The following is a 70996-nucleotide window of genomic DNA, read 5'->3' as shown; positions in this document are numbered from 1 at the left end:
TAACGCAGTTGCCACTTCACAGTGTGGTGGTGAGGATCTGATGAGTGTGTGCACGTGTGATACCTCAGGATGCTACCTAACACACGGCAATCCTGTAGTAATATACTTACTACTATTGCTATAATTCATTTGTACTTGTCTCCTACCCCCAGACTCCAAGTTCCCCAAATCAGAGGTCTCCTGTCCTAGCCAAGTAGCAATAGGACACCTTTAAAACATGTAGCTTGAACAAAGGAGAGATTGGCTCTGTCCTATGATCGTAGTTTAACACAGGTCCTAAGGGCCCCACCTCTTTGATGATGAACCTGTTGTCTGGAACATATGACACGTACCTCCGTGACTGTCTGTGCAGGGTGAATCCGGATGTTGACTGTGGCCTTGGCCACTGGGGGGATGACATTCACCTAAGGAGAGAACCACAAACCCTGGCCTGAGCCAACCTCAAGTTTTCCATAGCTCAGCTCCGCCTAGGAAATACCAGTTACCATCAACAGGGGCAGAGTAAGCTGATTTGATTTAAAGAAACTGCATTTAATATTTTTAGTCGGCCCTTGTCTTCTCTGGGTCATTGGCATGTGGTTATATTCAGGCCAGATCTCCATGTTTCTTGGTCCTGGAGGGAGTCAGAGCTGCCCAGACAGGATTGCTTTCCTGTGATGGCCCTGTGTTGTGCCATTGGGAGCCTTCTGTGTGCACTTTCTCAGGGCCACCTGGACATTAATGGGCTTCCGTCATAGTGTGTTTGAACCTTATGAGGATAATGTTGGGGTGGGGGCTTCTCATGCCCAGTTATGAAATATGACTCAGTTTTTTGTCTGAAGAAGGACAAGGACTACTAGGAGAAGACAGACTTTGGAGGGATTATTTTTCCTTAGATGCTAAAAGAGAACAGTTTCCCCAACTGTATGTCTTTTTTTGAATAGGTATGGTGCATAAAAACACTCGGCTAGGGAACGATGAACTGGGCTGTTCCAAATTGGCTGTGTGAGCCAGGCAGGGTGGCATACACCTATAATCTGAACAGGAGGTTGAGGCCAGAGGATTGTGAATTTAAGGTCAGCCTGCAATTTAGTGACACCCTGTCTCAAAATAAAAAATAGAAAGAGCTGGGGATGTAGCTCAGTGGTAGAATACCCCTGAGTTCAATCCTCAGTATGTAAAAAAAAATTAGCCATCCCTCACAAATTGGCTGTGGGATTTTTAATAACTGCAGCCTCTTTGTGCCTGTTTTCTTATCTAGTAAGTGGGACAGTAATACTCCTACAAATCTTAAAAGGATCAAATGGAGTTAACAGATGTGAAAGCAGTCTGAGGATGAAAACACCATTCAAATGCAAGGTCACAGTACTGCTATTCTGGTGAACACTACAGGCAGCTGGCACAGAGGACCTGAGTCAGGTTACACCCTGAACTCACCGGTCAGCTATGCCAGGAATTGATTCTGAAGCACCATTTTCTTATATCCAACTTGAGCTCCAGGTTACAAGAACTTCTCAAGGTCACACTGTACTCTTGGCATGGTGCCCCCAGAAGTTGTGATGGTGGTACTGACAGTTATAGGAGTAGTATAACTTTCTTCAAGATTTCGAGAAAGGGACCCAGGCACAATGGTATATGCCTGTAATACCAGCAATTTGGGAGGCTGAGGCAGGAGGATCACAAATTCAAAGCTAGCCTCATCCACTTAGCAAAGCCCTTAGCAACTCAGTGAGACCCTGTCTCAAAATAGAAAAATAAAAAGGGTTGGGGATATGGCTCAGTGGCTAAGTATCCCTGGGTTCAATTTCCAGTTTGGGGAAAAATTTTTTTCAGAAAGGCCTATTTGTATGTGTGGCTAGGATTGGACCTTTTAAGAGAGATGCCCCTTAATGGCCAATCTAAATGGAAGTGAATCAATTTGCTGAAAAATAATTTTGGAATAAAAATTTATCAAAATATTGAACAAACTAAAACTTATTTCTAGAAGAGTAAGTTTCACATAGAAATTAAGAATCAGAAAAAAAAAATCAGCAGGGTGGCTCATACCTGTTCTCAGTAACTTAGGAGGCTGAGGCAAGAATTACAAGTTTGAGACAGCCTTGGCAATTTAGTAAGATCCTTTCACACACACACAAAAAAAAAAAAAAAAAAAAAAAAAAAATCCCCAAACAAAAGACACCAAAAACCCAAGAATCAAAAATCAAAATACCAAAAACAAACAAACAAATAAACAAACAAACAAAGGGCTAGAGATGTAGCTGTGATAGGGTACCCCTCAGTTCAATCCCTACTATGCAACCCCCAAAAAAAGAAAGAAAGAAAGAAAGGAAGGAAGGAAGGAAGAGAAAAAGAAAGAAAATTATGTTTGCTAAGCATGACCAATATTTCATAGATTTTGGGAAATGATGATATATAAGTTTTAAGTGTTGTATATCTGTCACACATAAGATAGATTTTATATAGGTGAGTTTCTCTTTCAGTGTAGAGTAACACTGAGAGAGTACATTAATTATTTATTAGTTGTGTGGATAAATCTTTCAAAACATAGGGAAGACTTAAAAAAAACAATCCTTGATGGTAGAAAGCTTAGAAAACTTCAGTTTACATGAACAAGGTACTAGGTAAATGTAAAGTCTGTTGAATTACAACTTTAGTACAGGTCACAAGTGCCAACTCCCAAATAACCCTTTTGCACACTAGTGGGTTTGTATGTGTATATATATATATATATATATATATATATTTTTTTTTTTTGGCATGGGGTAGACCCAAAAGGTAGCATTTCCACTAAAATGTGTGAGCATACACACACACAAACACACACACACACACACACACACACACATTTTTCTGGTAAACCCAGGGGTATTCTACAACTGAGCTACATCCTCAGCCCATTTTTTGTTTTGAGACAGTCTTTTTACATTGCTGAGGCTGGCCTTACTTGTGTTCCTTCTGTCTCAGTCTCCTGAGTTGCTGGGATTCCAGGCATGCGGCACTATGCCCTGCCATATATAAAAAATTTGGTCAACAATTTCAGAGGGTTTATAGACCTTGACCAGACCTTGCTCTTGAGGCTGACCCAGTGATGTCACAGGACAGTTCAATATGGGCCCTTCCTATTCAAACTGTAGTCAGAGAAGGAAGAAGCCCCTAGATAGAGCTGAGGGATGGAGGTGTACGGGAAAGCCAGGTCATGTTACCTTGACCCCTGCATTGAACATGGTAAGTGCTGTGGTGGTCCTGACCATTGCATTGGTCACCTCATTTTTCTCCAGTATCCTAAAACAAAAAGACTAAGGTCAGACATTAGGAAGAACTATCCAATGAGGAAAGGAAGTTCACTCCTTTTCCTGAACCTCGGAACTCTTTAAGGCTGAGAGAGACATCCTATACATGGATTTGATGTAGTGTCTGTGGCTGAGTTGATTAGTCAGGTTCAAGTGAAACAAGGGGAGGTACAGGTTTGGGTGTGGGGTGCAGAGGAAGATAAGAATGCTTACCTGCTTACCAGGGGCCGAAACAACCATAGGTTGCTCAAGACTATATTGAGAGGAAAGGGAAACTGAAAGGGAAAGAATGAGGTTAGCAGGCTCAGAGGGCTCAGCACCACAGGGTCACTGTTCCTGCAGTTGTCTCTTCCCACTTCAGACCTGCCAAAGGCCAGGAAAGCAGTCAGTTCATTTGACTCAATCTCTGCTAGAGACCTAGGCAATTTCTACCTGGCTGAGTTAACCTGGCCAGAACGATTGTTCAGCAACCTCTAGGCTGAGTGGGAACCAAGTCCCAAAGGGTGCCTGGGTGCATTAGGTCTCAGGGTCTCAAGTATGCCAGATTCCTCATCTTGGCTCAACCACTGACTGTGGTTTGGTGAGAATGGGCAGAGTACTGGTCAGCACGAGGGCCCCTTTATTACTCCAAAGGTGACTTCTTTGCCACCATTTCATTCCCCTCCATGACTGGTGAGGAGTGCACTCCTTCCCGTACCTCGCTTGCCATTTGCTGCAATGCTGTCTTCAAGAGCCCACTTCCAAACATGTTTGGCATTGGTGTCTGCTCCAGTCTGGAAGAGAAACAGAGTTCTCAGGACTTAGCTAACCCTAGTCAAAGATCAACACCCTGAAGAGGAGGAGGGAGATAGGCAGAAGTGTCACCCATTCTGGTTAGGAGTTCTGCCATCCACGTCCAAATCATCTCCACCACCCAACCATTCTGAAGAAATCAAGTTCTCACATGACTACCTCCACCTCACCAGCAGGAGCTTTTCCTGTTCACCATGTCCAAGTTAGAGTCCCTTGTTACTCACCTCTCCCTATTCCCCTCTCTGACATCCTGTCTCATAGCACCTACGACACTGGGGCAGAATTGTCAGCCTCCTCTGCTAATTGTGAGTTCCTGGAGGACACGGATTATTTCGTTCCTTACTGTACACCTTTCCCCTGGCACAGAGCCTTGATCGTGAGAGCTATTCATTTTGTATTTGAATGCAAGTAGTTCTCTTTCCCATTTTGCTAAGACAACCCAGCCATAGGTGAGTGTTGGTATAGACCCTGCTGTTCTCATCCACAGTCAGCAGCCCTTTATTTATCTTTGTCCTCTTCCCAAGGAAGACAGAATTTAGCCAGTTCTACTAGTCATTGACGATCTCTGATTTCAAACTGCTTAGCTGGACTCTGCACTACTGAGCTACCTGGCCTAGCTTTGATCTGCTTGCCATAGGGAGGCACTGATGGATCCTCTTCTGACCCAGCCCTTGTCTGGGCACTGGTAGCTGGGTCCCTCCTGTGGCCTGCACCAAGGCTTCCTAGCTGAGCTTCAGGGAAAGAACTATATCCTTCTTGAACCCAAAGTGGAAAAGTGCCAGGTCTTCATTCCCAAGTCTCACATGGGTCCAGGTCCAGGAGCTACTTACCTGCTGACAGCAGCCGAGAGGATGCCAATGCTTGTCTCCTTCGGAGGTGCTGAAGAGTGGCCTGGAGTTGTGTTTACTTGCAGCATGAGGTCAATTGCACCCTTCTCTGAGACTGAAATCCTGTGGAAGGAGATCAGAGATGGTCCTTCTGATTTTTTCTCACCACGAATTAACCTATAGGTCCACAGGACATTCTGCATGGTCCGGTGGGCTAGGAGGACAGCTTCATATTGTTTTAAGAAATCTACACTAGAGGAGCAAAGGAAGGGGAAACCCAGGACAGGTTGAAGATCAGGGTGGTTAAGGCAACAGAGGTAAAATGGAGTCTCAGCATGGCTTATAGATACCAGGCTGGGGTCACCTCAAATGGGGCGGAAACTTCTTCCAAGATGCAGAATGGTTGCTTTACTCACATGGCAAAGGGTTTATTGAGCCTGGAAATGAACCCATCCAAGATGAAGCCACCCTCATCTACAATGAAGGCTAGTTGGACACCCCTGGCCTGTAGCAGTGCTGAGATCTTTTGAGCCCCATTTGTCCCCGACACCTGCAGACATTGAACCCAGAGTCACAGTCCTTCTTGACCAGAAACAGACCTCATACATACCTGAGACAGTTATGTTTTACAGAATCCTGGAATGCTAGAGCTGGAGGGACCCAGCCCCTCTCAGTTTCACAATGAAGAAACTAGGACCCAGAGAGTACAGTGATTTGTCCACAAAGTGGCACTCCTGGAAATAAAACACCATCATTGATTTCCCTGTTTGGTTCTTTTTCCATCACACCAATATTTTTCAGGGTGCAGTTGATGGTGCAGTTGAAGTACCTGCCTCCCCCAGTAGGGGCCCTAGAGATAGGTTTAGGGTGAGTTGCCTCTACCTCCTCATCATGGCCCAGAGCAATGAAGAAAGATCTTCGAGGCTTGTAGTGCCTGCCTTCCTCAGATATCACCACAGAGTTTGCTAAATATTCAGATCTATGGCACAAAGACCCAGGAACCTGAGATTTGGTCATGGTCCTTAGATAGTTCTGGCCCAGACACACAGAGAAGTTGGCAAGCCACTGTGCCGTATCACAGAGACCCTGGAAGAACACGATGGACTTGGGTGAAGTACCTGCCTGCCCCAGTAGGGGCCCTAGAGCTAGGTTTAGGGTGAGTTGCCTCTACCTCCTCATCATGGCCCAGAGCAATGAAGAAAGATCTTCGAGGCTTGTAGTTCCTGGTCAATAGGAGTTCCAAGGCCTGAAGGATTGCCTAGGGTTCAGAAGATCATGGAAGAGAAGAAACACTTATTATCTGAGTAGGGTATCAAAGACAGCTTCTTGAATCAGGGCTGGTGGAACTAGATTTCATAGAGTCTCTTTAAAGAACAAATTTGCAGGTCCTAGGGGACTAGATATGAGGAAGCAGAACTCTGCATAAAACATTCCTCTGGAGAAAAGCACCAATTTATTGGTGTCAGAGCTGAAAGGGTTCTGGGGAATTATCTACTCTAATTCTTATATAGTTGAGAAGTCAAGATCCAGAAAAAGGAAGTGACTGTCAGGCATGGTGGCACACGCCTGTGATCCCAGTGATTGGGAAGCTGAGGCAGGAGGATCACAAAGCTTGAGACCAGTCTCTGCAACTTATAGATATCCTGTCTCAGAATAAAAAATAAAAAGCCCTGGAATGTAGTTTAGTAGTAGAGCACCCTGGGTTTATATCCGTAGTACTAGAAAAAAAATTTAAAAAGGAAGTGATGCCTGATGGCTGGAACCCAGTTCTCCTGGAACCAGGATTTTTCCTACCATAACCTCCTTCCTCCCAGAAGTCAGCCATACACTCCATTCCCAGGTTGATCTTTAGGGCCCCAAGGCAGAGGAAACAGCTTTTCAGACCATCACAGAGTTCTTGTTGTCCAGCGTTCCCCGACCATGGATGAAGCCATCACGCTCCAGCCCGGAGAAGGGGGGCACTTCCCAGTCTTCTTCAGGGGCAGGTACCACGTCAAAGTGAGCCAACAGCATGTAGGGCTGCAGGCTGGGCTCTGAGCCTTGGACAGTGAACAGGTGGCTATAGTTTCCCACAACTTCATGCTGGATAAAGTCGGTTTTGAACACTGTAGGAAAGACTGGACACCAAGGGAGAAAAAGCAGGAGAGAAAACCAGGTTTAACAGTTGCCTTTGGATCTGTTTCTTGATTGCTCACTGTCAGGCGCCTATCATCCGCCATTTGCCTGCCTCTCGCCTGTCCATCGCCTGCCTTACACCTATCCATCACCCAATGCATGAGGTTTACCTCCCAATCATCTGACAACAGTCAGCAAACTGATCACCGACCCCAGTGGAGCACCAGCTGCCTGCTGTTGCCTGGAAGTTCACTGTCACAGTACTTGCAGGTGGCTGCCACCATTTTGAGACAACAGCCAGGCCCCGTAGGACCCCTGGCCGGACTGACTGAGCCCCATCTCCAGGATCCCTCAGCCAGACCGATCACTCCCTGCCTCTGGGGCCCTCACATCAACTGACTGCTCCCTGCCGCCCTATCACCGGGACCCCAGACCAACTGATTGCACCCGGCCGCCAGGATCCCACAACCACACCAAACACATGAGACCTCCAGGACCCCTGCCGGACCAACCACATCCCTTCTCCAGGACCTCCAGCTGACCACGTCCACCCCTGAGCTGCAGCTCCCCATTTGCCAACACATTTGGAAGCCAGAGCGGCCATCTTGGATAATCCTGGAAACCTTAGCTCCGATCTTTAGGTGGGGCAAATCCCATCCTGAGAAGCCTGCTGGAGGCTTGAAACTCATTGTCAGGTACCTCTCCTGCATCAGGCTTCTGAACTCTGGGAGGTTTCATTACTATATGACTGTTATACTGTAGATTTTCTTTTTTCTCCTTATTGAAAAAGTTTAAGTTTTTATTTCTTTACTTTTCTTGCTCTCTTTTCCTTTTGTTTACCTGTTCCCTCAGAGTCTCTTTCTCCCTTTTTTTGTATGCTAACATCCAATTTCTTTGGATTACACTCTCACCCTTTCTATTATCTAGAACTTCTGTATATTCTTTTCTTATCCCATTAACAGCCACATTCTACATCCCTCTGCATCCTCTTTGTCCTCCATTAAAAACTGCAGACCTTATTGCAAATCTGTTTGTTTTCCTGAAGATAATATTTGAACTCATTCTGTTTATTATGACAATTTTGTTATTGTCCTCATAGGGGCTATTTGGTCTAGGACTGCATAGTTTCTGAATTGGGCACTGCTAATATTGATCTCCCCTTAAAGAAAGGGTCTTGGAAACCTATAGGGCCACTATAAGCCTATAGGGGGAAATCTGCATACCCCAGATCTGCACTGCTAGAGGGGAAGAAACATGAACAACATGAAAAAACAGTTGCCTTTGGCCTTCTTATTATTTTGTGCTATTTTTAAAAATGTGCATCCTCCTTTAAGAAACCTCTGGGACAAAGTTAGTCTAAATTTTGATCTGCCTGTTCAATCTCTGAATTTCCTATTCCACATATTTTGATGTGTTGTTACCATGTAATGACATGCAAAGTTTCCACTATCTCCAGACCTGGCTCAGTCTGACCTGTAACATGCTACTACATACAGAAATCTCTGCAGTTGAGGATTTTGTTAAATTTTGAACATAGTAGTTCCCCATATATAAATTACTCAGAGCCAAACATGAGCCCTAAAATTTAGAGTTATTTTTCTTTTAAGAAAACATCATTTCTACAGTTTATGTTATACGGAGATAAAATATACTGTGTTTGGCACAAGGTCACACTTCTGCATGCAGGTGTAGATTTCCCACGGTTAATTATTCAGATTATTGGTAGATCTTAACACAGGTGGCCTTAGATTCATGTGAGAAATAGCTTATATCTCCTTCTGGGCTTTATTGGAAGAATCCACATATTTCTCTTCAGATACCTAGAAACAAAATGGAAGAAGAATGTGGTTTTAGTGTGTCACAAAGATAATCTAGTTTACTGTCACTGTGAATTTCTCGCTTTTTATCAGCTGTTTGGTAAACATTGCAGCCTGTTCCTCCAATCTGATGACTTAGCCATTTTTCCCAGAGTGCTGACAGGGGACTACTTCCTGCTCCTAGGCCAGATTCTGCCCCCTGACAACTTTGGAAGGGCTGCTTTTTATAGAACTTAGGAGGGGGTCCTCACTGGTCTCCATGAGATTTTCACAGGTGGGCAGGGGAATTCTAATGCTCCTTTTCTCTTTGGATCTATCCTTCTTAGCTTGTGCTCCAGGGGTGATGGGGATGAAGGGAGGAGGGCTGATGTGACAGCCCAGTGTCAACTCTCTAGAGGCTCAGAAATGTGTTAGTAATGAATCTGAGCAGGCCTCCATAGGTGGAGTGCATGCATGGAGTGCAGGTGTGCGTGTGCAGGTAGGGATGGGAGACACATGGGGCATAGTTCTGAACATTTGCACAGGTGGGAGGAATTCCTAGTTCTATCTTTTGATTATGTAATTTTGTCTAATGACACATATTTAGGGCAAAGATTGGGAGAGTTCAGACTGCAATATGACAATTACATGGCTTAGTTCTTCAAAGGGAAAACCTATAGTCTCTATTCTGCCTCCATTGGGATTCTCCCTTTTATACTTTCCTACTATGTGCAAACTCAACAAAGACCTCTAGGAATTAGAGTTTTCTCTGATCAATGACAAAATATGCTTCTTTATCATCTTGTCAAAGAACCATGTCCAGCCCTACCACTCCTCACCCACAGTGGGCAGCTGACCTTCACGAATGTATTCTCCAAACTCAACCAGGGCTGTGGTATTGGACTCCTCGTGGCTAAAAGACACAGTTGGAATCTGGATGGCACCTGTCAGAGTTAAAGTCAGAGATGGAATATTACAGATGATATGGATTGAGCATTCTTGATCAAAACAAAACAAAACAAAACAAAAACCCAAAAAAAAACCCTGAAAGCCCAAGTGCTCCAAAAACTAAAAATATTTAAGTGTCAACAGGACACTCAAAGCATTTTGGACTTTGGAGCATTTCAGATTTTGGATTTTCAGATCAGGATGCTCAAATGGTAAAGTCAATGTAAATATTCCAAAATATGAAATACTCCAAAATCTGAAACACTTTTTTGGTCCCTTTTGGGTAAGGGATAGTCAACCTGTAATAACCATTTTTTTTTTTAAATTTAGTTTTAGGTGGACACAACACCTTTATTTTGTTTATTTAGTTTTTATGTGGTATCAGGGATTGAACCCAGTGCCTCACATGTGCTAAGCAAGCGCTCTACCACTGAGCTACAACCCCAGCCCCAACAACCATTGTTTTTCCCCAAGTCTTCTGTGTATGAGTTGTTTGTTTTTATTTCTAATAGTACCAGGAGTGCTTTACCACTGAGGTATATCTCAGTTTTATTTTGAGACAGGATCTTACTAAGACCTCGAGTCTGTAATCTTCCTGCCTCAGTCTCCTGAGTTGCTGAATTACAGGCATGTGCCATCTCACCTGGTTTAAAAATTTATTTTGCATTCATTATTTATTCCAGAGGGCAAAACAATCCTGTGAGGACATCATTGTTGTTTTCCCTAATTTGAAAATGAGGAAACAAACTTAGAGAGGTTAGGTGAGCTGCTGGAGATTGCCCAGCAATAAGGAGCAAAACTGGAATGTAAAAGCAGGTCTTTTGAGTTTATTTAAACAAATATAATTCTTTAAGGAAGACTAAGTCCAAGACGGGAGGGAAGTAAAGTTTGGTCTCTGACCCTGAATGGAAAGTTAATACAAATTGCTTCCTAAGGCCTCACTCTGCCTCTTAAATCATCACTCCCTTTGATGAGTCTAGGTTTTATCAGTCTCAAGGTGCCCACTGTCCTGGGCCCTACATCAATGAGGCTTGTATGCTTGTCTGTGTAGAGGGTACATTGTTCCTCATGAACTGGCTCCTCCAGAGTCTCAGTGACCTTTCAACCAAGTCAACATTTTGGGCACATGATGTATGGGGAAATGAGGATTAAGATGCTCCTAAACAGGTTCTTCAGTCATTAAACGGTTTCATCCTACCCAGGTGTTTCAGTTCCTGAATTGTCATGAAGCTCATCCCTTTAAATCTTGAAGTCTTTAAAGACTGAAAGAATCCATTGTCAAACTAAACACCACTGGGGGAAACACAATGAGTCATGACAACATCTGATTATATAGTCACCTGAGAACATTGCTCAGACACACTCACTTGGACCATCTTGGTCTCCAGGAAGTGCTTTTGGATGACAAATAGACTTCTATGTTCAGTTTTGCTAAGGTTCCTCCTTATAATATCATAGTCTACCACATAGATGGGAAATTCAAGGTTCAAAAGCATTAAAACTGCCTACCCAAGAGTAGACCCAAGTTCAGAACTCAGATGTTTTGCACCTTGCTTATAGTTCTAAGCCACATTGTTATTAGGTCTTTTCTCTAGGTTTGTTTTTGTTTTTGAGTGTGTAGTACTGGGGATTGAATCTAGTAGCGCTCAGCCTCTGAGCCACATCCTCAGATATTTTTTAAAAATTTATTTTGAGACAGGGCCTCACTAAATTGCTCAGGCTGGCCTGGAACTTGTGATTTTCCTGCCTCAGGTTCCTGAGAAGCTGGATTACAGGTGTGTGCCACCTACGAAGTCCTACCTCAGGTTCTTATGTAAGCATTTGCCTTCTGTGCAAAGAGAATCTGAGCACCTGCCCATTAACTTTCAAAAAACTATTTATACTATGCTTAGGGAAAGCCCTCTCTGCTTCCCAGGTCTATCACTCCAGCACGTGCACAATCCATCTCCAAACAGAGGGGTTAGCATTTGTTCCCTGCATCTGCCTGCACATGTTTATGTAGGCAGTTTCTCTTAATCCACTACTTAATGAAAGGGAAAAGACTGGAGTGAAGCCCAGTGGGAGGAAGGATCTCATTATCCCACAGGATCTAGCACTCAACAGAAACTTTTCTCTTTCCACCTGGAAAACAGATTAGGATGAATGAGTTGTCAGCATTGTTAGGTTCTTCCATTAGAAGAGGGAATTGGGAACATCCCACACCCCAGGAACACTCCACACCCCTAGAGCAATCTGGAACCCAGTGAAACCTATAGGACACTAAATGTTGACATCCAATGTCCATTCCCTGTTGTGGGACCTGGAGAAGGTCACTTGACCTATGCCTCAATTTCTCTCCTCTGGAGATAACACAGAGATCATTTAATTTTATTTTAAGATACCACAAGGATTTAACAGACATGAAAATTTTCAAAGGCTGAAAGTGCTGTTCAAACAAAAGCTGTTGTAACACTGGAGACAGTGTAGGGCGGGAGGCGGACATGACAAGAGGAGCGAAGGTTGAAGCCTCTAGGCGAGGCAGGAAGCACCAGAGTGGAGTCGCAGAAACCAGGTCTGGGGGAAGAGTAGCAACCCCAGGTCAGGGCATGAGGTACTGGGACCGGGCCTGGGTGTGGGTAGGAGCTCCGACTTGAGCAGCGGCCCTTCTGCCGAGGGAAACGGGGGTCATGGGTTGACCGCAGAACCGGGGGACCTACGTCTGAATGTGTCGGTGAAGGGGACCCAGGTTCACCTTTCAGCGCCTCTTTCATAGCGACGTGCTCCTCTTCGCTGAACTGAGAAGGGATTCGCGACGCCCCCTGAAACTCCCTGCCCTTCAGGTCATTGGATCTGGAGACGGGGGCAAAAACTAGCAGCCACACAGCCGCCAGGGCCATCACGCAAACGTTACACCGAGTCATGCTTCTCTGGAGTCTCTGCTACCAGTCGGCCGCTGAAGTTTGGACCTGAACACCCAGATCGCCTGTCTCGTCCTGTCACTGCTCCAATTCTCGCTATGCTTTAGCTCCACCCCATTCCTAGATCTGACCAATCACCTCTTGGCTTGGGTTGAGGAACACCCAATCGACGCAACGACCCCGCCCCAGCCCCCGCAAGGCCTTTTGGGGGTTGTGGTTTCTCTCCCAGTAGCAGCTTAGTGAAGGGCAGAGTTGAGGCAGGTCTTCAGGTGAGAGTCAAGGTCTTGTCCGCACTTGATTTTTCTGCTTGGAGGTACTAGTAAACGTCTTGTTGCATGTCCGCAATCCAATTAAAGAGAGAAAAAGCAAAATAAGATGAACAAAATTTATCAGACCTTAATATGTTTTTTTGGTTTCTTCTGAAGTTTAGGACAATTCATTCCCTAGGTTCTGTGGTGGAGCTGTGCAGGTTCCAGGCTTGATTTCATCTGACATAGAAAGATAATTGCCCTGTTTATAGATATTGCTTTGAAATACCAACTTACCTGGGTGTGGCGGGACACTATTCTAATCCCAGCAACTTGGGAGGCTGAGTCTGGAGGATTGCAAAGTCAAGGCCAGCTTCAGTAATTTAGTGAGGCCCTCAGCAACTTAGTGAGACAGTAAGAAAAAAATCAGAAAAAAAGAAATACCAGTTTACCAGCTTAGTGGGTTTGCTCCTACTCAGGTATTTCATTGAAAGTTTTGTTTTTGTTCTGGGGATTGAGGCCGGGTTGCTTTATACACTGAGCTACCTCCCCCTTTTTATTTTTATATATTGAGATAGGATCTTGCTAAGTTGCTGAGGGCCTTGCTAAATTGCTGAGGCTGGCCTTGAACTTCCAATCATCCTGCCTCAGCCTCCCCAGTTGCTGGGATTACAGGTGTGTACCATTTCACCCAGATTAATTTAAAATATCCTTTTATTAATGCTAAGAATGCCTGTTTGTTCCTCTAGGCAAGTTACACTAAGACTGAAGAATTTTTAGGTTACTGTAAATATATTTAAGAAAATTTTGGCATATAGTAGTTTCCACTTTCCATGGTTTTATTTACCCTTGGTCAACTGTGGTCCAAAAATGTTAAATGGAAAATCCAGACATAAACAACTGAATTTTTACTTGCTTGTCATTATAAGTAGCGTGGTGAAATCTTGTCTTATCCCTCTTCTTCTCACACAGGATGTGAAACCATTCCTTTGTCCAGTGTATCCACACTGCGTAGACTGCTTATCCATTAGTTACTTAGCAGCAGGCTCAGGTATCAGATTGACTTGTGGTTTTGCAGTGCTTGAATTCCAGTAAACCTTTTTACTGAATAATGGTCCCACAGCAGAAGAGTAGTGAGACTTGCCAAAGAGAAGATTTAAAGTCTTTCTTTATGAAAAGGTAAAAGTTCTTGACCTGATAAGAAAAGGAAAAATATGGTATGCTCAGGTTGTTAAGATTTATATAATTTGTTTGTTATTTATTATAGAATAAATCTTCTGTGAAGTTTTGAAGAAGGGAAAGGAAATCCATACAAATTTTGCTATTAGAGTTCAATCTGAAATTTGAAAGTCTTCAAAATTAAAAAAAAAAAAAATACTTGAACCCTGACAGGACGCCACAAATAGAAACTTCCACACCTGACTTCATGCAACAGGTTGCAGTCAAAATGTAGGCATATTAAAAATATTGTATAAAGTTACCTTCAGGCTAACTTGGGGACCTGAGGCAGGTGGATTGTGAGTACAAAGCCAGCCTCAGCAACTTAGTGAGGCCCTAAGCAATTCAGTGAGACCTTGGCTCAAATAAAATATTTTTAAAAAGGGCTGGGGAGGTGACTCAATGGATAAGCATCCCTGTGTTCAATTCCTGGTACTGCCCCAAAAAATGGTATGTAAGAAATGCAAGTGAATTTTGTGTTTTGACTTGGGTCCTATCCCCAAGACACCTCAGTACATATATGAAAATATTCCAAAACCTAAGAAAAATCTAACATCAGAAATACTTCAGGTCTCAAGCGTTTTGAGTAAGAGATGCTCCACCTATACCTAGTAGTAAAACTGCTGGGTTGTACTGTGTGTCCAATTTCCTAAGATGATAGAATTATTTTCCAAAGTGATTGGAACAGTTTATATTCCCACCCCACAACAAATGGGTTCCTGCTACTCCATTTTCTGACCAGCACTTGGCATTTCAGTCTGAATTTTGTCCACGTAGTGGCTGGCAAATGATACTGCGTTGTGAGATGAATTTGTACTTCCCGGTTGATTAAGATGCTCAAGCATCTTTCCATGTGATTATTTGCCATTCATGTTTTTGCAGTAAAATAACTGTTAATGTCTTTTGCCCATTTTATTATGAAATATTTATGGACTTTTAGAAGTTTCAATATACTACTAACAGTGGGGAAGTTATATTTCTATGTCTTTTGCAGGAAAATGTTGAGGACACCTAGACTGGTTCCATGGGTTGACTATTATGAATTTGTGAATTGTGCTGCTATAAACATGGGTATCATGTTTATATCACCATAGTACTATGGCTTTAATTCTTTAGGATAAATACTGAAGACTGGCATATTTGGGTCCTATGAGGATTCCATTCCTAGTCTTTTGGGAAACCTCTATACTGATTTTTATAGTGGTTGTACTAATTGACCATCCCATTAACAGTGTAAAGTTGTTCTTTTCCTTTGCATCCTCTCTAGCATTTATTATTGTGTATATTTTGGGGGAGTTGGGTGCTGGGGATTGAATTCAGGGGTACTTAACCATTGAGACACATCCCAAGCCCTTTTAATTTTATAAAATTTTATTTTGAGACAGGGTCTTGCTAAGTTGCTTAGGTCCTCACTAAGTTGCTGAGGCTAAGTTGCTTGTGATCCTCCTGCCTCGGGGTCCTGAGTTGCTGGGATTGCAGACATGCACCACTGGGTTTATTGTGTGTATTCTTGATGACTACTGTTCTCATTGGAGCAAGGTAAACTCTCAGTGTTGCTTTGATTTGCATCTCCCTAGCTGCTAACAATATTGAACACTTTTTTTCTTGTATTGTTAGCCATTTGTATTTCTTCTTTTGACAAGTGTCCGTCCCCCTTTATTAACCAGGTCAATATGCTATCTTTTAAAAGCATTAACCTTTCATCTTTTATATTAATGTTCTTCTTCCATCTGGAATTGAATTTTTGCATATGGCATGAGGTCAGGGTCCGATTTATTATTTTTTCCAACTAGATAACCAGTTTCCTCATTCATTTAACAGTTTGTTCTTTTCCCAGTGATTTTCAATGCCTACTCTATAATTAACTAGTTTTCCTATTTAAATGGATCCATTATTGGGTTAATTATTTCACTGACTGTTTTGTTCATTACTATGCTAATATGACTATCTTAATTACTATACGCTTTAAAATGTTTTAATATCTTGATAAAGCATGTTACTTATATAATTGGTTACTGTAGTAAATTACATTAATAAGTTTAAAAATCGTGAACCACTGTTAGGTTCCTCAAATAAACTACACTTGGATAAACCCACTGTTGGATTTTCTTTTAGGATTTTGACAATTCTGCGTATGAACTTCATTTGGTCTGTAATTTTTTTGTTATATTCTTGTCTGGCTTTGGCGTCAAATGTATGGTAGCCTCAGAAATCTAATTAAAGAACACAGTAGAAATTTTGAACTGCTCCCAGTATCCATCCTTCCTTATTTCTAGGCAACAAGAATTGGAAGTTTTAGCTCAGCATGATTAGCCACATTTCTCAGACCCTGGTGCCTGGGTTTTGCCATATGACTATGTTTGGAAAATGCAAGATTGGCACAAGTGTGATATGTAACCAGGGACATCCTCAGAGGAGGATACACTCTTTCTATTTTTATTTATGTCCAGTGTTGGGGATGGAACCCATGGCCTTGTGCATGCCAGGCAGATGTTCTGCCATTGATGCACTCTTTAAAAATCCTTTTCTTCTTTGTCAGCTGTAATGGTGGCAGCTCTAGCAGCTGTGTTGGACCATGATGACATGATCCACACAGGGGAAAGGCAAGAGGTGAGCTAGAAGAAGCCTAAGTCCTTAGAAGCTTCCTGAACTAGCTGTATCAGCTGTGTACAGTACAGTCTACTTCTGGATTGTTTTAACACACACACAGAAATTTTTACCACATTTAAACTGCTAAAAAGGAGTGACTTTACTCCATTTTGTATTCTTTTGGTTTGTGTTTTCTGGAAGAGTGTATATAAAGTTGGACCAAAATTCTAATTTATTTTTCTAATAGCTACACAAATAAAATCACCTGAACTTAAACTGGGATTTCACCTAATAGTTATAAGACTTTTTAGGCTTTTGGTTCTTTTTTTGATTCCATCTTGGTAAGTTATATTTTATTAGCAATTTATTCATTTCATCTAAGTTTTTCATTTGTAGTTAAAAGCTTAACCTCTGGAGCTAGCCTGCCTGGCTTAAAATCAGCTTCTTCACTTACAAGGTGAATAACCTTTGGAAACTTAACTCTCTCATCTCAGTTTTTTTTTCTATAAAATGGGGAATTTAATAAGAACATGAGCCTCTAAGAGTGTTGGGGATGATTAAATCAATTGAAACATGTAAAGCACTTGGAAGAGTTCATAGCACATAGTAACCACTCAATAAACATAAACTGTACTATTTTTTATTGGTGCCTTGCAATTAAAAATAATAGCTGAATTCATTTTATCATATTCCTACACATTTAACTATTTGATCATTCTCATTTCCTAGTATCTTTCCTTTACCTCCCCTTCTCTCTCCCCAAATCTGCTTGCACTTCTCTACTGATGTCCCTTCTATTATTGCAATTTTAATCAGTGCATTATAGGTGTGTGTGTGTGTGTGTGTGTGTTTGTATGTGTGTGTGTAGGATTCATTGTGGTAAATTTGCACATGAACATAGCATAGTTTGGTAGATTTCATTCCCCAGTATTCCCCATGCCCCTCTTTGCTCCCAACCTCTAAATCCCCTTTCTCCAGTGTATTGATCTCTTGCTTATTTTATGATATTCCCCCTTTTTATTATTTCTTCCTCTCCCCCTTACTTATGCATATGAGAAGACATTACACCATTGACTTTCTGAGACTGGCTTATTGCACTTAGCATAATGTTCTCCAGTTCCATCAATTGTCTGCAAATGACATCATTTCATTCTTCTTTATTGCTAAGTTGTACATAATATATATATATTTGCATATATATAAAGATTTCAAGAAAGTTTTGAAAAAATATATACGGTATTATCTTTAATAATACCATATTATTAAATTATGGGACACCTAGGCTTGTCCCATAATTTGACTATTGTAAATTGCACTTTTATAAATATTGGTATGCATGTATCATTATAGTGTGCTGATTTTAGATGTTTTTGGATGAATTCCAAGGAGTGGGATAGTTGGGTCATATGGTGGTTCCATTTCTAATCCAAAGACTAGGAAGTACTGGTAGTCTTTGGAGATTCCTCAAAAGGCTAGCTTTCCAAAGTGGATGTGCCAATTTGCAGTCCCACCAATAATGTAGATGTGCACATTTCCACCCACATCCTTGCCAGCAATTACTGTTATTTGTGTTCTTAATGATTGCCATTCAAACTGGAGTAAGAGGAAATCTCAGTGTAGTTTTGATTTGCATCTCCCTGGTAGCTATGGATGTTGAATGTTTTCTCATATTTGTTGGCTATTTGTATTTCTTTTTTTGAGACCTGTTTTAGATCTTTCACCTATTTATTCATGTGGGAATAAATCTAGCCAAGGAGATGAAAAACCTCTACAATCAAAACTAGAATGCTGAAGAAAGAAAATGAAGAAGCCCTCAAAAGATGGAAAGACCTTTGTAGTTCATGGACAGACAGAGTTAATACTGAAAAATGGCCATAGTACCAAAAGCAATCTCCAGGTTCAATGCAATCCCCATCAAAATACCAATGACATTCTTCACAGCACTAGAATAAAACAGTCCTAAAATTCTATGGAAGAATAATAGAACTAAAATAGACAGAGCAATCCTGAGCAATAAGAATGAGGCTGGAGGCATTGCAATACCTGACTTCAAATTAATTTACATAGTTATAGTAGCAAAAACTGCATGGTACAGGCATAAAAACAGACATGAAGACCAGTGGAATAGGATAGAAGATGCAGAGACAAATCCACATAGATATAGTCATCTAATCCTTCCCAAAGGTGCTGAAAACATACATTGGAGAAAAGTTAGCTTTCTAAACAAATGGTGTCAGGAAAATTAAATATGTAGAAAGATGAAACTAGAACCTTGTCTCTCACCCTGTACAAAAAGATCATCTCAAAGTGGATCAGAGACCTATTAATTAGACCAGAAACACTGAGACTGCTCGAATAAAACATAGGGGCAACACTCCAACAGATTGGCATAGGCACTGACTTCCTTAATAAGACTCCTAAAACTCAAGAATAAAACCAAGGGCTGGTGTTGTGGCTCCAGTGGCAGAGTGTTTGCCTAGCACGCGTGAGGCACTGGGTTTGATCCTCAGCATCACATAAAAATAAACAAACAAAATAAAGACATGCTGTCCATCTATACCTACTAAAAAATAAATAAATAAAATGAAACCAAGAATCAGTAAGTGGGATGGCATCAAAGTTTAAAGCTTCTGCACAGCAAAGGAAACAGTTAAGAGGGTGAAGAAAGATTATACAGAATGGGAGACAATCTTTGCCGGCTACTATGTCTTCAAGAGATTAATATCCAGGCTATATAAAGATCTCAAAAAAGCTGTGAATGCATTTGTTTTTCCAACCTCTAATGTGAACATTTGACATTAATTTTCATTTTTTCCAATAACAGTATTTAAGGATATGCATTTTCTTTGAAAGTATCATCTTCCCTTAACACTACAAATTTTATATATATAGCCAGGGACAATGGTGCACATCTGAAATCCCAGCTACTTGGGAGGCTAAGGAAGGAGGGTTGCAAGTTCAAGGCCAGATTGGGCAATTTAGTGGGACCCTGTCTCAAAATAAAAAATAGGAAGAACTGGGGATACAGCCCAGTGGTTCAATCCCCAGTATTGCAAAACATAATGGAACAAAAACAAAAACATCAAACAAAAGCTTTGATATGTAGTATTTTCATTATTGTTTAGGTCTAAGTGTTTTTAACTTTCCATGTGATTTCATTTTTCGCTATGAGTTATTTAGAAATTTTTTTAAAAAATGTAAATGTGTATTTTTTTGGTTCAAGTGTATGTTTTAGTTGATTTTAACTTCCATGCACTATGGTTAAAAAAAAAAAAAAATGAGTGTGTAGTGGTGCGTGCCTGTGATCCCAGCTACTCAGGAGCATAAGGCAGGAGGAATTCAAGTTCAAGGCCAGTCTCAGGAGCTTAGCGAGACCCTCGGCAACTAAGACCCTGTGCCGAAGTTTAAAATAAAGACAGGGGGCCTGGGGATGGGATATGACTCAGTGATAAAGTACCCCTGGCTTCAATCTCCAGCAACAAAATAAATAAATACATAAAATAAAATTTAAATAAGCAAGCATACTTATTCTTTGAAATTTGTTGAAACTTACTTTAAGACTTAGATATGGCCAATGTTTGTAAATATTTGATATGTGCTAAAGGTCTAAATTTTAATTGTTATGTGTAGGTTTCCATACATGTCAATCAAATCAAGTGTGTTTATTTTATTGTTTATCTCTCCTAGACTTAGTAATATTTTTGTCATATGATTTATTTGCGAGAGGTATATTAAAATCTTCCATTGTATTGTTGATTTTTTCAGTTTATAAAAAGTCAAATTTGCTTATATATTGAGACTATTTTGTTCAGACCAGTTTAGTTTAGAATTTTTATATTGTCATGTTGAAATGAACTTTTTATCATAATACAGTGACCTTTTCATGTTTAATAATCCATTTGTTTTAAAGCATATTTGTCTAAAATTAATATAGCTACCCCAGGCTTTTGGTTAGTATTTATTTTGTATGTCTTTGTATGTTCTTTTTTGTGTCATAATAGAAATATCTCTTATCAATAGCTTGATTTAATGTTTATCTAGTTTGATAGCTCCTTTTACTGATGGTATTCATTTGTTCACATTTATTGTGATTTCTTGTATATCTGGACTTCATTTTACCATCTTACCGTTTTGTTTCTTTTTGGCAGTACTGGGGGTCGAATCCCAGCATGCCCTACCACTGAGCTACATCCCCAGCCCTTTTTAAATATTTTACTCAGACAGTAAAATATTTAGAAGTTGCTAAGTTGCCCACCTCCATCCTCCTGCCTCAGCCTCCCAAGTAGCTGGAATTATAGGCATGTGCCATTATGGCCAGCATCCTTCTTTTCTTAATTTATTCTAAAACTTTCATTCTTGAAAGATAATTTTGTTGAATATCCAATCTTAAATTGATGGTTTCTTTCTCTTAGCACTTTGAAGATACTATTTTATGGTCTCCTGGTTTCCATTTTTCCCATTGAGAAGTCCAGCAACAATATATCTGTATGTATGGTATGTATGCATGTATGTGGTACTGGGGATGCTTGATTTAATCGGCCAGGATCTTACACATACTAGGTGAGCACTCTACCACAGAGCTACATTCTTAGCCCCAATAATTGATTTTTTGTAGTAAACTCTTTTCTCTCTGGTTACTTTTAAGAGCTTCTCTTAAAAGATGACCAGAGATCAAGTGTTTTCTTTTTCTTTTTAAAGCATTCAGTGGTTTTATTCTATTCACAGTATTGTATAAACACCACCACAATCAATTTTAGAACATCTTCACCAAATCAAAGAGAAATCCTGAACTGAACCTGTGGTGATGCCCATAGTCCCAGCAATTCCCAAGGCAGAAGGATTTGCTGAGCCCAGGAGTTCCAGGCTGGTCTGAGCAACATAGCAACATCCTCATCTCAAAAACCAACCAACCCTGTATCCTTTAGCTATTACCCCAGATTCTCCCTCTTCCTCTCCTAGACAACTAATTTATTTTATATTTCTGTATATTTGCCTATTCTGGACATTTTATTTATAATATGAATACTATTTATACTATTATAAATAATATTTTATTTATAATAGAATACTACAGTTTGAGTGTGTCCCCCAAGGGATCATGTATTGGAAGACTGGTCTCCAGTGTGGGGATATAAAGAGGTGGTGGGACCTTTAAGAGGTGGGACTTGAGGGTTTAGCAATGTAGCTTGGTGGTAGAGTGCTTGCCTAGCAAGTTCAGGCCCTGGGTTCCATCCCCAGCACCACACCCACACTTACACAAAAGAAGGTGGAGCCCAGCTAGTGGGAAGTCAAAAGACTGGCCCTCCCCATAACCCCAGTTTCCTGCTTGTGATATGATCTCTTCCTCTAGCACATGCTCATGCCATTGTGACAAGATTTGCCAAAAGGTCCTCACCAGAGCTGAGGTGCTGGTGCCATGCTCTTAAATCTCCAGAACTGTGATGTGAGCCAAATAAACCTTTTTTTTTTAAGTGATCCAATCTCAGGTATTTTGTTATAGAAATGAAAAACTAATACACAGAATCATATAATATGTGATCTATTATGACTAGTTTCTTTCACTTATCGTACTTTTCAAGGTTCATTCATGTTGTATCCTGTATTAATATGTCATTCCTTTTTATAGTATCCAATAATATAAAAGTATCATATTTCTTTTACACATTTGGATTGTTCCTACCTTTTGGCTATTATGAATAATGCTGCTATACATATTCACATAAAAGGTTTTTGTGCACATATACTTCCACTTCTCTTGGATATATATCTAGGTGTGAAATTGCTGGGTCATATAACAACTCTAGTTTAGTCATTTAAAGAACTGCCAGACTATTTTTCCAAAGGGATCACGCCATCTTGCATTTCCACCAGCAATATGTGTGGATCCCTGTTTCTAACCCGGATCTGACTTTTAGATTCTAGCCATCCTAGCAGGCATAAAGTGGTATCTCTTTGTGGTTTTGGTTGCATTTCCCTGATAACAAATGATTTGAGGATCTTTTCATGTGTTTATGGCCCCTTGTACATCTGTCTTGGAGAAATGTCTGTTCAGACTTTTTCTTTTTAAAAACTTGGGTTAGTGCAGGGCATGGCTGTGCACACCTTTAATTCCAGTGACTCAGGGATTCAAGGTCAGTTGCAGCAATTTAATGAGATCCTGTCTCAAGAACAAAACAAAACAAAAAAAAATAAAATAAAATTTAAAAAGGAGTCTGGCAATGGAGTTAGTGCTCCCTGAGCTACATCCCCAGTCCCCATTTTTCTTTTGTTGCGTGTGCTTTTGATAGCATGTATAAGAATTCTTTACCAAATCCAAGGCCTAGAAAATTTACCTCTATGCTTTCCTTTAATGGGGTTGTAGCTTTTGGTATTAGGATTTGGCCTTTGACCAATTTTCGATCATTTGTTTTTTTGGTGCTGGGAATTAACCCAGGGGTGCTTAAGCACTGAGCCGCATCCCTGGCCCTTTTTATTTATTTATTTATTTTTCAATTTTTGAGATGAGGTCTTGCTAAGTTGCTTAGCCCCTTGCTAAGTTGCTAATGCTGGCCTCAAACTTGCAATTTTCCTGCTTCAGCCTCCCGAGTTGCTGGGATTACAGGTATGCTCCACTATGCCCTGTGCCTTTCACACCTTTCACCAATTTTTAAAATTATTTTTTTATATTTTAAATTTAATTTTTTTTGTATTTGTAGATGGACATCTACAATTTTATTTTATTTTTTTAAATTTTTATATGTGGTGCTAAGGATCAACCCAGTGCCTCACATGTGCTAGGCAAGTACCCTGCCACTGAGCTACAGCCCCAGCCCATTTTTTTTAACTTTTAAAGTACAACTTAGAATCCAGAGTGTACAGTAACAATTATTACAGGTCTGCATGGGTTAACAAAAGTCAAAGGATAGCCTTAAGTCTCTTATACATTTAGCAAACTGTGTTAATCATTAAACGGACTTAGTCAAAGCAAACAGATAAGACAGGTCTTCAAATGACAGTGTGGCCCTTCTATGTCAGATACAATGTATAAAAGAGTACTTACTGGTTATCTTGCCAGTAAACTTACATAAACTTTCATTTTATACACTTTTACATAACACTTAGACAAGGCTCAGACAGATAATTCTAAGATGCATACATATACCTAGTCACATATATTTTGGGTGTCAACAATATTGTTATAACCCAAATAACAGTTGTTTATTTAACTAGTTACAAAATAATAATTTAAGACTTTAAAACAGGTATAGACCCTAATTCCTTTAATACTGAGTTTCTCCAACTATTAAAGCCTAACAAATACAAGAAAATCATTAATAGAAAAGAGCAGACTTTGCTTCATATCAGCACATCAAAGTTCAAATAACTTTAACTGAATGTGCGAATTATAGGCAATATAATCACAAAATAATTTTTTTGAGATTTACCTCCCACAAACCTTCTGTGACTTACCTTTCACCAATTTGAGTTAATTTTTGTACATTATGTGAGATAAGGGTCAACTTCTGTTTGTATGTGGCTGTCTAATTGACCTAGCACCATTTATTGAAAAGGATATTCTGTCCCCATTGAATGGTTGGCAGTCTCATTGACAATCAGTTGACCATGGACATATGGCTTTATTCCTAAACTCAGATGTATTCTACTTGTCTATAGGTCTAACTTTGTGCTATTACCACACTGTCTTGATTACTGTTGCTCTCTTAAGTACCACTGCTTTGTATTGAGTTTTGAAATTGGCAAATGTGATAGATTTTCCTATTTTTTTTTTCTTTCTAAAAGTGTTTTGGCTGTTCTGTATCCCTTGCAATTCTATATAAATTTTATAATCCACTTATCAATTTCTTTCTTTTTTGGGGGGAAGAGTACTGGTGATTGAACCCAGGTGTGCTTAACCACCCAGTTCTTTTTATTTTTTATTTAGAGACAGGGCCTAGCTAAATTATGTAGGGCCTCCATAAGTTATTGAGGCTGACCGAACTTGTGATCCTCCTGCCTCAACCTCCTGAATTGCTGGGATTACAGACATGACCTACCATACCCAGTGAATTTTTAAAAAAATCATGGCCAGTTCTATGTGTCCTACACCCAAAAATACATTTATACACATTTTTGTGTGAAATTACATTTTAAATCTATTAAGAGAGGGTAGGAGAAAATACATGCATCAGTGGTATCTTTTATAATTCTATAATTACATTTGTTGGTATTCCCCCCCCCCCCATGGGTTCAAATTACTGTCCATATTCACTTGTTTTCAGGCTGATGAACTTCCTTTAGAATTTCTTGTAAGGTGGGTCTGCTAGCAACACATTTTCTAAGTTGGTGTTTATGTGGAAAAGTCTTTATTTCATCTTCATTTTGAAAGATAACTTTGCTGGATGTAGAATTGTTGACTGAGAGTTTTTTCCTTTGAGCACTTTTATATCCCATTGCTTTCCTTTGTTTCAGCTAAGAAGTTCGCTGTCAGTCTTATTGGGGTCCATTGTAAGTGAGTTAGTTTACTCCTGTTGCTTTCCAGTTGTTCTCCTAGTCTTTGACTCTTAGCATTTTTATCACAGTGTGTCTGTTTGTGGATCTCTTTACATTTATCCTACTTGGAGTTCACTGAACTTCCTGGATGTGTGGATTATTTTTTAATAAATTGGGGGACATTTTCAGCCGTTATTTCTTTTTAATTTTTTTTTCTGTTTGTTTTTTTTTTCTCCCTCCTTTCCTTCTGGTACTTCCATTATGCGTGTGTTGGTGTACTTTGTGATGTCTTACATTTTCTGAGCCTCTCCATTTAAAAAAAAAAATCCTCCTTTCTCTCTGTACTTTGTTTTGAATAATCTCTACTAACCTATCTTCAAGTTCACCAACTCTTCTACCAGTAAATCTACTGTTGGACCTCTCTAATGAATTTGTGTGTGTGTGTGTGTGTGTGTGTGTGTGTGTGTGTGTGTGTGTGTGTGTGTGTTGCTGGGGAGAGAATCCAGGATCTCATACATGATAAGCAGATGCTTTGCTACTGAGCATATTCCCAGTGCTCTAATGAATTCTTTAAAAATTTAGTTAGACTTTCAACTCCCTAATTCTCACATAAAATAATTTCTCTTTATTGACATTCTCTATTTGATGCAACACTGAAACCTACCTTCACTTCTTTATTCATGGTTCCCTCTCAGTTCTGTGGATATATTTATAATGGCCTTTTTGAGGCCTTTTTTCTGTTAAAACTGATATCTGATTGCTCTCATAGGCAGAGTCTGTTACCTGCTTTTTGTCTGTTGTCCATTTGTCTTTCTTTCTTGCCTCAGGCCTCATAATTTTTGGTTGGAAACTGGACATTTTAGATAACATATTTTAGCAACTCTAGCTATTGGTCTCTGGGGATTGTCATTTGCTTGTTTATTTTTTAAGTAGCTCAACAGATCATTGTAGTGAAGTTTATTTCTCCCCTACAGCTCCTCAGGAAGGCATAATTTTTGTAATGCCCACAATTGGCCCTGGGAAGACAGTGGTATTGAAAGGAAGATTATAACTTCCTCTCTTTCCTGGCTGTTAATCTCTATTAATTGCTGGCTGATTGTTCTATGGTTTTCAACAATGCCTTGGGGCATAAATTGTTGTACAAACTAATCCAATTATTTCTTGGCTCATTTGAAGGAATAGTTCTTGAGTTGGAGTTTGATATTTGTTCTGATTCATGTAAGCTCCTTACAGTTGTGGTTTTGTCCTGTAAACTAGCTGACCTACTGATTAGGCAGAATCTTCATTAAATCAACAAAACTTCCAATTGCTTTTTACCACAATTTCTATTGTTCTCTGTGTGTTTGTGTGCTTGTGTGTGTGTGCACATGCATGTATGCACATAGGTGTGTGTGTGTGTGTGTGTGTGTTGTTGGGGATTGAATTTAGGATCTTGCACATGCTAGGCAATCACTCAACAGTGAGCTACAACCCCAGTATTTCTGCTGTTCTTGAGAGCACCCTTAGGTTTTCTTCTCCATGCTCTCTTATGAATGATGTCAGCTCCTTTCTGAAGAAATTAGGACCTGTTTTATGGTCAGCTGATTCCCCCAGGAAAAATCTCTGATTCAATCTCTGAACCTGGAGGTGGGGCCAATGGTAAGTTTTTATCTGAGTGACCTCTCTGCTCTAGGAGCTTAGCACATGCTGAGTGGTGGTGGTGATCATCAGCATGAAGTCCTCTTGACTTGCCCCTCCAGCAATGGAATCACTGCCTCACACACTGGGGCAAGGATTATTGGGAGCCCAGTATTCTTAGCACACTGGTCCCAAGGTTGAGCCTCTATCGTACATACTGGGAATGGGAGGGAGAAGGGAAACTCTTGTCACTTGACTACCTCACCCAGGACTTAGTCTCAGCAAACAGTGGCTGGGGGCAGGATGAGACATGTTGAAGTTATGCTCTTCCTGGGAAGAGAGCCCTCTGACTGGGAACTGGGGAGAGAGGAAGTCCTGTGTTCTTGGCTGCAGCACCTGGAGTGGGGTCATCACCTTGCTGGGTTGGAAAGTGGGAGAGAGATGGTTTTGGTTCAGATGTCAGAGTCTTACCTTACTTGTTAAATTTTCATGTTTTTTCCCCCCATTTGCTATTAGCCCCTAGGACTATTTATACAACCTTTAACTTTTTAACAACAGTTTTTACCAGTGTCACTGGAGAGTTGGTCAGTGGAGCGCCTCATACTGTCATGCCAGGTGTTGAACTCGTCTTTATTCATTCTTTTTTTCCCTCCATCTATTACTGACAAAAATCTTAAAATGATAAAATAACTTTTTCAATGAAGTGAAAATGATGTTTAATGAGAAAAAAGCCCTAGAAACATTTACATTACAGTCAATAACAATACAAGAATGTACTACTAACACCATCAAACATTATATTATAGGTAGTAGTCCATGCAATTAGACAAGAAAAAGAGATTTTAGGTATAAAATTTGAAAAGAAGGTAAAGTTATAATTGTTTGCTGACATAAACTGTATACCTGGCAAAACTATAAGCACTGTCAGAGCATTTAGTAAGTAATATACAGAAATCAATACCAGTTATGTATACTACACAACAATCAGTTAGAAAGTACAATTAAAAAGATTTCTATACATCAGTGATGAATCCACCGAAAGAGAAATTAGGAAAACTACCCCATTCACAATAACCTCAAAAAATATAAGATACTTGGGCATCAATCTAACAAAAGAAATGAAAGAACTCTACAACAAAAACTACAGAACACTAAAGAAAGAAATTAAAGAAGACCTTAGAAGATGGAAAGTTTTCCCATCCTCTAGGATAGGCAGAATTAATGTTGTCAAAATGACCACACTACCAAAAGCATTATACATATTTAATGCAATTCCTATTAAAATCCCAATGATATTCTTCATAGGAATAGAAAAAGCAATCATGAAATTCATTTGGAAAAATAAGAGACCCAGAATAGCCAAAGCAATAAAAGTGAAACAAGAGGCATCATAATACCAGACCTTAAACTATACTACAAAGCCATAGTAACAAAAACGGTATAGGCACTAAAACAGACACATAGACCAATGATACAGAATAGAAGACACAGAGAAAAACTCACATAAATGCAGTTATCTTATACTAGACAAAGGCATCAAAAACATTCACTGGAGAAAAGATAGCCTCTTCAGCAAATGGTGCTGGGAAAACTGGAAATCCATATGTAACAAAATGAAATTAAATCTCTATCTCTCACCCTGCACAAATCTCAACACAAAGTGGATCAAAGGTTTAGGCACTAGAACAGAGACCCTAAGCCTAATAAAAGAAAATGTAGGCCCAAATCTTCATCATGTTGGCTTAGGACCTGACTTCCTTAACAAGGTTCCTAAAGCACAAGAAGTAAAATTAAGAATAAATAAATGGGGTAGATTCAAACTAAAAAGCTTCTTCTCAGCAAAGGAAACAATCAACAATGTAAAGAGAGAGTGTACAAAATGAGAAAATCTTTACCACATGCATCTCAGATATAGGATTAATGTCCAGGATATATAAAGAACTAAAAAAACTTAACACCAAAACAAAACAAAACAAAACCCAAGCCCAAATAACCCAATCAATAAATGGGCTAAGGAACTGAACAGACACTAAACAGAAGAAATACAATCGATCAACAAACACATGAAAAAATGTTTATCATCTCTAGCAATTAGAGAAATGCAAATCAAAACTAAGACTTACAATAAATGTTGTCGAGGATGTGGGGAAAAAGGTACACTCATACATTTCTGGTGGGACTGCAAATTGGTGCAACCATTATGGAAAGCAGTATGGAGATTTCTCAGAAAACTTGGAATGGATCCACCATTTGACCCAGGTATCCCACTCCTTGGTTTATACTCAAAGAACTTAAAATCAGTATACTACAGTGATACAGCCACATCAATGTTATAGCAGGTCAATTCACAATAGCAAAACTATGGAACCAATCTAGGTGCCCTTCAACAAATTAATGCATCAAGAAAATGTGGTATATATACACAATGGAATATTACTCAGCCTTAAGGAAGAATGAAATTAAGGCATTTTCAGGTAAATGGATGGAGCTGGAGACTATCATGCTAAGTGAAATAAGTTAATTCCCCAAAACCAAATAGGCTGAATGTTTTCTCTGATATGCAGATGCTAATTCACAATAAGTGGGGGTGGTTAGGGAAAAATAGAGGTAATTTGGATTAGGCAGAGGGGAGTGAAGGGAGGGTTATGGGGTTGGAAGGAGAGTAGAATGAATGGGACATTATTACCCTATGGGCATATATGATTACATGACTGGTGTGATTCTACAACACATACAACTAGAAGAATGAGAAGTTATACTCCATGTACGCATGATGTGTCCAAATGCATTCTACTGTCATACATAACTAATTTGAACAAATAAAAATTTTTTTTAAATGTAAAAAAAGATTCCATTCATAATGATAGTAAAAAGGTAAAAATAATTAGAAATGAACCTGAGAAATGTGCAAGATCTATATGAGGAAATTCTATTGAGATTTATAAAAGCAGACTCAGACAAATGGAAAGGAATATCATATTCTTGGAAAACCATATCATGAAGATGTTCTATGTGGAGGTCAATATCCTTGCTGGATATTTAAAATACTACTGTTTTGGGCTGGGAATGTAGCTCAGTGGTAGGGCACTTGTCTGGCATATGTTGAGACCCTGAGTTCAATCCTCGTAGTACTGTAAAACAAACAGACAAATTAATAAAACTTAAAGAATTAAAATTCTACTGTCTTAATCTATTGGGTTGCTATAACAAAACACGATAGCCTGGATGACTTAAAAACAATAGAGATTTATTACTCACTGTTCTGGAGGCTGGAAGATCAAGATAAGGCACCAGAAGAGTCAATGATGAGAACGCTTTTTCTGACATCTGGCCATCTTTTCCCTGTAATGTTCACATGGCAGAGGGTTGAGAGAGCTCTCTGAGTCTCTTTATAAGGGTACTAATCTCATCCAGGAGGATTATACCCTCATGACCCCAGTCACCTCCAAAGGCCCCACTTTTAATTCCATCACATTGGGAGTTTGGATTTCAATGTACAAATTTTTGAGAGACACATTCAGTCCATAGAAACTATAGAACTTCTAAAATTATCTATCAAGTATCATACTTTGGTATGGACTATATACTTATTTTTCAATAGTTTGAGATTCATTATTATGTTTAATTATTTTGTTGCTCAGATTGACCCACGTTTGGGTAGTAGGCTCATCTCAGAGAAAACCCAAAACCTGAGAGAGATGAGTGTTGGGGAGAAAGAAGGGCTTGATTCAGTGGCCAAACATAGAGAAGAGGGAGCTTTGCTCACAAATCAACTTCTCAACTTCAGGGGGTTGTGAGATTATAGATATAAAATAGGAATAAAGAAGGAGAAGGATTGGCTAATAAAGGGAAGAATATGTGACTTTTCTGGGAATAGGTAGAGATTTTCCAGAAACTCAGGTTCACTTCTTTTATGGTCTGGTGTTTACAGTTGTGGTGGCTGGTAGGTGTCTTTAGCCTTAAAGGAAGTGGTGGGATTAGGATGTCTAGGTCAAATGAATCCTATATCATGGTTGGGGACAAAACATTTCTCAGAATGCTCAACATATTTCATGCAAAGTTGAGTAGAATCTGACCCAAAGGTTAAGGCAAAAAAAGAGACACACACAATAGGAAGGCAGATGCTGAGCATTTTGTCCCATCCAGTCACCCCTCAGACATCTGCAGGCCCAAATGACAAGTCAGTATTTTCAGCAAAAGTGGACTTCAGATCCCTTAAGAGTAACCTACGCAAGTGCTACCATAATAACCTACACATCAGAGGTGTGATAGCAAAGCTAGGGGAGACTAATATATTGCCCAGCTATGTGATCTCAAAAATTAGTGTCTTTAGGTCAATTACAAGCAAGTGAAGCTAGAGGGTTTACTTGGATTTTTCCCTGGTAACAGAAACCACTTTAATCTGTTCCTATGACCTTGTGACATATGTTCATTTTGGGGAACAATTCCTTGCTTTTTAGCATAAGAAACTATTCCAGATTCATGTTATATCAACCCTGTCCCAGCAGAATTGTCACTGGAGGTCCAAGGAGTTTCTAGAGAGGTGACTTCAAGTCAGGACAAGCAGAGTTCTTGGCTTATGTTATGGCAAAGAATTTCAGCATGTGCCAGTCAGAGACACAGACAAAGGTTTATTTAGGAAAACAAAGGTACATAAAAGGGAGAATGTAGGCCATCTTGAGAGAGAGGCTTTGGGGGTAAAGCAAAAAATACACAAGGGAGCCAGGTGAGGTGGCACACGCCAGTGGCTCTGGAGGCTGAGGCAGGAGGATCACAAGTTCAAAGCCAGGCTCAGCAACTTGGCGAGGTCCTAAGCAACTCAGCGAGACCCTGTCTCTAAATAAAATATTAAAAAGGGCTGGGGATGTGGCTCAGTGGTTAAGCACCCCTGGGTTCCATCTCTGGTCCCAAACAAAACAAAAAACAAAACAAAACAAAACAAAACAAAACAAAACAAAACAAGAAATACACAGGGGAGAAGGTGGGCCATCTCCAGAGGAAAAGACAGCCAGCTTTGGGTGTGGGGTGTTAATATTTATAGAGGGATGTTGCTGGCGGCTAGACTAGAAGTGGAGCCAAGGTGGAGTTACATAATGTGGAAGATACAAATTTTGTTAGGAGATTAAAAAGTCAAGGGTGGAGCAGTAGGAGCAGACTATAATTTCAGAAGTTCTAATCATGGTAACAGATGAGGCTAGGCAAGTACACTTTAATAGTTTATATTTACTTGTATGCATCTCAAAGTCTGGATTTTTTTTTTTTTTTTAAAAGTATGTCTGTTAGGTCAGACTTAAACTATTTTAGGGCAAACTTATGGTTTTACCAGAGTCTCTCTTGAGAGTTATTATCAGGCACAGACACTCAGGCTTAATAAACCTTTTTCCCTCTGTAACTCTCAGTTTTACTTATTTTTGATAGGGCCATCCCAAATGTATATCAAGTTATGCTTAAAAGGACAAAAGTTGTTTCCCTTAAATGTTCATGCTTGACTGTTCTTTGACTTTTTCCCCACCCTCAGATTAGTCTATTTGTCTTTGGTTATACCTTCCAGCTGGGCAATCAAGGTTAAGTAGATGACCTTTTTTTGGCCAAAAAAAAAAAAAAAGATTTCTTTTATGTTCTGCTGCTAAGGTCAGCTGAGACTCCTCTGCGGTTACTTTTAGGGACCCTTTGAGTCTTTTGGCTCCTTCTGTATTTTACTCTACCAGGTGTGCCATCTGCCACAATGTGTCAGGGTCTTGCTGGTCACATGTGGCTTCCCTTGCAAGCATGAGGGACATTTTCCTCTCCAATGACCCTCTTTGCAGAATGTACCCTGGTTGGCCTCCTGTTCTCAAGGGACCTCACAAGTGAGGTCAGGTGACTCACTTAGAGGGGTCCTGTTCTTCCCTGGGTCTTGGCTGACCTTAGAAAACAAAGGAAAAAAATACTGGATTTTTGGGAAGGATAGTAGAATGAATCAGACATTATTACTCTATGTACATATATAACTGTATGATCAGTGGAATTCTACATGTGTAAAACCAGGAAAATGAGAAATTATACTTTATTTTATATGATGTATCAAAGTGCGTTTTACTGTCGTGTATGACTAATTAAAAAATGAAAAACAAACAAAAACAAATTGGCTTTTTTTTTTTAGGCCTTTTATTTTTTCCTTGGCTTTGGTCTTCACATCTTGGTTGTTGAAACCCAGGTCAGTTCCACCCATCCTGAAGTGGGAGTAGTGCCTTTTAATTTTAACTTTCTTTTAAATTTATTTTTTATTTGTTGTTTTTAGATATACATGGCAGTAGAGTATATTTTGACATATTATATATACATGGAGTATAACCCATTAAAATTAGGACTCCATTCGTGTAGTTACACATAATGTGGAGTTACACTGGTCATGTATTCATATATGAACATAGGAAAGTTATGTCCAATTCATTCTACTGTCCTCCCTATTCCCATCTCCCCTCCCCTCCCTCCATTCCCCTTTATCTAATTCAATGAACTTCTATTCTTCCCTTCCCTTCCCTCCCTTGATGTGGGTTAGCATCCACATATCAGAGAAAACATTTGGCCTTTGGTTTTTTGGGACTGGCCTAGTTCACTTAGCTTGATATTCTCCAACTCCATCCATTTACCTGAAAATGCCATAATTTCATTCTTCCTTAAGGGTGAGTAATATTCCATTGTGTATGTATACCACATTTTCTGATGCACTAATTTGTTGAAGGGCACCTAGGCTGGTTCCATAGTTTGTCCATTGTGAATTGAGCTGCTATAAACACTGATGTGGCTACATCACTGTAGTATGTTGATTTTAAGTTCTTTGTGTATAAGTCATAGTTACCCCTTCCATTTGCTTGGGTCCAATATAGCATTAGGAGTTGGAGTTAGCTCCTACATGTCCTATAGCTGAGGCCTTGTTGTCTTGAGTTAATTCAGGTTATTTTGTTGGAAGTTGGATTTCTGCAAAATACTAATAGGAAAATTTTATAAAATTATAAAATTTTATAAGGAAAGTACAAAATGAATTAGCAAAAGCAAAAACATTTAGCGCATATAATTTTAAATCAAGATACCTAATTTATTTTATAATAACACTGATGCATCATTGATTTCTGTTTAACGTCAACAAAACCCAAAATTTGCAGTGGCACAGTTTGTAATGCCAAGTGTTTGGGTACATCTAATTTATCTTTGCTCAAAGATGATAGTCATAATACAATTAGGAACATAAAAACATAAACCTGCAAAAGGCTGTCCCTAAGCAATTTTAGAATGAAAATTGCTAAAGTGCTTTCCTGGGCTTTGCATTTTAGAAGTTGTATACTTGGTGAACATGAATATATTTAACATACAAATAAGCCAGTAATAACTGACATTACAGGTACACAAAAGTCCTATATGTCTGCATTTTAATTTAGTTTTTACTTCTGAAGTGAATTTTAAATCCATGGCTCCATAGGACAACTATAATTATGTGGGCCTGTCTGTATAATAGGTTTGTGTAGGTTAAAATCACTGACAAATATGTATGAAAAAGTTATTTTAGACCTCAAGTCAGTGTAGGAAGCAGTTCTAATGGCCACAGTTCGGATGACTCATTACCTGATGTGCAATGCCTCTCATATACACAGCAACAAAGCACTTCACAGAACAGCACTTCTCGGTTATCTTGCAAGGGTCCAGCCTGCATATCTTTAGCTTTAGAAACTCTTGTATACTATTTAGACAAAACTCAGACAAAACATATATTTAGCCCTCAGACGTGTACCTGTCCCTAGTCACTAATACTTAGAATATCAAATATACTATAATAACCTATAATAGTTTTTTTTTTTAAATGAGTGTTATGAAGCAATCAATTAAAGATTTTAAAACAGGTACTTTAAAAGAACCCTAATTCTTTCTAATTCAATTTCCTGAAGTAATGAAAAACTTAACATACACAAGGAATTATTGCAAAATAAGAACAGATCAATGTTTTAAGAAAACCTTGTTGTTTTAAACATAGAGAATTAGGTTCTGGTTTTCTATCAGTACACTGATTGTGGTGTGTGTGTGTGTGTGTGTGTGTGTGTGTGTGTGTGTGTGTTGCTGGGAACTGAACACTGAGTGCTCTATCACTGACTTGCATCCCCAGTTCTTTTTATTTTAAGACAGGGACTCAATAAGTTGCCAAGTCTGACCTCAAACTTGAGATCTTTTGGTTTATTTATTTATTTTTTGTACCAGGAATTGAACCCAGGGGTGCTTAACCTCTGAGCCACATCACCTCCCCCACCCCACACCCCACCTCACCCCTGTTTTAGAGACAGGGTCTTGCTATGTTACCTTGGGTCTCGCTGAGTTGCTGAGGCTGGCTTTGAACTTGCAATCCTTTTGCCCCAGCCCTCCAATCCCTGGGATTAGAGGGATGTGCTACCATGCCTGGCCTATACCTATAAGTTTTTCTATTTCTTCCCTCCTATTTGCTGATTTTCTCCCCGGCTTAAATTTATAATTTGAAACAATTCTTATGAAATTTCAGAATTCTGGAAAATTACTTTTCTCCACAATAAGATGAAATAATTTTCTTCTTTACAGATTTTTCCAATCAAAACACAGCTAAAATCTTCATATTTTTTGCATGTAGAATTATATCTGTTAATGAGAATTTTAACTCTTAGTGACCTTGCCTTTGATGAAGACCCCAAAACAAAGCAATTTAAAACTATTTAAAAAAATTTTTTTAGCTGTAGATGAACACAATACTTCAGTTTATTTATTTATGTGGTGCTGAGGATCGAACCCAGTGCCTCACACATGCCAGGCAAGTGCTCTACCACAGAGCCACAACTCCAGCCCCTAAAACTATTTTTTCATGTACCAATAATTTATAAAAACACATTCATCAATAGACAAATACATATAAGTATATATTGTTTTATAGAATTTAAGAAGTCAAGAATACTTGAATTTAAATGATGTTTAGTGTTTTACTTTACAAATGAATCCAAATGACTCAAATGTCTTCCTTAACAAATACATCTACAAGTGTTAATCCCATTGATATCAAACCTAATTTTCCCATTTTAAAGTTATTTTTAAATTACCCATGAAAATCAAGATATCAGTCAAGCATAGTTAACTGTAAGCCATCTTTTTCCTGCCAAAGAAAAACCCTAAAATCAATAGTCATTGCACTTTAAACACTTTTGAGGGGATACTGGGGATTAAACCCAGGGGTGCTTTACTCCTGAGCTATATCCCTTTTAATTTTTATTTTGAGACACAGTCTCATTAAGTTGCAAAGGCCAGGCTCAAACTTGTGATCCTCCTGCTTCAGCCTCCTGAGTTGCTGGGGTTACAGGTAACCACCCACACAGCAAGAAACAAGGATTTTATAGCTCACCTAGATTTACCATTTGCCAGATTTTAAAAAAATACGAATCTATTGATAAGATCACCATAGTCTTAAACAATTTTTAATCTTTTTTTTGGGGGGGGTACTAGGGATTGAATCCAGGGGTGCTTAACTACTGAGCAACACCCCAGTCCTTTTTATGTTTTATTTTGAGATGGGGTGTCCCTAAGTTGCTGAGGTGATCCCTTGAACTTGCGATCCTCCTGCCTCAGCCTCCCAAGTGTCTGGGATTACAAGCGTGAGCCACCACACCCCACTGCAATTTTTAATATTAAATTTACACTTCCAAGAGTATGACTTAGTTGAAACAAAGTAGAAATTTTACCTCATAAAGAACAGAACAGTCTAAACATCCCCAAGAAGGGTGTAGGCAAGGCCCAGTGAAAGTGAGAAGTTTAAAGGGGGAGTTTGTCATACAGACTTAGGTTAGTACCTTTTCCTCTGTTTCTTAATGAGTTGAGGTTCATATTTTAATTTTTTTATTTCGGGGGTACTGGGGATGGAACCCAGGGTCTCACAGATGCTGGGCGAGTGCTCTTCCACTGAGCCACATCTTTTCCTATTGTAAGAGTTAATCAACAGTAGAGCTGCTTTATATTAGGTAGAGGGGAGTGAAGGGAGGGGAAGGGGTATGGGGGAAGGAATGATAGTAGAGTGAAACAAAAGGGAGAGAGACCCTTACAAATAGAAACCTCCTTTGTAAAGAGTTATGGAAATCATATTTTGGAGAGATATCTAGTTGATAAGTCCTTATAATCTGATTTTTAATTAGATGCTACTCTTTAATAAGGGCAAAGAGAGCTTTCTATACCCATCCAACCTCATTCAAAATTCCTTTGAGATTCGTTAATAAAATATCTGCCTAATGTGTTGTTTTGAAGTCTGTGTTGGAAGCTTGTCTGTTGCCTAGAGCAAGAGTCCAGGCAGGATTTACAGGGATTTATTTATGGAGACTCACCAATAGGTCAGATATCCCCCTTTAGCCAAGAAGCAGAAAAGAAAGTGTCTTGCGAGACAGGCAAAGGAAAAGAGACCAAGACAGAGCCTCCTTTTTTCTTTTTGAACGGTTTGTATAGACGAGGTTTTGGGTACACGCAGGTGGGGGATAAGAAAGTTAAAACTGCTCACCAGAGTATACACCAGATTTAGAATTCTAGAAACCCAAACACTGTCTGTCCCAGATGCCTTTGGGTGACCCAGTGAGCAATAGGTTATATAGTTGGGGAGGCCAGTATAGTTGGGGATGGTCTTGTCTATCAATCATGTCAGACACTGAATCAATGATTCAGGTGGCCACTTGTTCATCCCTGAGGTAGATCCATGTCAATAATCACCACTGTTTATTTCCTTCTTTAGAACTTTTTAAAAGGGGAGATTTATTCTCCTTCCTTTAGTCCCAAGTGAGTTTGAGAAATGGCCCTTGAAGAATTGGTCTTTAAAACAAACAACCATGGGGTAAAACCCAGAGAGTGAGGTCTCTGTTCATTTTCTTTCCCATTTGCAGAACAAACCTCCATTCTCTAATTTATATCGGGGTCAAGTCATGTTAGAGGGGAAAAAAAGTCAATTTCATTTTTCTCTAAGTCCTCTGTTTTAAATTAATTCCATTATTTATTAAGCACACAAATGGTGAGTTCTTAGGAACAGATACTGAATTACCCATAATCTTGTTATTTGCCTGCTTCAAAGTTTTTCTCCCCCTCCCCGTGGTTTTCTAAAAAGAAAAAAAGAGAAACAAAACAACAGAAGCAGGCCTCTGGGTACTTTTTGAGTCCCCACCAGGATTGGACTTTCAAGTCTGCCCCATAAAGTAACATCTGGGGTACTGAGTCCGTCCGAGGATCAGACTTTTAAGTCTTTTTGTATTGTCTGCAACTTTTCAGTGGTATGCGCATCCTCATCCCCATGAAGCAGCTTTCTAGGCGCTTGACAACCCCTGCTAGGTCTCAGGAAAATTATCCTTCATGAAAAAATCTGTAAGAGATGAAATAACCTGGGTGTACTGGAGAACTTACTATTTTTTGTTTTGTTTTGTTTTGGTTTGGTTTAAATAGCAAGGACACAAAAACCTTGTAGAGTTTTGAGGTATTTTTGGATAGGACAAAGTTAGGTAAGTTTTAATAGAAAGAGATTTGTTTATAGCTGACATTTTAGATCACGAAGAAGAATGAACACCTCATGGAAGTCCTGTCTCTTCATGGCAAGGTCTGATGTCAAACAGAACACATCTTAAGTATAGTAATTGCTGTCCCCTGAAGGTAGGGCTGTCATTCTTTCAGTTAGATAGTTCCAGTAGGGTGGGTGTTTATCTTGACTAAAATAAGAGTCCAGAGAGAGAGGAGCACACTGTCGTCCAGGGCTTTTATCTATTAAGGCAACGGGTCAAGATTGGAATAATTTACTTCCCCAAGGATCCCGTACAGAGAATGTGAAAATAAACATGAGAACCAGCATGATTTTTAGTTAAAGCAAAGGACTGAGAATGGTTCCCAGCCAGCAGTGACTATATAGGACAGATTAGTTTATTTGGAACATGAAACATGAGATTACACAGTTTAAAGGGAGAGAGAGAAGAGAGGAGGAGAGTTCATCCTCAGATCTTGGATTTATAGCAGAAGCGTAGAGTTAAGAGACTGGTAAAATGTGTTGGGTCTGAATCTAGTGATTATTGTAGTTTGCTCTTTTTGAGTATCACCCCAAAATTCAGTCCCCCCATAGGACCTTGGATGAACCCCACATTTGATGAAACAAGGGGGTGCTCAAGATGATGGGAGATCAGTCCTTCCTAGGTGTATTCTGGTTGAGTGACATGCTCTCTCTGAACCAGGGACAGGATGTGTTGGCCTAAAGGCTTCTCCTATCTTCAGCACTTTTTTGAATAAGCACTCATCTTCTAAGGGAGAAAAGGGCACTTGGCAAAGAAAGGTAGTAGAGAGAGAGAGGCAGATTAGGGGAAGGAGGGAGCGAGGTCAGGCAGACAGCTGTGAAACCTATGGGAGATCCTGCAATGCAGCATAAGAGAAGGAAAGGATTTTAAAGATCATTGAGCTCCTTTGTGGTTTTAGAGTTCAGAGTCTCAGCAGATCCCACGGTCAGTCAAATTACCCTCTTGCCACTCGAATCTGCATGACTCAAGGTTTCCCTAGAGAACCTGACAGTAAGGCAGATCAAGGTCCTGCTTTTCCATTTTCAAAAGTGAAGGAAGACATGTTTGAAGCCAGTCTCAGGAACTTAGTGAGGCTGTAAGCAAAATGGTGAGATCCTGTCTCAAAATAAAATATAAAAAAGGATTGGGAATTTGGTCAGTGATTAAGCGCCCTTGAGTTCAACTCCTGGCACCCCCCGCCACCCCAAAAAAAAAAAAAAAAAAAAAGCTGAAGGAAGCAGACTGGGCGCAGAGGCACACACCTGTAATCCAAGTGGCTCAGGAGTCTGAGGCAAGAGGATTGCAAGTTCAAAGCCAGCCTCAGCAATTTAGCAAGGCACTGAGCAACTCAGCAAGACTCTGTCTCAAAATAAAAAAATAAAAAGGGCTGGGGATGTAGCTCAATGGTTAAGCACCGTGGGGTTCAATCCCTGGTTAAAAAAAAATCCTCACAGAAGGAAACATGTCTGCCCCCAGCTCTGGAAAGTAGGAGGTAGTGGGGATGTATCTCAGCAGTAGAGCACTAGGGCCCAGGCTCAAACCCCAGTACTAGAAAAAAAAGGTAGAAAGCAAATTATGTAATTTTGAGGATTCTACTCTCATTTTATGCAATTCAGAGTCTTAGAGCTGGAAAGTCTTAGTATCACCTTGCATCTTGTATGATCTGCCATCCAGAGCTGGCTCCTTTGACGGCATCCCCAGCATGGGGAGGAGTTAGCTTCCCTTTCCTTGAACATGTTTAGAGAGTCATAGTCTTTAAACTATCCCATTTTAGTTGAGGGTGTTGAAATGAATGTCTTATAGATGTTTTGACACTACTCCTGAACACTACTAAAGCTGTACTATAGTAATATAACCTAGGTAAAAACTAGTTTTACGTATTTATTTTACTTTCAGGTACTGGGGACTCTCTACGTCTGACCTACATCCGCAGTCTTTTTTGTTTTTAATTTTGGGACAGATCTTGCTAAGTTGCCCCGACTGGCCTGAACTTGTGATCCTTGCTTCAGTCTCCTAAGTAGCTAGGTTTACAGGCAGGCACTACCAAACCCAGTTACAAATAGGATTTAAATTGAGAAGTTAAAAAAGTACAGGCTGGGGATGTAGCTCAGTTGGTAGAGTGCTTGTCTTGCATGCATCAAGGCCCTGGGTTCAATCCCCAGCCCTTAAAAAAAAAAAAAAAAAAAAAAAAAAAGCATCTGTTTTAGATGCTGCTCATGTGTCCCCTTCTCCTAAACCTGTCGGGGTAGCACTTCTGAGCAGCTTTACCTGCTGGTCCCTCCCTGGAGCCATATCATACTTCTTCCTTCCTGTCCAGGGGGCTTCCCTCCTGCCCCAGCAAGGGACACCTTGGGAACTGCCCTGCACGCATACCCATGTGACCTATAATTGTTGGAGAGTTAACACGCATGGGCTACCCTTGACTAATGGAAGACGGGAGTGATGGTTAAATATTTCTCCAGACAGTTCGCAGATGCATCCCATAGGGTTGCGGGAAGGTGGTTGCCTTTGGCAGGACTGCCTCAGTGACTCATTCTTGTGCTGGCTTTGCCTCTTTCCCTGTTTCATTCCTCCTACCTGCCACTCTTCTTTCCTGGAATCACTCGTAAATAGTCTGTGCACAGGCTTTGGTCTCAGATGATGCTTCCAGGCTAAGATAGCATCACTAAAAAAAAACCTAAAACTCAAACGGAAGGGGTGTTAATTACTCATTTATCCAAATCCCACAGTGCAGCTGAACAGCAGGATAAAACAAGATTAGTTTATAGATGAACATCATTTTGAAACCCTGCCTTCTCTGCCTCTGGAACACATTTCCCTCCTCCTCCACCTTTCCTTCCTCTTTTGGTTCTCCCCATCTCTTCATTCCCATGCGTCTCTATCCTGCTGACCCTTCATCCTCTTCTTCCCTCTGTCTTATCTCTGGTCCTTTATTTCTTTCTGTTTCATCCTATTTCTGTCCCCTCTGTGCCTTTGTTCTTTATTTTTCTGAATCCTCTTATCTCCTTCCCTTTCCTACTGTCAATACTCAAAGCTGGACCCTTGGGTCCAGTGACCCTGATCTCCTTTCAATAGCTGTCAAACGGGAAAGGAAAATGGCAGGATTCGATTGTGTGCTCCCTGAACTGAAGAACCTCAAGGTTCTGCTGAGTTTTGATGTCATCGACCCATCATAGGCATCTCCTGAATGTAGAATTGGTAAATGGAGGGGCCACAGTAGGGATGATGGAATTTCAATTTTCTTAGTCATCATAAAACACAGAGTTGACCCTCAAATCTGATCCTGGATAGGCAAATCCCTCCTCCTGGTCCTCTCTCCCCAATCTCTGCTCTTTGTTTGGGTCATGAAAATTTAGTCCCAGGAGTGAACACCAGAATGTGCAGAGGTGTTAGGAGACGCGAAAGGAAATTTCAGGTACTGTTGCTTCTCAGGATAGTGCAAAGCCAAGCCAGCTGTCCTTGACGGTGACTTGTTTGCCTATCTGTGAAACCACTCGAACATGTGCATTTGTTCATATTCAAACCACTTTATTACCAAAATGAACAAAAGGAAAATGGCATTTAAATTAAATAAATTACACAAATATCTCAAGAGATAAGTTCCCAGTCCTCCCGGGAATCATATCGCAGGTTAGTGTCAGTAAGAACAAGGACTGCAGATGTAGCTCAGTGGTAGAGCATTTGCCTAGCGTCTGTGAAGCCCTGGTTCAACCCCCAGTACTGTTAAAAACCAAACAAAATAAAACAAAACAAAGCCAAAAAACCTCAACTAAAGTGTCAGAATATTCAAAAGTATTGAAATTCTGGATAATTCTGGATTATTTTGCTACCTTGTGCCCCCCTCTCCGCCTTGCCTCAATCATGTCCAGAAGAGTGGTCTGTCACATCTGTGTACTTTCCAAAACATCTCAATACCGAAGTTTTCTTCAGTGTTTTCCCTCATCCTGTGTGTTTCCAATCACACCTCCACCACGGGCTCGGTGAGTACTTTTTGTCTTGGACAAGTTGCAGATTCCTCCTGGAGTCCCAACTTCAGGACACTGTGAGTCAGCAATCCCCTTCAGTTCTGGGGTTGGCCTTGGGGGTTAATAGTCACTTCATCAAGTCCCCAGGGGATCTAGACAAAGGGGGACTCTCACTTAGTCTGTCCTGAGACTCTGTGACCTTCCCCCAGCTCCTGGGCCCAAGCTGGACTTTGAAGGAGGTGGAGTAGGGGAGAGTGAGTTGTCATTGGCTAAGGTTCTTGTCCTCCTGGAATTTGGCACTTCAAGTGCTGGGCACGGTGAATCCCAGATAACATTGTCTTCCGCCTTCCAAGTTTTGAGTTCCATTGGCAGCGCGAAGGCATAATGAATTCACAGAGAAGCAATGCCCATGGCCAAGAATGTGCTGGCTCTTCCCCAGCACCCTCTCCTTTAACTCTAAGGAGGCTTGCTAGCTGACGAGCTCACTCAACACACAGACACACAGGTCAGGCTGAAGTTAGATGTTGGGATGTTTTCCCAGGCTGAGCCACCCTGACCTGTTGAGGCGGGGGTCATTAAACTGAAAAAATTTGGAAAAACAAAAACAAAAACAAAAAACAACTGGAGAGGCCAGAAGATTTCTTTGTGCACTTCCATGGCATTTTCCCAAAACACTCGCTCATGAAATCGATTTGTTTTCAAGTCAACAGTGGGGTCCTCTAGTTACCTCCATATGCATGGAGATCTTTGACCCCAATTTGCATCTTTCCTAGAGGAAGATGGCCTCAGGTCCTGAGGTTGGTAAGGAATCCCTTTGGAGGAAGACTCAATCTGGATTAGCCCTTCTCTGCATCTCATCCAACTGGGGGATGCACTTGATCCCTGAGAACTTCCTCCCTCTCGTCAGGTCTCCATTATGACTCTGAACTACAAGCTGATAAGGGAGAGTTAAATTGATGGGCACTTTGCCAAGTGAAGAAGGACAAGGCAGATTTCCTGAGAGGAGGTGGTTCCTCGATAGGTCCTGAGGTGAGGGGGACTGTTAGGGTTCAAGTCCTACCAGTTCACCCTGGGTTCGCACTAGCACACCCCCTTCCAAGTCTCCACTACTAAGAGAATAACTGCAGAATAATTGGTATCTGTTGTTAGGTTGTCAGAGGATTCTGCCTGGGTTCCCTTCTTCTGGGTTCCTACCCAGTCTCAAGTGAGCCAACAGACCCTGGGGTGGCGGTGTGATGTTTCAGGAGACCAAAGCAGTCCTTTGGCCGGTCGCCCCTGGGGAGGTTGTTTAGTGGTCTGAAGGCCCTGGCCACTGCATGGGTAGAATCTGCAGTGCTGAACAGTGGTCATTTGGGCAACCTGGGGATGAGGATGAGGAAGGGACACAGTCACCAAGAGAGAGACTTCTAGGTTATGGAAAGCATATGGTCCAGGCACAGAGTGGGAGGCAGCTGAGGGAGGCAAGCTCATCCATGTCCTGGGACAGCCAGATCCCCTCTACTCCTGGCCACACAGTCACAGGGCTGTTTCTGGAGCTTCCACAACAGGTCTGCACAGTTGTACTTGTTCTCTTCTTGACGCATTCTTGGAAGTCAAGGTGTCCATCAGTTGCCATGGTTAGGTGAGATGGGTGAGCTTGAGGTTTGCTCATTGCTGGACAGGGTCTGAGTGCCAGGGAAGAGGTGACAGGTGGCTTCTCCAGACTCTTACCCCTGTAGGAACAGGGTCTTCCTGCTGCTTGAGATGGCTCTTTCTAGGGATTCAGGGTGGGAGGGAGGGGAAGGAGAGAAGAGGAGAGAGAGGAGGAGGAGGGGAAAGAGGAGCCAGAGTCCTGGAGGACACACTTTCCTCTCCTGTCAATTCCTGTAGTCCTGGGCTTGTCCTCTGTGCAGTTCCAGGTGCCAGGTGCTCTGGAGGCAGCATGGGAACCAGCTGAGCCCTCACAGGGCAGTCAGGGTCTCTGCATGGAACATGCTCCCGAACATCTCCTGAGGGGCCACAGGAAGGTGGGGGAAGAGTAAAGGAAACTGTTAGACCTGTGGGGTCAGGGTGACTGACCAAGAGGTGACCGTGGGGACCTTCAGTTGAGTGTGTGTGTGTGTGTGTATGTGTGTGAACAGGGGAGAGGCGGGGTTAGCCTAGGAGATGAACTGGTATAGCAATGCCAGGGGAAGATGCTAGAACTGAGTTGTGAATGGCCTCTGGTGAGCAGGGTGACCTTCCACTGGTCCCTTCCTGGTTTTTCAGTTTCATTTTCTCCACTAGGTAGAATGAGGGTAGAAACGAGAGGGGGACAATTATCTGAAACGTTGTACAGATGGTAAAGCTGTGAAGGCTGTGTCTCCTTCGATAAGCTATTTCAGTCTTATACAGGGTTTCTGAAATGTGCTGGAAGGGGGCATAGAAACCAGCCTGCCAAATCTCTGTGGCTCCAGCTCTGTTTTCTAGTGTCTCCCACCTGCTTTCAGCACTCTGAGAGATGGATTCAGAGAACCATGGAACCCAGACCTCCAAAGAATGGGAAGAGGCAGAGAGAGATGTTATTTTTCATAGATCCAAAACCAGATTTCTCTAAACCTAGGCATTTGGTTTCTTTTAATGGGGCTTTGAAGCAGTAGAAATTTTCATGGGCCCTCTGGGGGACAATGACTCCTCATATCTGCATAACTTTTAGTTCTTACGGCCTGTTCACTTGCAATAATGCATTCATACCCCTAAAATTCATCTGACTTTGCCAGAATAGAGTTTTCTAAGAGCAGTTTGTTTTGTTTTATTTGTGGTACCAGGGATTGAACCCAGGGGCACTTAACCACTGAGCCACATACCCAGCCTTTTATATATTTGATCTAGAGATAGGGTCTTGCTGAGTTGCTTAGGGCCTTTCTAAGCTGCTGAGGCTGGCTTTGAACTTGCCATCCTCCTGTCTCAGCCTCCCGAGCCCCTGGGATTACAGGCATGTGCCTGGCAAGAGCAGGGGTCTCTGTATTGTTCACAGCTCTGTGCCCACCCTGCAACTCCGTAAATAAATAACCTGTTGAATTAGTGAAAGAACAAATGACTTCCCATTACCACCCTGCTACTGCCAATTTTGTGGGGATGAGTATTACGCACATTTCCCTTATTTTACAGAAGATAAACGCTGGGGCCTAGTGGTGTTATGTGGCTTTCTCCAGATCACAGGGTGATGCAGTAGAGTTAAGAATAGCTATCAGTTCTCTAGGACTTGGTCTGGCACCTCTCCCTAGCCCCAGGACAACTTTCCCGGAGTGAGAAGAATTAAGATCTGCTATTAAAAGAAAGGGCAGGGTGAAACTTTGTTGCATTCAAGGTGACTGCTCTGGCTGGACATGAGAGCTCAGGAATGCCTTGTTTTGTGCAGGGTCCTCTCCTTCTTGCCCGCCCCCCCCAGCCCTGCCTCCCTCTGCTCACCTGTTCCAAGTCCCAGTAGCTGGGGCCATCCTCCTCTGAATCATACAAGGAGAGCTCAGTGTCCGCTGGAACCTGGAGGGAGGGAAGCCAGTGCAGAATGAGCTCAGTGACTGAGGCACGAAGGCACGGCGGCAAGAAGGACTCATGGCAGAGCCGGGAGGGCGCCACGTTTCCTGCACAATCAATCTGTCCTCTTGCTCCTCCCTCCCCTGCCTTCGCTGCCTCACAGAATGCAGCCCAGCTGTGGTCTCCCCTGACGACAGGCAGGTGTGCAAAGGGCCTCCCCTCCTTTGCTGGTCTTGAGAGGGAGGGAAGGTTTCCTTAGCTTACAAGGCTGGTGGCCCCGTCGCCTGACCTGGAGAATTCCTTTCCTCTCTCTGGGGATCTGTAAATGTAGGATAATTAGACTCACCTTGCAGCTCTCTCTCTCACCACGACATTGCAAAGTAGAGAGAGAGAGAGAGAGAGAGAGAGAGAGAGAGAGTGTGTGTGTGTGTGTGTGTGTAATTTATATACACATGAATGTACTCTGTAACAAGCAAATACATCTTATATATAAATTATTTCTCAATATATAAATAATAAAGTATATATAACTGGACATTATTGGTATAATAATAAATACTGAGGATTCATCCCAAGTCTCCCTGTTCCCTCTATGGATGGGGTTCCTGAAGCAGGGGAGCCTACTGTTCCCCCAGAGTTTCCCTCTGAGCATCGAGGGCTGGAGCCAAGGCCCCGGGTTTTCCAGGACAGTCTTTCAGCACTTGGAACAGATGGCTTCACCTTCTTCCTCTTTTAAGGCAAAGATCAAATCGTTGCTCTAGGGCCAGAAAAGTCCACAGAGGGCAGGAGAGGTTTAGCAGAGGACGGGGAACAAACAGTCTTGAAAGGCCAAGGGCAGGGGCTGAGCTGGGAGGGGCCTGGGGCTGAGGGAGGGGTGGCTGGGACAAGGGCCCCAATGAAGTGGACTTTTCCTGACTCCTTAGCTTTCTCATCCCAGACAGTGTTATTTGTATCTCATTTGCATATTACTTATGGAACTAGTAAATTAAACCAGAAGCTTGGATGCAGGCTCTGTCTGTCAGCAGCCTGAAATCTCCAAGTCCTGCTAAATCAAAACAGGCAGGCTCCTCCTGCTCCCTGCCCCAAAGGCCCTTTTAGAAAGGGTGAAGGAGGAGTGGTGAGCAATGCCAGAGTATAGGGCATAATGTTCTGTGTGCCACAGGGAAACTGATATCAACAAAGGGTCTTTTTTAGAATCTACAAATAGTTTTTGAATGATAGAAGAGAGATAATTATCATCTAATCCTAAATCAAAACCAAAAGAGAAATGCTGTGAGGTAGCTGCTGGTGCCTGTTATACAGATAAGAAAACTGAGATTCAGGAAAGTTAAAAGTTAAACTGGTGTTGGAACTCAAACCTTCTCCTGCATTCTTTCTAATGCCTCTTATGTTTATTTTATTTTATTTTGGTACTGGGGATTGAACCCAGGGGTGCTTAACCACTGAGCCACATTCCAAGCCCTTCTTTATTTTTTATTTTTAGACAGTCTTACTAAGTTGCTGAGGCTGGTCTTGAACTTGTGATCTTCCTGCCTCAGTCTCCCAAGTAGCTGGGATTACAGACATGCGCTAGCACACTAGGCTTTTCTCAGGTACTTTGGTTCTGCTATTTTAGTACCCTTGGATTTCCCTGGGGCAGGGAACTTACCCCTTGGAAGCTGTGTCCTGGGGCCATTTCTCTGGCATTTGCTTGGGCAAAGAGGACTGCATCATGTATGCTGGGGAAGATGTGGTTGCGTTCTAGACACCCATCTTCAAAGACACCTCCGTGGCTGATGTCATTGTACACCTGGGCTGGAAGGAGACAAGATCACCTTCAGAGAGATAACAGCCATGTGGATTGGAGCTGGGGGAGGGGAAGAATGGTCAGCCCAGAGCAGAGAGGGAGGAACAGAGAGGCCCAAGGTTTGCACTCTTAGTGCATGTGGGCGGAGTTGGGGGTGGCATGGCATTGGCATTGTCATATCAGTTCTTGACAGCAGAGGGCAACGTGTGCTTGAGATGCTGAACCTGTAACCAAGGGCACAAGGAAGCAGTTTGACATAGGGAGTCGGTACTTTGTGGTAATTCAAGAGGGAAAGACTAACACATTCATGGGGAAATTGCCGCCAATTCTATCCCCTAAAGCTCATCTTCCTCTGGTTCACCTACACCTTTCCAATGTATGGTATAGACCTTATTTTTATCAAATTCTAGGATGGAGTGTCTAGTAAGGATGGGAAGAATCCTAACTCCAGACCCCATCAAAGCTGATCATTACGAAGTCAAGTCTCTGCAGAGCCCATGCAGCTCTGCTGGCTGGGATCTGACCCTCTGCAGGAAGCCGTGTGTGTGTGTGTGTGTGTGTGTGTGTGTGTGTGTGTTTGTGTGTGTTTGTGTGTGTGTGTGCGCGCGCGCGCGCATGCCCCTGTCCTTCAAATGTTCCTGTGTGTATGCACTTGCTGCACTTCCATATCCCTTTACTTTGCATATGTGTTAACACTATAAGCGTCCATTGCTCTGTAGCTAGGTCCTTGGAGGCTGCATGCATATAAGACTGTGCATCTGTATGTTCCCTGGGGATGTGTGTGCTTTATGCTTCTTTAGATTCATGAACCTTCTGCTTGGGAGAGGAGCCTCCAGTTCATTAATCAGCCCTCTAATTTAAATGGATGGAAATGGATGCCTAGACAGAGAAAGTAACTTGGTTCAGGATACGTAGTAAATTAGTGACGGGGCAGATGAGAGTTCTGGCTGTCCCTTCTCAACCCCAGGACCTTCCACTTGGTCAAGGAGACTCTTCGGATGCTCATGCAGTCTGACCCATCTCTTATGAATGGCTTGTATGTGAAGTTCTTATGACAGTCAGCAGATCAGGGGAATGTTGGGGTGCTCTCGTTCAGTGCCACACCAATCTGTTCCCCTCTCCCTTAGCCTTTCAGTGCCCTAAATGTCCCCAGTTTCTTACCATGGATGTTCACCAAGAAGACCTTGATTCCAATCTTCCCATACGTGGAGCTCAGCTAGACACGTGGGGCAGGCGTTAGGGACGGAGAGTGGGGGCAGAAGGAAAGGAATGTTCTGAGTGGGTCTCAAAAGTGACTCACAAAACCTACTTCAGAGGGAAAGCCAAACAAATAAGCAACCCAGGGAGCCCTGGCAGCCAAAGACAAAAATAGCAGCAGAGCACACCACTTCTCTCTGGAGTGTTGGCTGAAGGCTCCTCTAGAAAGCGGGGCGGAAATGGGGCTTTGCCAATGTGGCGGGCACTTAAAGTCATGGTGGCCCTTCTTAGGGGGCTAGATCTTTTTTTTTTTAGTAGCTTAGATTCTCAGCTCCACCTCTTTCTTGGGCTCTGTGGCTTCAGGCAGAAACCGCAGGGGAGGACTGAAACTCAGAGAGCCTAGGGTTGCAGCCAGGGTCGGGAAGCAGGTCCAGGCTAGGGAGGCAGACTGAGGCCCAAGGCAGGCAGGGGGCCTTCACTGCTGCATGCTGCTGGTGACATTGGTCCATGTGCTCTCTCTACCCCTCAGGTCCCCCGTGTTGCCTCCATTGGAGCCACCCTGAGGTTTGCTGATACCCTGGCATCAGAGGTGACCATTGAGAAGTCATCCAAAGGGTACATTTGCTCAGGGTCTATTGGCTGCCGGTGTGACCCAAGGGTGGGGGGCACTGGTGATACCTTTCTTCTCTCCTAGTTGGCCAGTGAGAGTAGGAAGGGCCAGCAGATTGTAAACTAGAGCCAAGCTACACTCTACTCAGAGAGCCCTGAGGTGGGATCCTGGTGGCCTCAGAGGAATGGCCTCTGCTGGTGTGGATTGGCACAGTGGGACCTGAAACTCTGGTGGCCCTCTCTAGAGATTCATTGTCACATGTCAGCTCAGCAGGGAGTATTTTGTCCTGGTCACGTCTGGGGAAAGAAGGGATCTCGAGGGGCCTCAAATCTCCTTCCCCTTGTTGAAATAAGAGTTCCAAGGACAGGGGGTGTGGAGGCAGGAGTGGGGGCCAGGCACCCTCTCCCTGTGGGCCTCACCTTGGCCAGGGTTTTGATGCCCATCAAGTCCACAAAGCTGACTCCACTCATGTCGAGGATGAGGGTGTGGAAGGTGACGAAGGGGGGGACACTGGCCAGGATGTCACTGGGCTCACTGGGGGACCCAGAAGTTGGTGGCTCACACGGGGCAGCTGAGGAGGTGTCAGGGCTGAAGGTGATGTAGGATATGCTGGCGCCGTTTGCGGGCGTCTGGTTGTTGTTGGGGTCGGTGGGGGAGGCGTTTTCAAAGTCCTGCTGAAGCTCCTGCAGGGAGACGGTCTGGGGGGGTGGGGCGGGGGTCAGAGTCAGGGACCATGACCGAGTCAGACTTCGCTGTGGCTGAAGCCGGGTGAGGAGTGCCAGGGTGGATGTGAACAGCTCAGCTTGTGATGTGAATATAGGCCCTGAAAACCCTACTGGAGAGGCCCCGAGAGCCCCTTCCTGAGGCAGGGCCTGCAAGCCTGGTCTCCCACAGTCCAGGCAGAGTGGAGGACCCTGCCACAGAGGCCCTGGAGCCTCGGTCCACTCTGCTCCAGGAGGAAGCCCCTGTGGGAACGGCAGAGCTCCTTTTGCATTTTTCCCCCATGTGCCTGCTTCTCCTTGCCTCCCATACCCACCCGGCCATGGTATTCTGGGTTGTCTGGACACCCCAGGAAATTCATGGCAGCTCTCCAGCTGGGGTTGTTCATGGGTCCACAGACAGTGCCCTCTCTTGGCTAGAACATAGGAGTTCAGTGTTTACCCTGGGAGCTGGCAGCCCATCACCAAAGAAGATTGCCTGGTGGTCAGTGGGCAGTGCTCACAGACTTCCTGTTTTTGCCTCTCAGGGTGCTGGAGGTGGGGTACCAGGGGCAAGATGGGCATGGGGCAGGGCTGCTTCTGGCCTCTGTTCACCTTGGTTTTCATGAAGAGGGACTTCCTCTGCTGTGTGGGCATCATTCTCTTCTCCTGCTTCCTGAGGCATTTTTGCTTGGCTAGCAATACTTTCTGGGGATCCATACCTGTCTGTAGGGAGAGATTCCACAATAATCTTTTTTTTTCTTTCTTTATTTTTTTTTCCTTGTTGCTTTTTTTATTTTTCCAAACCCATGGGACTGGGGATTTGAACCCCGGCCTTTCCGCTTGCAGAGCCAGCGCCCTGCGGGATGGTCTATATCGTCTGCGCTCTATTTTTTTTTTTTTAATTACTTTTTATGCAGCACTAGGGGTTGAACCCAGGGCATGCACATTGCTCTCCCAGGGAGCTACAACCCTGGCCCTTTTTATTTTATTTTGAGACAAGGACTCACTAAATCACCCAGGCCGGCCTTGAACTTGTGATCCTCCTGCTGCAGCCCCCCAAATAATGGCGATTACAAGCATGCACCACCACACCTGGTTCCAACAACAATCTTGGCCTCCAACCTTGGAGGGGTGGTCTGTTCTTGGTTCCCAGCCCTTTTTTACTTTCATTTTCCGGTTAGTCTTTCTTCAGCCCTTCTGGTCACCAAGAACTGAGGCTTACCTTGGCAACAACCTTTTGCCTGAAGATTTCTGAGTTGGCAAAGTAGAGGGGGGAGCAGTAAGTGACGATCTTAATCCCCTCGATTTCCTGGACCTGTGACAAGGAGACTGAGCTCAGGTTGCAGAAATGTCTTGACTGTTGTTTTTTCTTTCTATTTTTAAACACTTCTGCTTGGGGTGGGGGCAAGGCAAAAGAGTGAGGTCATCAGCTTGGATTACCTACCCTATTGTAGGTCTTGGGATTCACATAAATGTCAGTGTCCATGACCTGGGCCAGAGCGTAACCATTTCGACTAGAAAAGAAAGATGGAAGAGGATGCTCTGTGGGCCTGGAAGGATTCTGGGGTGGAGCCCAGTGGTGCAGGGTTAGAGCAGAGCCCTGTCCTCATCCCGGGGCTTGCCTCTGCTAGTCCTTCTGCACTGGAGACACATGTCTGGTGGCTGTGGCTAGAGTACACACTTGGGGAATGTCGGAGGGCCCTTGATGAAGCTCAGGGGAGAGAAAGGGTGAGAGTTCACAAAATGACAAGCTTAGGTGACTCTGAAGTCATCACTTCCTGGTTCTGAGTTCTTAAGAAGAGCAGACAGGGTTTCTCCGACATTCAGCATCCTCCCTGCCCTGGCCAGACCCTCTCTCTGTGCCCTGGGCCTGTCCTACTCAATCCCTTATAGGAAGAACATGCACCTGTGCTTGGCCCTGGTGCTCTCCTTAGCACCAGGTCCCTTAGGTCTTAGGGACTGGTGGTGCTTCTGGGAGGGTGTTGGGTCTTACCCACCTGTTCTTTTTGTAAATTCTCTGTACCCCCAGCCCTCTAAGACCATGCTGGCTTCTTCTGGGCTTTTTAGATATGGGAAGTCAGATAGCCCAGCCTGTGCCCACAGTCCTGATTGGGTCATACCTCCTCTGGCCCTGGCAGCACCTCCAGTGCCTGGGCCAGAAGGCGTCAGGTGCAGCAGGCTAAGCCAGGCCTTGGTGTGAGAGCCCTCAGCAGGCTGGCCCAGCAACCCACTGCTGTGCCTGAAGTTGTTACTTACAACTGGGTCTGGAAGACCACAACCAGGACGGAGAAGGCGACACCCACTGCCACACCATACGGCAGGCTCAGGAAGAAGGAGGAAAGGAAGCTCACCACCCAGACACACTGTGAGGAGAGAGAAGTCAAAAGCAGGCCGGGGGAGAAAAACTGCCTCTTTCAGGAAGTCTTCCTGGATTAACCAAGTCCATTCTCTGTCAGCACAATCTCGGACCCATCCTTCTCTTTGGATTGTAGGTTTGCAATGATTTATATATTTATACGTTGGTTATACTTATCTCCTTCCCTTAAGTTGAGTATGGCTGCCTGATCATTTTCTCTCTCTCTCTCTTTTTTTTTTTTTTTTTTTTTTTTTTGGTAGTGCTAGGGATTGAACCCAGAGGCTCAGGCCTGATCAGCAAGTGCTCTACCACTGAACTACATCCCCAAGCCATTGCTTATTTTAAAAATAGAAACCCCAGCCTCCCATAGGGAGACAGAGTGTGTAAGATCATGCATCTCAGGTTCAAAATTTGGTTCTCTTCTTAGCTGTGTAAGCTGTAGTTTCTTAATCCAAAAAGGGAATAATAAGACTTCATGGAAAGATCAAAGAGTTAAGGGATGCAAAGGTCCCAGTTTTGGGGTCAATGTGTGATCAATAAATCAGGTGCTCCAACTTGCACTGACAGCCTAGGACCTGGTTGTATAGATTTTGGGCCTTTGGGTCCCCAGATTCCTCTAAAAGAGATCAGTCAGCCTGGATTCCCATAGAGAATTGCGGTGAAGGTCTAGTGGAACCTCAGCACTATATGGATATATGAGGTCATCACCATGGCAGGCAGATTATTGGGCTGGGAAAAAAGCAGATCCTTGGGCTGGGAATTGGGACATAATTTTTCATCCCATCTCCATCACCCCCCATCAGACAGTCCACTCTCTGCTCTGACTTTGAGGATTTCCTTCTCTGCACCTAGTGGATGACCCTCTCTCTCACAGCAGACACAACAGCCCAGGGGTCTGGAATCCAAGACTTGGAGTTCCCATCCACTCAGCCCCTTGCCTTCTAATAGCCTTTGATGATTTACTTAACCACTTTGAGCCTTGGTTTCATCATCTTTGAAGGAGGTTAGCAAATCCCCTCTCTGGCTTAAATGCAGCTAATGCAATGTCATTAGTACATGGGAACCTGCATTACTATTGCCCAGTGGGAGCCGCAGTTGGAGTACGTGACTAATCATGACAATAAGTCATGCTGCAGATTGTGGTTACCTGGTGCTTTCCCACTGTTCTCACCTAATCCACAGAACCAGTGTCTGACACAGACACCCTCATTTACAAGTGAGGAAACAGAAGCCCAGAGAAGTCTAGTAACTGGCGCAAGACCCTGATCCTCTGGCTTTATGTTCTAAACTTTTTTTACAAAGTGATTTTCTTGTGCTGTTTTGAACTGTAAATTATAAAAATAAGAGTAACTAAGTTTTATTGAGCACAAATACAACTTGGACAGCATGCAGTTTACACACAGGATCTCATTTCTTCCTCATAAGAAACCCTAGGGGTTGGAGAGTATAAAATACTCATTTCTCTGATGAGGAAGATGAGAGTCAGAGAGGTTAAGGAACTTGCTATTGACCAGAGAACTAGGGAATGACTGAAGTAGTGTTTAAACATAGGATGTCTTTCTCCAGATCAGGGAGCGGCCGACCAGAGGGCTCATGGGTAGTTTGGGGTTGTGGGTTGGAGGAGGGGCAGGGCCTGGACAGGTGCCCTGAGCTGCCCACTACCTACGCAGTCCAGCTTGCTCTTCCTCCACAGGTAGTAGGGGTCGGTGAGTTGCTTGAGGGAGTTCTTGAGGTTGACAGCTATCAGGGCTCCCAGCACGGCCTGGAGAGGCAGAATGTGGTTCCAGGTCACCTGGGGTACACCCTTCTCCCAGCACACCTGATCCGAGACTGGCAGCATAGAGCTGGAGTTCTAGAACACTACTTCTGGCAGAACCCCCAAACCTCTCCACTCACTCTCAGGTTTGGAACGTGCAGTTGCTAGAGCCATGGATTCAACCTAGCCCCATGTTTGTCCTTGCTCCCTTCCCCTTATCCCCAAATTCCTCTTGCTAAGCCTTCCTAGCTGGGCAGTGCCAGCACCTGGCACTCATGGGTAGTGTGCATGCTGCCTGGGGATCGTACCCTAAGACCAGAAGACTACACCATGAGCTGTCTCACCAGGTAGACTCTCTCAGTCTCAGTCTCCCTTCCCTGTGAAATGGGGAGAATAAACCCTGCCTGTCTATCTTACAGATTGTGATTGAGACGAAGTGTGACAATGACAGAGCTTCATAATCTAAGAGCTACCCCACTCCTAGGGATTGTTGATGTTACAGTCTCTTGCTATTCTCTGCTCCCCAGTTCGGATCTTACCTTGGGGAGAGGATACAGGTAGGACCCCAGGACCAGCATGGTGATCATCACCACCAGAGACACACATAGGCTTGCCACCTATTCAGAGAAAGAGCTGGGAACAGGGGGATGCTGTGGAAGTCTTGCCCCAGGTTGATTTCCCACAGACGCCTTTGGTGGAGAGGAGACTAAGTAGGAAGAGGATGGGGGTTGGGTGGTGGTGCTGGGTTCTGTTACACCTCCACCCCAGCCCTCCCCTCACGCAAGGCTCACCTGGGATTTTCCTCCAGCTCCATCCACAGCCAGAGTGACAGAGAGAGCGCAGCAAATGACATGGATTTTAAAGAACGAACCAAAGAAATTGCTGCAGCCAAGGGCGATCATCTCCTGTGGGGAGAGGGCAGAGTGAGGAGGAGGCCAGGGACCAAAAATAGTAAGTGTGCATGCTGGACTTCCCTCTTGGGCCGATGACTTGAGAGTGACCCTGCTGCCATGAAGTCATATACTACCAGTCAAGAGAAGGTCAGCCTCTTGGGATTAGAGTCTCCCCAAGCCCTCAGCTCAAAGAGCCCCAAGAAATCTCTCGCAGGTCTCTGTTGGCCCATTCCGCCCAGCCCTGCTGAGTGTGACCAAAGCTACCTGGTTAGAATCCACATCATAGCCATGCTTATTGGCCAGAGTCCTGCCCATAGCCAGGTTGATGACGTAGCCCACGATGGCCAAGGAGAAGGCTGTGCCTATCATGTCCTTCCACTGTGAAACCACCGGTGACACTGGAGTGGGGAACCTGCCAAGGAGCCAGAAAGGAGGCAGGGCCCAGAGGTGTGAGGAGAGGGAGGGCAGGCGAGTGCTTCCTCAGCCCTTAGGGGCCAGCCGGGCCCCCTTGCTGCACCAGGGACATCTTTTCCTAACTCGTCCCTTCCAGTCTCACTCACTGCAACCCTGGAGGGCGCGTACCATGACTTCTGTTTCACAAAGGCAGAAGTGAGGCTTAGAGAATCTCGTCACAGAGCTGGCAAGTGGTAGGGCCTTGCCTGTTGGTGTCCAGATTCTGAACTCTGCGCTCACTAGTTTACAGACCCACAGGCCTCCAGTGCTTGTGGACTTCCCTCCCACGCTGTCTTCAGCTCTGTAGGACAAGCTCTGCCCCTGTCCTCCTGGGGCCCAGGCTGGCGCCTGGCACAACGTGGATGCTTAACAAATCTGGTTAATAGGCACCTTTCTGCATGGATAAAAAGAGCCAAGAGCAAGGCAAAGGGCCAGCAAGGGAGGCTGTGCTGAACAGCACTGATTGTGTGAGACTTGCAGGGGAGGGTGGCCGTGACAACTCACTTTCCATAAAGCAGCCAGCCTTGGCTGTCGCTGGCTCTTCGTGGTAACAAGTAATAGTAAAAATTCACCTGTAATCAGTGCCATACCGTTTCTAGGTGACTTTCATAGAGATCATCTCATGTCTAATGGAGCCTGGCCGAGGTGGGCAGTGGGGGGGGGGGGGCAGGGACAGGCCTCTGGATCACCAGGACTCACCCACGTTGGATCTCTCCCACAATCTGCATGTGATACTTTCTGGGCATCTTATAGCTCCCGGAGATAGCAGTTGCCACCACCACCTGCAAATCCCAAAGTGGAGAATGGGGATCGGCTTTCTGTTGGGGCCAGGGCAGGGGTCTCTCCTGTCTCTCCTGTCTCTCTTTTCTTTGGAGGTACCAAATCTCTCCTGCCTCCTTTGGGCCAGGGGTGTACACACACACACACATACACATCAAAGGAGTAGGAAGCCCCATCCACGGGGCAGGGGCATGGAATGGATTCATTGTGACTTCCTGTCCCTCTGGCTGCCAGTGGAGGGGCAGGGTGAGGGGCAGGGTGAGGGACAGGTAGGGGTTCCCCTGGCTCTTCCTCTTCTCACAGCCCCTCCATCCCGTCCCCCCAACACCCCAGCCCCAGGCAAGGCCTTACCACAATCATCTCCGTAGGGATGGGGAAGCGGATCTTGTGCATGTAGCGAGCGTTGAGCTCTTTCACCAGCACCAGGAAGGCTCCGCTGATGAGGGCGAAGATGAGCGAGGCCATGTTGGTGTGGGGGAGGTTTTTGCAAATGTCAATGAAGGTCTGGGGGAGAGAGCATGAGGCTCACAGACTCCCACCCTTTCCTCCCATACTGCCCCGCTCTTGGGTGCCTGACTCAAGGAAGAGATGCCATCCATGCTTACGGAGGTACACAAAGGCAGAACACAGACCCTGGTCATGTACATTGCCATCTCCCACTACCCGCTCCCAAAGGGCATGTGGGGCACTCATGCTAGGATAGAAATACTTTCTTTTTCTCTACAAGAGTTCAAACAAAAGGAGAGATGAAGATTAGACTTAAGGAAGGATTTCCCAGGCAGGGGCAGGTTGGGGCACTGAAATGGGGGAACTGATGGAATGTGCATTTCTTTTTTCTGCAGGAATAAACCACAGAGGATCTCAGGAAGCCCTGGAGCGCATGTGTTCAACACCCCCTTCCATGGTGGGAAGGCCCGCCATTGCTGAGAACATCTCAGAACGAGCAGCTCACAACTTCCTTAAACAGTAACTTCCGCTCAGGCACCTGCTTGAGGCCTGCCCCCTTTTGCAGGATGCACCCCCAGACTCACAAAGACGATGGACCCTGGGCCTGCGTAGGAAGGAATGGTCAATCCAAAAATGTACTTGAGCACGGAGATCAGAATCTGTAGGCCAGCGGCCGTCATGAAGCCCCGGATGAAGGACTCGGAGAGGTAGATGGCCACAAAGCCGAACTGCATGAAGCCCAGGCCCATCTGAGAGGAAGACGGGGGGTGGTGGGAAAGACCAAGATGGGTCAGCCACCCCTGCAACCTGCCCAGCACAACCCAGGCCTGGAGCTCCACGCCACACTGGAATGGCAGTGGCTTTCTCCTGCCCTCTCCACGCCCTACGTGCCCACCACCAGACCTTTAGTTCTTTGTCAGGTCTTTTTCGCCTCGCCCCTCTGGCTTCGACTTCCTTATCTGCAAAATAAACTTGGTCCTTCTGAGTGCTTTCCTCTCTCAGTGTGACACCGCCATACACCTGATTGCCCAAGCCAGAAGGTGGAGTCACCTCCCTCACCTCCCACATCCAATCTATCACCAAGCTCTGCTGATGCTCCTGGCTCAGCGTCCACCCCCATCTCCCTCTCCACGGCCACCACCCTGGTCTAGGGCCTTGTGACTCCTGCCTGCCTCTGCAGAGTCTCCCAACAGGTCCCTCCCTGATTCTAATCCACCTTCCAACCAGCTGTCTTCTCTGGAGCCCCAGCAATCCTTATAAACTGCCCATTGGATCCAAAGCCACTGCTTAGGGGACAGAACTAACTTTGTTGTCTGGCCTCTGATACCTTTCTGATCTATTCTCTGGCCTTTTACCCTCTGGCCACATGCTCCTTGCTGATTTCTGGTCAGAATCCCTCTCTGAGGCCTCTGGGATTTGGGGTCCTGTCCCTCTGCCCCATCCCCCGGTGCTTGTTCCTTCAGTCACTGGTTAGCTTCCATTCACCCTTCAGACTGAGCTCAAATGTCACCTCCTCCTTGAGGTCTTCCTTGACTCTCTCTTCTGTGTCCCCACAGACATTTGTACATAGCTCTAGGATGCTGCTTATCTCACTGCACATTCATTTGTTGGTTGATATGGCTACTTCCTCTGCTGGGCTGGGAGCAACTGAGAACTGAGCCTCTTTCTTACTTATCTTTGTATTTTCAGGGCTCAGCCCAGTTTCCAACACAGTGAATCAACCAAAAAACTTTAGGTGACTGAATAAATGAATGGATGAGAGGTGCTCTCGGAGGCTGCTTCTTGCTCTTGCATTCTATCACGCTGGGCTTCCCTCCCTAAGCCCAGGGGATTCCTTTGCATTTCCTGGGAGAAACTCAGTTTATGTCGTGCACCTGCTGCCTTGGCTTGGGGCAGAGGGGCATGAGGAATGCTGGCAGAGAGCTGGGTTTCTCCAAGGGGCAGTGGAGAGAGGTTGTGAGTCTTTTTGAGGAAGTTTCTAAGCTTAGGAGAGTTTCATCAGGTGCCATTGCTGGTCTCAGGAATGGTCGTGCTCTTGGCACAGGTGAGAAGATACTCTGAATTTTTAAGGTACGTTTGGCTCTGGGATGGGGAAGACGGAGGAGGCAGAGTCCTAAATTAGACCTATCATCAAATCGGGGGCTCTGGGGCAGGGGCAGGGCAGCATGGTGTCCTCCCAAAGTGGGACCCAGGCAGGGCTGGGGGCCACCCGCCTTACCTGGATGACGGCAGTCAGGCAGGCGAGTGTCGCCGACACATGCAGCCTCTCTGCCTCCATGGCTGCCGTGTCCACATAGCTCTCATTGGTGGCATTGTTGAAGACCCGGAATTTCGACTCTGGGGCCAGCTGCAGACAGATGTTACCCACCAGGATGCTGATAACGGCAAAGGTACCTGTGGTGCCCCACCCAGCCAGCAAAAATCAGAGGTTTGGAGTACACCCATGGAAAGCATCCCGACCCCTGGGGGATGGATCCCTGCACCTCCACTGCTCCTCTCCAGTGTGACAATGCCACTGATGTCCAGTCACCTTCTGCAATCTCTAACCAATCATGCTTTCACCTCACCTGTCGACATGATCTCATCAACATGTGAGGACACCAACTTGGAAGTATAAGCAGGGCCTGAACCAGAAACCAGCCCTTGTGGACAGGCCTTTTTTTCTCTAGCTCACCTAGAGAATTCCAAATGTCCCTTCAGTGGCCTGCTGAGACCACTGTGGCCACTGGACAGTGATTTCTCACATGTTTAGCCTGTGTAGTGTAGGGCGTATCTTGTTTCATCAAGTCTTCCTCTCTTTCCAGGGAGGGGGATAGAACAGGTCATGCTGACTGAGCTCAGTGGTTTCTCCAAGGTCACTGAGGACCTGGAACTGAGGACAGTGACCATCCCTCCAGGATCAATCAGTACCACATCAGAAGAATGCAATGGAACCCAACCTCCCTGGGCCATGCCACCTGTCCTTGAGGTTCAGGTCATCCTGCCTGTCAAAAGAAGAGAGACCTTACCTGGCACCATCTGGTGTACACCCCCCAGGAAGAAGTAGGTCAGGAGGGGGAAGAAGGAGGAGTAGAGGCCATTGACTGCAGGAAGGTTGGCCAGCAGAGCAAATGCCATGCCTGCAGGGGACAAAGAGATGGACAGCTCAGGAGCACAGTTGGATTACTGAGGGGGTCACAGAGGGATGGGGTGGAAGTAGGGAGAAGAAGAGGTGGGAGCAGCAGGCCAGAACTGGCTGAGGGGACCCCTCACCTTGTGGCACCTGGATGCATCCCCCACTGAGTCCACCCAGGAGGTCAGGGATGATGTAGTCCTTGATCTTGTACTTGGGGATCCAAGAGAGCACGGGCAGCAACCCAAACACCACGGCTTTGATCTTGGCTGAGGAACAGCTGCAGGGAAGGAGGGCAGGTTGGAGAGGGATGATAACATGCCATTTATTTCATTCATTAATTCACATAATTCATTTGGATCTTGGGAAACTGAGCACCCGCACAGCATGCCCGGGATTCTGAAGAGAGAAGGCAGGCACTTTCTCTGGAGAGCTTGTCAAACACCTAGGGTACCAGCTGGAGGCCTTCTCACTGCTGACTGCTCACCTGGGAAGTCTACAAGGCTTAGCTTCAAGGTATGGATTTTATGGTGGCTCAGGCTTCTGAGGTGTCAGGTCCACCCCTGGCTCAGAAGGCCTTTCTTCAGGAATGGCTTCTCTGAGCTCTTGTCTCTCTGAGTCTAGACCTGACTGCCCTCATCTGGGCTCCTGCAGCTCTGGGTGCATCCTGTGACTTAATTCTTGCCTTTCATTTGTCTCTACACAGCACACCCCATGATGGTGAAATGCCTGTCTCTATCGCTCCTCTTTGTACACCTTGAATATTATTACAGAGGCATGCTTGTGAACTATTTGTTGAGTAAAACAATAGTAAATAAAGGAATGGATGAGCCAGTATTAAAAATTGGTCTGGAGCCAGGCACTGAGGCACACACCTGTAATCTCAGCGGCTCGGGAGACTGAGGCAGGATCATGAGTTCAAAGCCAGCCTCAGCACAAACAAGGTTCTAAGAGACTCAGTGAGATCCTGTCTCTAAATAAAATACAAAAAAGGGTTGGGGATGTGGCTCAGGGGTCGAGTGCCCCTGAGTTCAATTCCCATACCAAAAAAAAAAAAAGAATCGATCTGAGTAGGGACTGCCTGCCTTTTTTCTTGAACTTCCCCCAAAAGGAAGGCTCTGTTGTCCCTGTGGGGTGCACTGCAGCTGACTCACTGACCTTTCTGTGCCATGGCTCTAGAGCTGGAGTTCCCCCTGGTTAATGAATGGGTGGAGGGGAGAAGAATGGGAGAGCTGTTCCTTGGCCACACAGGGTAGGAAGAGTTGATCCCTTCCCTGTTTGTTGAGCACCCTGAGGTCCTTTCATGGTAACTCAGGAGCGGCAGGAACAAGGGCTTATGAATTCAAGGGCGACAGCCGGCGGATTGATGACTGGAAGAGGGTGGGGGGCATTTTCTTTTCTTCTCCCAGTTGAGGGAACTCAAATACTCAGGGCCCATCTGGTGACTCACTGGCCTGCTCTGATTAGGCTTCCTTTCCTGCCCGCCACCAATTCCTGTTCTTTACTGTTGCTCAACAATAGTTTCCCTGACACTGGGTCCCCTGGATGTCACCCAAGACTGAAACCAACACAGACAATGCTTTGTGTCCAGAAAAGTCGAGGCAGATTTTCTGTCCCAACTAACATTCCGTGGAATGGCATCACCATCGGCCTCTGACTGTCCAGTCTTCTCCGGGGCTTCCAGGTGCCTCCCTCATCCCTGGGATGGTGGGAAGGGAGATGAATGTGGTAAATAGCTTCGTGCATTTCTACAGCCTGGTCCTAGAAGAGAACCAGGGGGCCCTCCTGCCTCCTGCAGGGGCTCTGCAGGGGGTTGGCTTGTGGTAGAGGAAACTGGACTCCTCAGCATACAGCTGCTGGGGTAGAATAACAAGGCATTCGAGGGCTAGTGCCTGCTCAATCGTTTTGCAACCCTGGCATATTTTGGGTAAATCCAAAGTCTGAAAAGAGCTGGAAGTAATGTCAAAAATATTTCTAGAGGCCTAAGAAATGGAGAGAGGGATTAGTTTTCTAGACACTCATTCATTCATTCATCACATATTTATGGAGTGTCTTCTGTGTGCCAGGAACTGTCCTAGGCTCTCATGCCAGCACCATGGGAATGATTATTTCCCCGGCTCCCTTTGGAGTTGTCACTAGCTTATCTTTTAGGAAAGCAGTAGACCCCCCCCCCCATTCCCTCAGCACCAAAACAACCCAAATTTAGGGTTACTTTGGGCTCAAAGACTGGCTGAGCCCATAAGTCTGAGGAACATAGCTCTGGGTATGGTGCCCAAACCCTGGGCACCCATGGCCTTGACTGCAACTAGGCAGAGATGGAGCCTCCCAAGGGAAGCAGGTTGGGCCGGGGCTTTAGTAAAAACTCAAGTGGGTGATTCCCCCAGCCCGAACCAGTTCCACCTGCATCTCCACTTCAGCTGCTGCCAGTGACCTCAATCCAGGTAACTGAATCAGCTATTTCTCCAGGGGAACGAGGGAGCGCACGCCAACCCAGAGCTAGGTCTGAGTGAGGTCTGCCAGGAGTCTAGAAGGGGGAGAGTGAAGCTGTGGCCTTAGCTCCTGGGGTACAGGTACGCATTGCCTGGGTGTCCTCTTCCTTTGAGGCAAGGCCCACAGCTGGGGAATCTGCGTGCAGAAAGAGCCTGGAGGCTGGTGGGACCATACCCTGGCAGTTTCCCTTAAGGAGAGTCCAGGAATTTAGGGCCTCCTTTAGAAATTCTCTGGACCAGGTGCAGGAAGGAATATCCAGGAGGGAAAGAAGAGAAAGGGTATGGGATATGGTGGCTTCAGGCATTTTTTGACAAACATTACAGAGTGGGGGCTCTAATGCTCCCTACCCCTCCCAATCATAGCCTGTCCATCTAAAGTGCATTTGAAGACAGACACAAGAGAGACTTGAATGGACTGAGATGACGGGGAGGCCCTGGCAGGGGGTCAAGGATGCTCTAAAGCCCTTCTGAAACTGCAAATGGCTCTTGCTCCTCCTCCCCATCTCCTTTTGGGGGTCTCAGGACAGATGAGCTTGTAGACTCTAAAATTCAGGGTCCAGAACCTCCTCTTCCCAGACCTTCCCTACATCCTGTCTTAGGAATCCTTGTGCAGGAGCCATGCCCTGGATCAGGAGGGATTTTGGCAAGGAGCAGAGGAAAGTGGAGACCAGGCTCTGGGCCACGTTACCTGAAGGCATTGCGAAGTTTCTCTCCCACTGGGTAGGTCCGGTCCTTCTTCTCAAACTCATCATCGAAGAGGGTGAGAGAATATGCAGCTCTGTCTACTACGTAGCGGGGCCTGGGCTGGCTCATGTCTGGGGCATTTACAAGCTTTAGGAGAAGCAGAGTAGGGGAGGGTGAGGGGGCATCCCTCCCCAGTGCCAGCTGGGGCCTTCTCTCTCTGGTTCTTGCTGCAGGGGAGTTTTATTCTGGTCTTCCCGCCCCCATGCTGCAAGGTGCCTCCCTTCCCACTGTCGTCTTTCCGCCAGACTCGCTTCTTTTGGTGGCCTTCCTTCTCAGGCACTGATGATGCACACACTTGCCCTGGCTGTTTTGCTTGGCGCCCAGCACGTGGCTGGCACTCCACACCTGTGACATCACCGTCACCCCCGCCGAGCACCAGGCAAACGGGAGGTGGGTGTACAAAGGTAGAAGTCACAGGTGGAAGCAGCACATTGATCCTTTTGCCCCTCTTGGAGCCCCTACAGACCACTCCCCCATGCCAGGCCTCAGTTTCCTTGGCAGAAAGGTTCATGCTGTTCAGTCAGTCCACTTGGAGCAAATAGAGAAAGCAGCCTTCCTGGAGGCAGGGGAATGGCCAGGATGACTTCAGGAGGACCCTTCTCAAATGAGACACCCGGGACTTCACCAGCAGGTTTCCCCAGAGGGACAATGGTGTGTCTGGGGAAATCAGGATGGTCCCGTTGCTGGCTGCCTCTCCCACAACTTCCTGTGCCTAGCCTTCCCTCCACCCTTGTGCACTGGTGTCTCTCCTCCTCGACTTTTGCGCAACCTCTCTGACGTTTCAGGAGCCGAGTTGGGCAGAGCTAGGTGCTAGGGCCCTTGAGGCCCAGAGGAGTTCCCTCTGGGAACCTTTTCCCCGACTTCCTCCAGCTTCTGGTCCCTTCTCCTGTGCCCTGACCCCCAGTCCTGGGAAAATCTGCTTGGAGGAAGGAGTGGGGGCAGCTTACCTCCACCTTTAGAGGGAGGGTTTATATTTGGGAAGTGGGGAGGGTGGGGTGACTATGTCCAGTTTGGTAAAAAAAAAAACTTGAGATATGTAACTTCAGGACAGGTTGGAGATGGCTCTCGACTTCCTAGGGAAGGACCTGGGGGGAGTGGGGAGGTTATCAGAGGGGAGCAGGCTGATGGATAATTTTTGTGGAAAAGGACACTTTGAAGAGATAGAAAGAGCATTCACTAAGGGTCTGGAGACCTGTTTGTATTTCTGGCTTTACTGAGGAGGCAGAATGGGTGACACTGCCTCTCTGAAACTCAGACTCCTCATCAGCAAAATGGGGGCAGGCTTCTTACTTCACAGGGTTGTTGTGAAGATCAAATGATTTAATGGCTAAGATTTTACTTAAGTGAAGTGTAGAGAATGATATGAATGTGAGTTTCTGTCATTCATGAGGTTGTACTCCAGTTATTGAAGGCTGGGCTGGCGCCTCCCATTCATTTGGTCTTGGGACCGAGGTCCAGGGGAAACCACAGGTGAGGGATGGATTCCTGGAAATATCCTGATAATACCCAACAGAGGGCAAGATGGGGGCATGAACCTCCCCACTTCCCCTGCCCAGCCTCTTGCCTGACCGTAAGTACGCAACAGATGCTTGTTGAGTGAATCAATGAATGGTGTTTTGGAAAAGACACAGGCAGAAATGAGTAAGGGTAATGGCAGGTGAGACATTTCAGTGGGAGAAATGCAGGGTGGCATCAGGAAAGCAGCACAAGCTTTACAGCCAGAATGACCTGGGTTCAAAGATTCAGTTTCTTCATTCCTAAATGGGGATAATAGTAGTCCCAGGCGGGTGCTAGGAGGATTTAACCAGATCAAGTGTGTGAAGTGCTTGGCCTTTCCTAGGCAACCAGTAAGTGGTAACGGCGATGATTATGATTATTAGGATGGGAGCGTGCTTCCTTCTGTACAGGAGCAACTATTACCAGGCCTTCAGCCCTTCACCTTCATGAAGCAGGTTGGCCTCACTCTTCCTCCCGCCCTCTATGGGATCTGCAAGGGTCTGGTTTTCCAAGTGATGTTCTTGGTGGGCTCTTTGGAGGCCATGAGGGGGGACCATGATTTTCCAGAGGAATCTGAGCTCCAGACCTGGTTTCAGAGAGACTCATGGTTTGGGGAATGTGCTTGGTCCAGGCCATCAAATAGACCATTTGTAAAGAAATAGCCCAGCAGGGCAAGTTGGCACATGGCAGTAATCCCAGTAGCTGGGGAGTCTGAGGGAGGAGGATTGAAATTCAAAGCCAGCCTCGGCAACTTAGTGAGACCCTATCTCTAAATAAAAAATAAAAAATAAAAAAAGACTAGGGATGTGGCTCAGGGGTTAAGTGCCCCAGGGTTCAATCCCCAGTTAAAAAAAAAAAAAAAAAAAAAAGCCCAAATTGTTGGAAGAGGAGCTGATAGGAAATTTTGCTTCCGTGTCCACCAATGGGCAGTGACCCTGGAAGCACCTTCCCAGAACACTCCCAAAGGCCAGAAGTTCTGGCAGCGAGTGCACTGGGAGCCAGGGGTGAGGGGGACGCTCCTAACATCCAGTCTTACTAAGCCCTGCTTTCTCAGCTCCCCCACCGACCTCCCCATTTTATCAGTGGTATCTTTCTCCCTGTCCCTCAGTCCCTCCCCTGCCGCGTGGCCCTGCCCTTTCCCTCCTACTCAGTCTCCACATTTACTGCTCATCAGCCTACTATGGTTTCGTTCCTTTTTCCATTTCCTTCCTTCCTTTCTTTTCTCATATCCATCGCCTCTGCACCTCTCCTCTGTCCCTCCACCTCCTGAGTCTGGTCTCACACCTGGACTGTTGCAATAGCCTTCTAACCGTTTCCTGGCCTCCAGCCCTGCCTCCTCCAATCCAGCCTACACCCCCTGTCAGAAACCTCTCTTCCTCATTAGTTTTGACACTTTTGATTTTTCATCCTCTGGCCTTGTTGTGGTGCACTGGGGGATCTGTTGGCTGGGTCCCTCTGTACCATCCAGGTGGGTCTATCTGGCACCACCCTGCCCCAAACAAGTTTGAGTCTCTGCTCACACTTTGCTCTTTACCCAGGTCCCCTGACTCATTTCTGCTTTTCCAGACCTGCCCATTCTTGAGATGGGCTTAAGCATCTCCTCCCTCTCTTCCTTCTGTCTCTGAAGCCTTTCCAGACCACCCCAGCCTGGAGGGATCTCTCTTCTAGAATCACCTTCATGGGCCCCTCTTCCAGCCTGTTGGCTTTGGTAATTCCCGACTATCCTTCCCAGGAAGGGAGGGAGGAAAGGGGCGGGGGTGGTGGAAATCCTTCTGAGAGTAACAGGTAGGTGACTCAGGACTGTCTTTACCCCTCTGGGCAGGTCTCCGGACGGCTGCGGACCGGATGCCAGGGAGTCCCTGCTGACACAGGCTCACAGGGAAGAGCCCCCCTGCTTTATGCAACACCGCATCTGTCCCTTCCCCATGCACTCTGCCCAGTTCCTTTCCAGAAACAGGGTGTTACTGGGGAAGAGACTCTGGGAGCTTTCACAGTCCCTGTTTTTTATCTCTCAATAAGGAGAACCCAGAGGCCAGTAGGAGTTGGGAAGTACTGCTAGAAGAGGACTGGAGGGCTCCCTGGCCCAAGCCTCTCCTTCGGTGGATAAAGAAATGGAGTCTTCGAGAGAGGTGGGACAGGCTGAACCAGGCCTTGACTCTCACTAAGTGCTCCTGCTGGAAGGGCTTCTAGACCCCTCTATAGACAACACTGATTCCTACTTTCTGGGGGTTGTACCCCCTGAATGGCATGCAGAGTGCCCCTTTCGGACCACTTTGGTGACCTTGCTCCCTAGCTGAGGAGACTGGCCTGCTGGGTTCCATTTCTTCCTTTGAGGGCTCTGCCATGGTTTCTGCCTCCCACCCTGGCCTCAGCTGCCCTGGACGATGAATACAAAACAGAATCTCAATCTGCAGGCTCAGGTCCTGGCGAGGAGATGCCCTCATCATACTTCCTAATCCCCAGAAGAGGGGTGTCAGTGGGGCGTCCCTCCGTCCCCAGCCAGTCCTCAGTGCTGGAGGAAGAGGGGTTGGAGGGGTAAGTGGCCAGCACAGTGGGGCGGGCCTCACCTCCTGGGGTCCTTGAGGCTGTGGGGTCCCAGGAACCCCCAGGGAGGGCGCCTCACTGTGCTGGGCTAGGGGTGGGAAGGTGAATGAGGAAGAAGGGAGAGAGGTATAGGGAACATGACCATCTGATCCCTAAACACACAGCTCTGGCCAGTGATGTCAGCACCTTGAAATACAAGAGCCCAGTGCCCTGTAGCCATGCTGGTCGCCAGCCCTGCCTCCATCAATCAGAGACAGCCCTCCACTGCCTCCCTCCCCCTCGCTGGATCAGGGATAAATAGCAGGTGCCATGTGACAATATTGAGGAACGTAAAGGTGACCCTGCCCCTCCCACTCTGTGGAGGAAAGGAGAGGCTGTCCTGAAGAGCTGGAGGGACTTAGAGGGGGGCTATGGGGCTTAAGGCAGGTAGGGGGAGGAAAAGAAGAGCAGATGGTAGGAGATAAGGGTGCACAGATGATTGCTAAGCCCAGGGAGGGGAGTGGGGACAGGGATCCAGGGGACTTGCACAGCTGCTAGGGCAAATGGAGTCTGTGGGGAGCCCCTATAAAGAGCTCATGCCAAAGAAAGTGCAATGGAACCTCCTCCAATCATGCTTGTGACTAGATCTGTCTACATCCCTAGCGTAGTGTGGGCAGAGATGGGCACAAGCGCAGTGCCGGAGTTAATGCTTTGAAAGGTGGAAGGGTGCCTGGCGGTAAGCCTGCGATACGTTCTGACCACTATTGTTACTACTGTCACCATGGAGGATTCGCTTTCCTGCTTGGCCACCTCAGGCAGGTCACTCTGCTTTCTTGCCTTTCTTTTCCCATCTGCCCCTACACCCCAGCCCCAGGTCCTTTCCCAGGACTGGCTAGAGGAAAAGCAGAAAGCCTTTTCAGAAGGCAGGACATCCGGGGAGCAGGAAGGCAGGAGCCTGTCTGTGGGTTTCGGTCAGGTCTGGAGGTGACTGACAGTCACTGTGGCAGAGACTGACTTCCTCCTCAGCCCTGCCTGGCTGTGCATGTTTGTGTGTGTGTGTGGGGGGGGTGCATTCCTTGACGCACCTGTACCAGGCACGGGAGCAGCCCTGGCTTGGCCAACCTACTCTGGCATCCTTATCACTGGTCCCTACCTGGCCGATTGCTGTGTCTGGGAAGAGGAAAGGTCACTTTGAGGCTTCCCCTTTGCTCTGACTGCCTCATCCAGTGTGGGAACCCCAGGGAAAGAGCAGCCTCTGTCTGACCAGGGTGGGGATGGGAGCTGGGACATGGTAAGCATGCTGCTGGGGCCTCAGCTGGAGACTGTGTCCCTGGCAGGAGGAGGGAGGCTGTAGAGGCCTATGTACCCCTAAAGCATTTTTAAATACTCTTTTTTCCATCATTCCCATTTTTTTTGGACACATCTCCTATCCCTTCTTATCCCAACCTATTTTTTTCCTCAGGGTGTGGGGAGGCTAAAGGTCCCTGAAGTGTGTGCCCTCTCTCTGGCTGCTCCAGGACCGTATCCCGTGCAGGACAGAGACTCACGGCTGTGACCCCCAAATCCCCACTCCTTATTGCCAAGTCAACTTTCCTTCCCACTCCACCCTCCCTGCTGGGGACAGGCAGAGAGATGCTGGCCGGAGGAAATGAAGTCCAGCAAAAGGAATGGAGGGTAGATGTTGCCGAGTACTTTGCAACAGTGAAACCTGAGCAGGGTCGTGGGAACAGACACGTGGGGTCGACTCCCAGAAGCCTCTAAGGATTCTAGGGCTAGTCTCACTTGGAAGCAGGGGCCTGGACAAGGAGAAGAGTAAAGGTCCAAGAATCCAGGTCAAAGCCGAGAGTTGCTTTGTGAAGGGCCAGCTCCCCTTGAGGAGGTGGCTCTGTAGCTTCTGCTCTGTCTTCCAAGTAGTGACCCCTTCACTACTGGGGGAGTGGTGGAGCCAGTCCCTCCTCAGTGAGCGACTCTGATTATTTAGTACAGTTTAACACACACTAAATACCAATCATGTGCTAACCTCCTGGAAGACTGGTCATTGAAAGAGGAAAGAAAGTCCATCTCTGCCCCCAGGATTTCATACAAATAAGCCTCAGAGCAGACTGGACCTGGGAGGTCTGGGAGGGCCACTCTGGAGGTGGGGGTGGCACTAGTGTGTGTGGCCTCTGTGCTGCCCAGGCAGGCTCTTGTCAGGTTCTGAATGCCAGGGAGGAGATGAGAGAGTGGTGGGCAGGGCCAGGGACTCTGGAGGAGGTTGTCTGTGTAAGTGAAGACGGTTGGGGAAAGTCTTCTCTATCTGCCCTACTTGGGGGCCTCTGTCACTTCAAGGAGCACTGCTTTAATGCTGGTCTTCCTCCTGGAGCTTGGACCCAATAGGGCCAAGTCTAAGTGGGGAGTTGGTACTAGAAAGACAGATTTGCTTGACCTGGGCTGAGGAACTTCTGAGCTGATTTCCAAGAATGGAGGTACTGCCTGAGGGGGCCTAGGTCCCCTCTGAGCTGCAGGATGAGCTTAGACACTGGGAGCCAGTGAAGTGGCTCTTCATTTCCTGACCTGACCCAAACCCTTCTGTGCAGAAATATTTGTCATGGAGCCAGGTCCCCTGGGCCCTGCTCCCACCTGCCCACTGCCTGCCTAATGGAGCGGGTCCCTCGCCCATCCTCTCCCACTCCTTGGTTTCCTTTCCTTCCATTTTTTCAATTTCTCAGGATTAATGGGGACAAACAAGGTTCCATGCAGCCCTGGTGGACAGGTGAAGGAGGATCTCTGTGGGGCAGAGGGAGGGGACACAGCCACACAGAGCAGGCCGGTGAGCCAGGCACTAAGAGCTCTCTGCTTCCAAGGCTTGAGAAGAAAGGGGAGGCACCGCCTGCAGCTTCACGGGCAGGCACCTGAGGAAAGCCACCGTCCTCCTTCCCCTGGAAGGCCTTGTGAAGGAGGTGGCTGTTTTGCTTCACTATTTGGGGGGTCTCTACCACCTCCTCTGTCCCATGCACTCCCTTAACCCAGCTTGGCCTTGGCAGCCAAGGTCCTTACATGGAAGTGGGGACCCCCTGGGCTCCTCGGAGGGCTGCTCTCAGACTCAGGGGCCAGAGTGTCCTTCCCACTTGTGTTCAGGTTGGCCAGCAGCTCACCCTGTGACCTGTTGGTTCCTGTCATCCTCTTCTCTGTACCCCTGGTGCCCGCCCTCTTCCAGCGATGACCCCAGCCCTGTGGGGTGGGCTGGGCTGGGTGGGGCTTACCGGTGGGTGAGTGGAGCCGGCTGGGCAGGGCTGCAGGTGTGTCTGGGCAGCGGGCAGCAGAAAGGTGTTCGTGAGGTGTGTGAAAGGGCTCTGCTCAAATAATCCAGGGAGGCGTTTATAAATAACTTCACCTCAGGGCCACGGGGTGAGCCCCGGCTTCTGATTGGCTCCGAGGGGAAGTGGTTTTGAACACTACACCATAGCTAAGCCTGAGGAGATAGGAAAAGGAGATAAGGGGAAAAGGTCCCAAATGAACAGCCCTTTTTTTGTTTTACTGGGGGAGCAGGGCTGTTTGATGGGAGCTTGGCACTTCCTAAATCCACCCCGAAGACAATAGGTCACATTCAACGGGGCCCCTGCCCCACAGGTTCCCCCAAGGCGGCCAGCCCAGGAGGGACACAAGGCAGATTCCTCTCTGAGTTTGCTGTCCTGCTGCTTATGGGGTGGGGGTCAAGGCAAATAGCCTCTTGGACAATGGGAACCATTGAGACCACCTGAGGGTGGGACTCTGGAGCTCCTTGCTTTGAAGGATGGAGATCTGGGGGTGGGGGACAGCAGACCTCTGAACACCCCTGTGGAAGGGGATGAGCCATAACCGGGAGGCCCTGAGAGCCCTTGA

At 44.9% G+C, this 70996-nt stretch overlaps 2 protein-coding genes across 2 annotated transcripts in view; both read right to left on the bottom strand.

Moving 5' to 3' along the window:
* PM20D1 (peptidase M20 domain containing 1) overlaps positions 1-12735 on the bottom strand; it is a 22481-nt gene extending 9746 nt beyond the window's left edge. The window contains exons 1-10 of the mRNA XM_079107890.1: positions 12479-12735; positions 9657-9743; positions 6773-7005; positions 6060-6146; positions 5305-5438; positions 4892-5011; positions 3967-4042; positions 3483-3544; positions 3183-3261; positions 333-404 (exon numbers count right to left, since the gene is read on the bottom strand). Coding sequence (XP_078964016.1) covers positions 333-404; positions 3183-3261; positions 3483-3544; positions 3967-4042; positions 4892-5011; positions 5305-5438; positions 6060-6146; positions 6773-7005; positions 9657-9743; positions 12479-12647 — 1119 coding nt within the window. The 5' untranslated portion in view covers positions 12648-12735. The remainder of the gene's footprint in view (positions 1-332; positions 405-3182; positions 3262-3482; positions 3545-3966; positions 4043-4891; positions 5012-5304; positions 5439-6059; positions 6147-6772; positions 7006-9656; positions 9744-12478) is intronic.
* Positions 12736-41844: 29109 nt separating this feature from the next.
* SLC26A9 (solute carrier family 26 member 9) lies at positions 41845-70460 on the bottom strand. The gene is made up of 21 exons (XM_079106555.1): positions 70378-70460; positions 63060-63202; positions 60023-60162; positions 59779-59889; positions 58989-59164; positions 57355-57519; positions 56675-56827; positions 56243-56325; positions 55355-55502; positions 54989-55102; positions 54737-54814; positions 54108-54203; positions 52342-52448; positions 51530-51599; positions 51308-51400; positions 50698-50808; positions 49804-50082; positions 48739-48793; positions 47440-47585; positions 45726-45797; positions 41845-44284 (listed from the first exon to the last, which is right to left on the bottom strand). The coding sequence occupies exons 2-21, from the start codon at positions 63182-63184 to the stop codon at positions 44237-44239; spliced, it is 2370 nt and encodes a 789-aa protein (XP_078962681.1). The 5' UTR covers positions 63185-63202; positions 70378-70460; the 3' UTR covers positions 41845-44236.
* Between the last annotated feature and the right edge of the window lie 536 nt (positions 70461-70996).

The sequence above is a fragment of the Sciurus vulgaris genome (assembly GCF_902686455.1).
Source record: "Sciurus vulgaris genome assembly, chromosome: 12".
NCBI lineage: Eukaryota > Metazoa > Chordata > Mammalia > Rodentia > Sciuridae > Sciurus > Sciurus vulgaris.
Note: the sequence above shows the minus strand (reverse complement) of the source record. Positions and strands in the feature narration are given on the sequence as shown.

Coding starts and splice junctions, on each gene's coding strand:
- SLC26A9 (XM_079106555.1), bottom strand. CDS start 63,184: ATGAGCCAGCCCAGGCCCCGCTACGTAGTAGACAGAGCTGCATATTCT. Junction 59,890..60,022: donor ATGCATCCAGGTGCCACAAG/GTGAGGGGTCCC, acceptor TGTCCCCTGCAG/GCATGGCATTTGCTCTGCTG. Junction 48,794..49,803: donor GCATCAAAACCCTGGCCAAG/GTGAGGCCCACA, acceptor CCACGTGTCTAG/CTGAGCTCCACGTATGGGAA.